The sequence below is a fragment of the Lactuca serriola genome, chromosome 5 (assembly GCF_051521515.1).
Source record: "Lactuca serriola cultivar US96UC23 chromosome 5, Lser_US96UC23_V15, whole genome shotgun sequence".
NCBI lineage: Eukaryota > Viridiplantae > Streptophyta > Magnoliopsida > Asterales > Asteraceae > Lactuca > Lactuca serriola.
This window is the reverse complement of record NC_136412.1, coordinates 127,918,925-127,991,013: the sequence shown is the minus strand read 5'-3', so window position 1 is coordinate 127,991,013 and position 72,089 is coordinate 127,918,925. Positions and strand designations below refer to the sequence as shown.

Here is a 72,089-nt window from a genome sequence, read left to right as displayed (position 1 = left end):
TTTTTATTTGAAGCATGGGAGGAGAAATAAAGAACCGACAATTGTAAGATAAAAAAAACATTACCTTAATCTACTTTGAAAGAAGCGTATCACGGTGCATTGAAAGCTACCAGCAGAACAGTTGCCATGTTGAGAGAATTTCCACGTGTAACCACGTGTAACCACCGAATCAATAAATTCAATCATACCAGTTGCTTCAATCGAATCCTAATATACAAGGAAAAAAATCAATAGCAAAACTGGTAGATTCCGAGACCAGTTAGACAAAACGGTGGCAATAGGGTACCAAATCGGCATTCCAAAAACACAAAATTGGCGATCCAAACACCAAAATTGGCAATCCTAATCACATATTGAACCAATTCTGATCTCTAAAAACACGTTCCAGCAATCAATTTTGCCATCCAGTGGGATCGTGGAGTTTCCGTACCAAAGTACGTTTCCGCCAAGGATCAGAACGATAACGTACCGTTATTCGGAACGAAACGTTCAGAACATGGATCGTGGCTAATAGAGGGAGAAGAAGTTAGCGCATATTGAAGTTATAATTCATCAAGGGAGAAGAAGTTAGGGTTTGGGGGAAGAAAAGAAGAAGAAGCTAATGATCCAAGAATAAAAAGGGTGGAGAAGAAGTTAGTGTTCTTTATCCCTGTGACTATGATATTAGGCTATATTGAAGTTATAATTCATCAAGGGAGAAGAAGTTAGGGTTTGGGGGAAGAAAGGAAGAAAAAGCTCATTACCTCGATAATTAAAGAACTGAAGCGGGTCAAAACTTAGATTTCCGATGATTCCCATCGTTATCTCTCTAATTGTTCTTATCTAAGCAGTCTGAAATCAAGACGTAAACATAAGTATCAAAGATATAGATTTCACCCCTTTAAACCTAATTTTTGATACCAAGAATAAAAAGGGTGGATTTGATTCCTTGTTGCTAAGGATTTACGCATGTATGTCGACACCACCATCGAAATTAACAACGCCATCTCCGAAATTGACCGGAAAGCACCTCCGTTCATCATCACCAACAGATCCATCCCAGTCTCCCTTCTTTCCATCACTTCTCACAATAGAGAAAAAAGAGGGAGAGTCGATTGCAAAGATGAAAGATAGAAAGAAGCTAGAAAAGAACAAGGCGGGTTTTCAAAATTTTGGGGATTTCGTTTCCCCCTTGTCTACTAAATGCGCGTTTCAATAAAAATTATAAAGCGACAGTTATGGAGGATGCGCATGTGCCCTTCGTGTTTTTAATTTTTTTTTTACATTAGACACTAATTAAAGGGCACACAATTATGCGTGACTTAAATCCTTAAATTTTTTGAAGAGATGATACTTTTTTAACGTCACTCTCTTTTGTGTAACATAAATCAATGAGTGTCGTGGTTTGCACGTCGTAAAAGGGTCTTTTTCTTGTAGTGGGGAGATATTCAAGTTAGTTGATTAAGTCCTTAATATAACACCCAATATGAAATATTAAGGCTAGGACCCAACACAATATTTTATAACTTGGAAAAGGGATGCCATAATCCAAGCTATAAAATATTTGAAGGTAGGTGAATGACAATTCACCAATTTCCACCATGAAAAACGAAATAATTTATTAGGTTTTAATTGGATTTAAAACTCCTAGATCTTTTGAGATTAATTAAACTTTTCAATGGCATGTTTCAATCTCGATTGTACCCTCTCAAATTTTATGATTGGGATGCCGAGGATCACAAAACAAGGTGTGAATAACCATACAAATTGACTTGGTACCCTTAATATTTATCACCTAATTAATGTGCCAGTTACCCACACGCGCTCCACCGATCTATGATAAACATTAAGTCACCCTTTGCCACTCTTACTAGTCCATGTTAGTGTCACAACTGGCATTTTTGCTAGGAAATTCTATTCTCATGAAACCATCATCTATTGTAAGGCTTGTAATCTAAGTGAATATCATGCTCTATGCTCATTCAAATACATCTCATGTGTTCAAATAAGGATTGGAAACCCTAGAAATCCCGGTTCAAGTTCATTATGGACTAGGATGCTCTTATTGGGCCTGATGGACCAATAGATCTTAAACTTGACTACTTTGGGCCTAAAAACCCTAATTAGGTTCTAATTGGACCCAATTCATAAATCTATAACAGTTTGGGCCATGATGGGCCGTAAAGGATTGAATTACTCCTAATGGGCCCTAAACCCATTGTTTTTACCATTTTGGGTCGTGAGCCTCCTTAAGAGCCCAATGGGCAGAGAACCATCCTTCTTGGGCCTCATAGGAATATAATTAAGCATGAATGGCCCAAATCTTCTTCTCCTTCTCCTTTCCTTTCTCACCTTTGGCCTAACTACAAAAAACAGAAATTTATGGGATTATTATAATGGTACCACATACTTTTTGCATGGAGGATACCCATGCAAAATGTCCACCGAATATCTAGATTAGTGCATTATTAACCATTAACTAAAGACCAAAAGCTTCTATTTCTTTCTCCTTTCTTATCCTTGGCCGAAGGCAAGAACACACACACAAACCATTACCAAAATCTCTCTAAATGCACATTCAAGAACACCTCTTCCCTTTCATCAAAAATTTCAAGAATTAGAAACATTCCAAGGAAGCTTTTCATCTAAAAATCAGTCCAAGATACATTATAGTGGTAAGATCTCATAAGACCAAGTGATATATTTTCTTTCTACACTTAATCACTCCTCTTGCCACCTCAAATTCATGACCATGCTCCCTAGACCTCATCAAGATTCGAAGATCACTTCAAGAAGCTAGTTAGAGTCATAACTTACACACAAGACCGGTTGGCAGTTCTGGCGTCGACGAGGGATCAGGATCGGGCTCTGGAGTCGGGCAGCTCGATGATCAGATGAGGGAGTTCATTTTATCTGAGATTACACGTAGTATCATTAACCAGACTCCTGTGATCTTCAGGATAGTCAAGGAGGGAATTTTGGAGATTCTTGACGAGAGGCTGGGTGCATTCCGTACTGAGGTGGCGGTCATGTTAGGGGCACGCACGATGATTTTCAGTGAGTTTCAAGCTTATGGAGCACTAGACTACCATGGGGCTAGGGACCCCGTTGCTAGCAGCAGGTGGTTGGCAGATGTCGCCAACGCCTTTCGCACTAGTCACTGTCCCAAGGGGGACAAGGTCGGACTTGCTTCCTGTCTCATGAAGGATAGGGCGCGGGATTGGTGGGAGGAGATTATGCATGCTATTAGTGATGCTTCTCTTGATGCTATGACTTGGAGTGACTTTATGTCCAAGTTCAGGGCCGAGTTTGCACCTGTGATTGAGGGGTAGCAGCTTGCGTGGGAGTTTCAGGATCTCTAGTAGACAATTGAGACGATGACTGAGATCACCACCATGTTCAAGGAAAGGGACCTTCTTGTTCCGCAGTATGTGGCAGACGAGGAGATGAAAAAGGCTCGGTACCATGAGATGATGCGAAGTGATATTGGACAGTTTGTTAGCCGCTCCAGCTGCAAGACGCTGGAGGATATGATAGCAAGGGCTCAAGAGAGGGAGCTGGATTTGGAGATGGAGAGGAAGAGGAAACTAGAGGGGCTTCAGACATGGAGTTTGGGAGAAAAGCCCAAGGTATTTAATTACAGATCGAGGAGCTAGCAGGGTCGCAACCATTTTAGCAACTGCAGTAAGATGCACGAGGGGGCGAGCAGGGCGGGTAGTTTAGGTTGCTTTAAATGCAGCCGAAATGGTCATGTCAACAGGGACTGTCCTGCTACCACCACCACCACCATAGTATCATATCTGATTTCCTTCCAGTGCAGTCAGAGGGGCCAAAAAAGGTCCCAGTGCCCGAGTTTAGCAACAGTAGGGCAGCTGGCGGCACCCACTCCTACTACATTAAGGATTACCGATAGCCATCAGGGCCAGACAGAGGCGCCTGTGGCGATGAGCAAAGCCTTCCAGTTAACAACAGAGGTTGTGACAGGTATGTATCTTCTCCTTATTTCTTTATTTATATTGATTTTTCGCTTATGTTTATGTATTTCACTATAGGATCGTTCTTAGTGAACGACATATCTGCTCTGGTATTATTCAATTCGGGGGCTATCCGATCTTTTGTATCGCTCACGCTTAGCAAATGATTTGTTGGAGCTCCGAGGGAGATGGACTGTCCTCTTGATGGAGAGATCGCGGATGATAGGACAGTACGGGTTGTGAGGGTTCATCGAGGATGTACATTGCAGTTGTTCGATGAGCAATTTTCTGTGGATTTAGTCCCTATTCCCCTGCGAGGGAATAAGATTATCATGGGTATGGAGTGGTTGAGCCCCAATGAGGCAGTGATCGACTGTGAGTAGCAGATGGTACCAGTTCGGACCCCAAGTGAGGGAGGATTAGTAATTAAGGGTGAGAGGCTACAGTGTGGACCGATGCTGTGTTCAGGAACGAGGGCAAGACACTACCTTCAGCAGGGTTAAATAGGTTATGTTGCCTATGTCATGGATACCCAGGATAAGGGTAAGGCGACTGTGGATGATGTACTGATCGTATGGGAGTACCCGAACGTACTCCCATAGGATTTTCCTAGGGTACCCCCCGGAGAGGCAAGTAGAGTTCTGGATTGACCTAGTTCCTGATGCAGCTCTGATAGCCAAGGCACCATATCAGTTGGCTCCTCCCGAGATACAAGAGTTGTCTACACAGCTGCGGGAGCTGTTAGACGAGGGATTTATCAGGCCGAGCAGTTCGCCTTAAGGAGCCCCGATTCTGTTTGTGAAAAAGAAGGACGGGTCACATCGGATGTGTATAGACTATCGGGAGTTGAATAAGGTAACGGCGAAGAACTGTTATCCCCTCCCGAGGATTAATGACTTATTTGACCAATTTCAGGGTGCCTCTTGGTTCTCCAAGATTGATCTGTGATCGGGTTATCACCAGATGCGATTCAGGGATGACATGTGCAGAAGACAGCCTTTTAGCAGCCCTATGGTCATTATAAGTTCGTGGTGATGCCGTTTGGTCTCACCATTCCCTTGTCGCGTTAATGGATCTCATGAACCGCATGTTCAGACCGATGTTGGGCTGGTCTGTGATAGTCTTTATCGATGATATATTGGTTTAATCCAAGACTCAGGAGCAGCATGAGGAGCACCTTAGGGAGGTGCTGGAGACACTGAGGAGGGAGAGACTTTTTGCAAGGTTCTCCAAGTGCGAGTTCTGGTTGCACGAGGTGAGGTTTCTGGGGCACCTTGTTAACCAGAATGGTATTCTGGTTGATCCGGCCAAGGTAGAGGTCGTGATGCAGTGGGAGGTTCCGAGGTCTCCATCTGAGATTTGGAGTTTTCTTGGTCTGGTGGGTTACTATCGGAGATTCATCCATGATTTCTCTAAGATTGGTATTCTATTCACCCGGCAGACCAAGAAGTCGGTGACATTCTGTTGGGGGCCTGAACAGCATGCAACTTTCGAGACGCTAAGATAGGGATTGTGCGAGGCACCAATTCTGACTTTACCGGAGGGCGTCGACGATTTCGTGGTTTACTGTGACGCTTCGATCATGGGTATAGGTGCAGTGCTGGTGCAATGGGGTCGCGTGATAGCGTACGCTTCGAGGCAGTTGAAGCCTCATGAGGCGAATTACCCAACGCACGATTTGGAGCTGGGGGCTGTGGTTTTCGCCCTCGAGATTTAGCGACACCACCTCTATGGGTTTTATTGTACCATTCACATGGACCACAAGCGCTTGAGGTACATTATGGATCAGCTGAATCTGAACATGAGGCAATATCATTGGTTAGACGTGGTGAAAGATTATGACTGTGAGATCTTTTACCACCTAGGGAAGGCCAACATGGTGGCCGATGCTCTTAGCCGCAAGGCTGTCACAGCTGGAATGGATTCGTGAGGCGCAAGTCGAGGGTATGAAGGAAGAGCGCCGAAAGTATGAGCGGATCATAGGCCAGGTAGCTTCATTCGATTATGAAAGTCGTGGGTTGTTGACCCTGCATCAGAGGGTTTGGGTTCCTTACTGGGGTGGTGTATGCCAGGTTCCGATGAAGGAGGCTCACAAGTTGAGATTCTCCATCCATCCCGGGGTTACGAAGATGTATCAAGATCTTCACCCTGATTATTGGTGGCCCTGCTTGAAGCGGGATAGAGCATGGGATGTGGAGCGGTGCTTGACTTGCAGGAAAGTCAAGGCCGAGCACTAGGAATTCATGGCAAGACGCATCTATTGGAGATTCTTATGTGGAAATAGGAAGACATCACTATGAATTTCATCACTAATCTTCCCAGGACTGCATGAGGAATGTATTCGATTTGGGTCATCGTGGATCGGTTGACCAAGAGTGCTCATTTCATCCGGATCTAGGAGAGTAAATCAGCTAAGAAGCTAGCCGAGATCTATGTGCATGAGGTGGTGGCACGTCATGGAGTGTCGGTGTTGGTTGTGTCAGACCGAGATGTTCGTTTCACTTCCAGATTTTGGATCGGTTTCACGACGAGATGGGTACTCGTCTTCACTTCAGTAAAGCTTTTCACCCTCAGAATGATGGGCAGAGTGAGAGGACGATTCAGACTCTAGAGGACATGTTGCGAGCGTGCATATTAGATTTTGGTGGGAGTTAGGATATGTATCTTCCGTTAGCGGAATTTTCATATAACAACAGCTAGCACGCTAACATAGATCGACCTCCCTTCAAGATGCTCTATGGGAGGAAGTGTAGGAGGTACCCCAATCTGTTGGGGCGAGGTCGGTTAGAGAGTCATGGGGAGTACTGTGGTGGTACTCAAGACCACAGAGAAGATCCAGCAGGCCCGGAGCAGGCTTTAGACTGCTCAGAGTGGGCAGAAAAGCTATGCCGATAAGCGCCGATCAGACTTAGAGTTTCAGGTAGGGGATATGGTCCTCCTGAAGGTGTCACCTTGGAAAGGTGTCATCTGGTTCAAGAAGCGGGGCAAGTTGGACCCCAGGTATATTGGTCCATTCAGGGTTTTGGATCGGGTGGGCCGTGTGGCCTATCACCTGGATCTGCCAACCAACCTTAGTCAGATCTACAGTACTTTTCATGTATCCCAGCTATGGAAGTGCTTAGCAGATGACTCCGTAGTTGTGCCTTTAGAGCATATTCAGGTGGGTGACAGTCTGAACTACATCGAGAGACCAGTAGCCATTCTCGACCGGAAGACGAAGGAGCTGAGGAAAAAGAGGGCAGAGTTGGTGAATGTGTAGTGGCAACACCGTAAGGGCTCATAGTGGACTTGGGAGCCAGAGGAGGAGATGAGAGAGAATTACCCAGAGTTATTTGAGCCAGTAGACTTCAAGGACGAAGTCTGAGACAAATGGGTGAGAATTGTAACGCCTGGTTCCTGGTAAGTATTTAATTTATTTAATTATTCAATTTATAAGTGCAACTCGACGAGTTGGAAGCCCCAAACTCGTTGAGTAGAGATTAAGGGCCGCATAATTTAAGAAACCTACTCGACGAGTGTAACATCCCAATTTTCAAGACCAAAAATTTCATTTTGATATAACGATTTATAAAAAAAATTATAAGAAAATGTCATCAAGTCATTTCTTTTCATAAAACCATAGTCACATGTCTCAAAACCATATCATAAAATAGTAACAATGTAAGAGTGCAATCCCAAGAATCTCATTATGCGGAAGTCATGTGTGTGTGATGCGTTGCTACCGTGCTGACTCCTTCCTTTTTGATGAAGAGGTACCTGAAAACAAAACGGAAAACTGTAAGCACAAAGCTTAGTGAGTTCCCCTAACATACCACATACTATACATAACACATAATGTCTAACATATCTGGGTACTAACTACCCCTTCGGTCCTGTCGACCAGTACCTTGCCTAGCATATCCGGGTGCTGGCCTACCACTTCGGTCCTGTCGACCGGTAACCTTTCCTAGCATATCAGGGTGCTGGCCTACCCCTCAGTCCTATCGACCGGTAAACTTGCCTAGCATATTAGGGTGCTGGCATACCCCTTCGGTCCTTTCGACCGGTACCGGGGACTATTTCACCCCTACTCTACCACATAGCATCCTAGTGCATAAACATATAAGTCATATATTGCCTAGCTTATCAGGGCGATGGCATACCTCTTCGGCCCTATCGACCTGTACTAGGGTCTACCCTACCCCTCCTATCACATATCACATAACATCATAGCATACTAGTATATAATCATAACAGATATCAACATACCGGATAATTATCACATAGACAATGATCTCTACTATAACTCTTACTAGTGGGCTGGCCTTGGTGCATTAGACCCACTTCTACTGGAAGGTAACTCACCTCAATGTTGTGTAGTAGTTGAACTGTCCTTGGTGTTGGGATCAACTCCTCTCAAAACCCTACACATAACAATCTTCCTTAATTACCCTTTCATACTCATAACCCTTTCAAGGGTCAACTTAGGTCAAAGTTAAGGTCAACACCCTGGTCAAAGTCAACATCTAGTTGACTCAACTCATCGAGTTGGTCCACCAACTCATTGAGTTCCATAATCCACAAAATTCTAGAACTTCGATCCTAATCGTTGAGTCTTTAAAGAACTCGTCGAGTTCCCTCCTACATAGTCGAGACTTTTACTCCTAACTTGTCGAGTTCTCCTTGAACTCGTCGAGTTCTTCTTCATACGGAATAAGGACCTTTTGCTCATGACTCGTCGAGTTCATCCTTGAACTCATCGAGTCCTGCTTCATATGAGTTGGGACGTTTAGCCCTTGACTCACCGAGTTCTTTCTTGAACTCGTTGAGCTCTTCTTCATATCAGTCGGGACATTTGCTTTCAACTCGTCGAGTTTTTTGATCTTCAATTCCATAATCACTTCCATCTTGCCTAGTCCTTTTCTATCTCAACCAAATTGCTCAGAAACAAAAAAGTTCTCCTTGAACTTGTCGAGTTCTTCTTCATACGGAATCAGGACCTTTTGCTCATGACTCGCCGAGTTCATCCTTGAACTCATCGAGTCCTGCTTCATACGAGTTGGGACGTTTATCCCTTGACTCACTGAGTTCTTTCTTGAACTCGTTGAGCTCTTCTTCATATCAGTCGGGACATTTGCTTTCAACTCGCCGAGTCCATCCTTAAACTCGTCGAGTTCTTTGATCTTCAAGTCCATAATCACTTCCATCTTGCCTAGTCCTTTTCTATCTCAACCAAATTGCTCAGAAACAGAAAAGATTGGGGAACCACGACCCGAATCGTCGATTCCTATAAACGACTCATCGAGTCCCCCAAAGTCCAAGTCTATCCAGTCGATTTCAGTCAGGCTTATTGCATCCAAAGCATAGATCTGACCTCCTAGGCTCGATATAACACGTAAAGTGACAAAATTTATGTGCATGCATTGGTGTTATGAAGCTAGAACACCAAAACTAGGACATAAAGGAGTTCTAATGCATGGTATAGGGCCATATCTCAATAAAGGTGGCAACTTTAAGCTTCCTGAGCTCAAATGTTCCCAGATCTGAAGTCATCACTCTAATATGAACTCAAATCCCGGAAGTGACTTTGGAATGGCCCAAAAATGACAATATACAAGTCCTAAAGAAGATCTAAGTGATGGAAAGCCAAGGTATAAGCTTTATACCTCAAACAAGCTGGAAATGCAACCCAAGATCTAGATTTACTGCCTTCTTCTTGAATCTCCAAGCCTCTCCTTCCTTCTCCAAGCTTCAAATCACAAAAATGGCACAAAATAGCTCAAGAACACTCAAAGGTCGATTAGGGTTTCGTGAATAGGGTTTAGAGGTGATTGAGGCTGGAGTGGAGGCCATATAAGGTGTTTAAATAGGGTGCAAACCCTGAAAATTAGGGGTTCACTCTGGCAGACCAACTCGTCGAGTCGAGGCTCCTCGACTCATCGAGTAGGCTTCAAGTCCCGCGTCCAACATATTCAATCCCTACTCGACGAGTTTGGGGACTCCAACTCATCGAGACCATTAACAAATATGAATCATTTTTATTTAAATACATACCAGGAACCGGACATTACAACAAGTTGGGAGGCCTCAAATCGATGAGTAGGCTGGCAGGGATGAAACCCTAATTTCTGGGATTTGCACCCTATTTAGGCACCTTAAACCTTTCATGTTGACCTCATTTCCAGCCTCCAAGTCCCAAACCCTACATCTCGAAACCCTAATGCTATTTTGAGTATTTGCGAGCTATTCTAAGTGTTTTAGTGTGTACATTGAAGCCATTGGAAGAAGGAAAATCTTGAGAACATAAGAAGGAGTTATAGATCCAGAAGTTAAGCTTCATTTCTGATTCATCTAAGGTATAAAGCTTCAACCTTATCCATGATATGCTTAGGTCTAGTATTAGGATGTTTTGATTCATGTTTTGGTCCAAGTAATATGATGGTTGGGATTTGGACGTCCCATCTTGGTAAACCCTTCAAATCTAGGGTCTTGAGGGGACTTTATGGCATAAAGGTGCCAACTTTATGGCCATGGAAGTCCCACGCAACCTTTAGACCATCATTTTGGTCTTTTGAAGCTTTTATCTCCATGCATGTGGGTAAAGGTTAAGGCTTTACATGATCCTTTAGTCCCTAGAGTCCAGATCTATGACCTCATAGTCTATCTCAAAGTTTTGAAGGCTTTTGAATTAGGATCTAAACCATTTTGGGTTAGGGTTTGAGTTTTTGCCTCGTGGAGGGGTTCTTAACAGGTAAAGTTGGAAACTTTACCCGTCTATACGTATTTCCAGCTTAGATCCAGAAGATAGGGGCCTGGTTTGAAGAATGGTGACTTAAAGCATTAAGAAAAGCTGACTGACTGAAGAACTCAACGAGTTAATAGAGAAACTCGACGAGTCGGGTCGAAATGTCCCAATTCTATTAAAGGGGGAAACTTGGTGAGTTGGTGGAAAACTCGATGAGTTGCATCGTGATTTCACGATTCTATTATTTATGTGAACTCGACGAGTTGAGTCAACTCGGAGCGTTGACTTTGACTTTGACTTGACGTTGACTTTGACCATGGTTGACCCTAAAAGGTTTATGAGTATAAATGGTATCTAAGGGGGTTGTTTTTATTCAGGGAGTTTGTAAAGTTGATTCCGGGACAGAGATGTTTCAGCTATCATTCGATGTTGGAGGTGAGTTTTCCTCCTGTATGAACGGGTCGAAGGAACCAATGTCAGCCTGTATATGTATGCTAGTTTGCTCCGGACTAAGGTCTGATGCTGGGCATTGCCCGATGTAGGTTTATATGTTTTCCGAATTTCGATCCGATGTCGGGCGATGCACAAAGAATGTTTGTATGCTTGATGTCTTCGTGATTTTTTCATGTGTCTGTATTGTATGTTTTCGAATTACGGCCCAATGCTGAAAACTGTCCGATGCCAGGTAGGGCTCGATGTCGGGCGGGGCCCGACGCTGGACTCTATCTGATGTCAGGCGGGGCCCGATGGAGGGTTAGGGCCCACGATATGTTTATATGTGATTATGTGATTATATGATTATGTGTATGATATGTGGTAGTTTGGGGAGATTCACTAAACTTCGTGCTTATAGTTTTCGGTTTTGGTTTCAGGTACTTCCGGTAGCATGGGAATGGCTCGGGATGACTGCATTGCACACACCATGATGTTTAGCCTGGGATGTTACTCTGATATATTTGACATGTGTTTTGTTATGGATATACTGATTTCGATGTATTGAGATACTACGGTTCTGTTTTGATAATACGATTTTCTTAACTATTGTTTATTTAATGATTTAAAAATAAATTTTTTTGGACATGATTTTTAGGATGTTACACTATATTTTCTAAGACTATGTTTTGGAAGACTAAATAGGTATTTATGATGATATCAACTGACTTTTCCTCATGAATTTTGAACATTCATGCTAGGATGGAAATGACTTAAGTTTGTCCAACCTAAAAATCAACGGTAAAGGACTACATTAATGAGGTATGACCAAACTTGTCAAATGACTAAATGTTGGTAATCTAGACAATGTATCACTTGCATGTAAGACTAGCTACCTTGTACGTAGATTTCATGAGTAGGAACATTATCCTAACCATGACTTAGGGGTTCCTTGCAATGTTTGATAATATGAACTTCTTGTTTGGATACTCTCCCATGACTATGTCAGACTTTTGACTTTATGCCTTTATGACTTGTGAGGTTGGACATATGAGATTGACGTGGAAAAGTGTTAGAAGCAATTCACATTACATCTACTCTTTTTATGACTCTTATGATGATATTTTGATTATGACTCTAATGATCATATTTTGATTATGAGTCTAATAATGATATTTGATTAGATGACTTTAATAATGGTATTTGATTATGACTTTAATGATGACATTTGATTATGACTACAATAATGAAATTTTGATTTTGATTAAATGATGGATAATGATTTATATCGAAATGACTTTTAGTTTATCAATGGACAAAGATTTATGAGGTTTCAATGGGTAAAGACTATTTAATTCTGTGTATAAGTAAAGACTTAAAGACTTATGATTTTAAGACTAAAGAGTTACAAGTTTGATTGGGAATTATTTTCATATTAAAGAAATGTTTTCAAATAATTTTGGGGATATCTCATTAGTCAAAGTATTGTGCAAATTCTTTTGACTCCAAAGGTAGGGATTCCTTGTATTATTCACTATGAATTCCTAATACCTAACATATATTTTGACATGTATTATGTGATAGTATAAAATGAATTCTTAGAAGATGCATTGGATATTAGAAGGCTCTTAGTTGTTTAGTTGTTTGAATTTATGTATGATGTAAATGATTGTTTCGCCCTGTTAATTTATACGATTGATTTAGTAAACTTGTAATTCTAAGACAATGAGACCTTATTTCCGCAAATGATATTTTAAAATTAATTAAAACTTTTGAAAAGATTTTAACTAATTAAATCAAATGAGGGGTGTTTTATTTTAAATATTTAATATAAACTAGTTCAAAATTTAATTGATATTTAAAATAAGTATTTCACAAACGTTATGATTATGGTACCAACTTCAACATTCCTAAAATCAATTTAATATGTTAAAATAAGATCATTTATTTTGAACCACATTAATCACATTAATTTGATTGTCTCTATTATAAGACATGTACTTTTTATTTCACTTAACTTGCAAAAAAAATAATAAATAAATAATGCATAACATAGACGTTTTTTCACATCACAATTGCAATTACCACATGATCACCTCATTTATGTGTATAGACACAGTAAAGGAATTAAGGAGCTTGATACTTTGCAATTATCGAGCTTGATACTTTGCAATGACTTATCATACACATTAATCCTTCAACGTGTATTTGTTGGGCTGGCCCGTTGCAGTTAACTTTCTATCTACATGTTAACCATTTGGATTGGATAGATGGTCGTTTGATAATTATACCCATGTATGCCAAACATGATATAATCAATTATTTTGTGTTTGCCATTACAAGAATGATGGAACCATGATTACTTATTTATATACAACAACGGGAAATGGGGAATACACAAACTATTTTCCCTCATTCTGAAGCTTAATTAACAACGACTTGTGCAGCTGCCAGCCTTGCGATAGGGACCCTGCCACGACAACACATAAAGAACAAAACCTTTTTCAGTAACAACCAATGATAACATTACATTATTGGTTCTCGAGTGACATCTTAATTAGCAAAAATAGTGTTCATGTCTCCGTAACCATAGCATTTTCCATGTGGATTGAGCCAACCACCTAATGGACAGTTTTGTACCTTATTTCCATTTCATATGATTCTCTTTGGATGAAAATTGTGAGACACTTAGGGGTTGAATTGGTGGAAGATAACCTTTTTTCAAAATCATATAGCTACGGGTATCCCCACCAACTGGACCCATAGTCAACAAGAGAAGATAGATCAAATTGTCTCTAATCCAAGAAAGGTGCATGATATTCAATTTTTAACCTTAGACCTTACTTATGCATTCTCACTTTTGTATTGCTAGGGTAAGTATGTGGTGACAAACACACACGCACAAGCACACACACACATACACAGACAAACCTGAATGGAGAGCAAGAGACATAATCTAGTCCAACCCCATCGAAAAATGCAACAGAAGAAGGCTCTCCACCATGCTCTCCACATATGCCAACCTGTGTATCCATTGTTAGTAAAGCTAATTTCCATCATAACTGATAACACCACACATTGGTATTAGAGTGTGTGTATGTGTGCGTGTGTGTGTGTATATATATATATATATATATATATATATATATATATATATATATATATAATTTGTTACTTAGGAACCTATACTTACCTTTAAGTTAGGATTCGCTGCACGGCCCTTATCGGTGGCCATCTTGATCAACTGACCCACCCCCTTTTGATCAAGAACCTATGAATAACACATATGAGCATTGCGTGAATAATATTTATCCAACAAATTGGTCCTAATCTATGTTTAAGACCGAGTAGTTACATATGACATGACATATGAAAACAAGTTGTACTGTGTTTGACATGAAGTGGACTGCAATTGAGACCGATATCAATAAGATAAAAAAAATGTGCAACTTTTTGGTCCACCCACAAAAATGGGATAGGGACTCGCTGTGGATCTATCTTCAATGCCAAAGACACAAACTCCCTCCTCATCCTCATCACTGGGAATAGCCTTATAAAGTTTGTCCAACCCGTACCACTAAATTCCAATCTCGTGTAACAAATGTAGCCTTAATATACTAAGATTCATGTTGCTAACCTCAAAGGGATCATTTTGTAGAATGCCCTTGGATAGATAAACTGGGAGAAACTTGCCAACATCATCTCTACTGTAGCCGAATGTCATTTGGGTGAGATCGTTGGTTCCAAAAGAGAAAAACTCAGCTTCCTTGGCAATCTGCATGTTCAAAGTATAAGATAAGGTTGAGCCCAATTTGGTTTAGCTTGGTTTTTGTCTAAAACCAACACGCTAAAACAAAGTTGGTTTTGCCTATTACAACATTGTACTTTGAAAAATATACCAAATTAAAGCAATGTCCCCTAATAATTAATAACCAAACAACCGTTGCAGTAAGTAAAAGAATTGAAACTACAATGCTATAAGTGTGTATATTTTATGAAACAAATTGCATTATTAAGAAAAAAAATGTAAATATACAGTGTTATAATAGAAAGAAACGATAGTAGGATGTTGTATTAGACGAATATGTGGAAGTATGTAGCTATTTTATCTATTTAACCCGTAATCAAATATACTTATACACAAAATGACATCATTTTAGGTTTTACAATTCAATTTGGTTCGGTGTTATTTTGGGTCTTACAACAAAGAACCAAACCCTAGGCATTTCAAAACGGTAGTTTTTCAATTAAAATTTTCTTTTTGTTTCCGGATTTTGGTTTGGTTTTGGTTTATTTTTGCATACACCTTAAAAAGTATGATTGATCTTATATACTAATCATACCTCATCTGCAATTAGAGCAGCTCGAGGGATCTCGATCATGGTGCCAACTTTATACTTCAATGACAATCCCATTTCAGAAAAAACCTTGCTTGCTACGCCACGAATGACACTGATTTGATGTCTGAGTTCCTGGCATACAAAACACCAAGTAAAAAGCTAATCATCGCATGTGTGGTTATATGATTGATTGATGAGTTGTGAAGATTATCATGCCTCAGGGGTTCCAACTAATGGAACCATGATCTCTGGGAGAACTGTGACGCCTTGGTTGCTCATAGTCACCCCAGCTTGAAAGATTGCACGCACTTGCATCTCGGTTAGCTCCGGATATGAAATTCCAAGCCTGAAATAGTACAACCAAATATTATACATGTAAACAAGCATAAATTTCAACAAAAATGTTATTTTTCGAGCAACTACTGAGTGCCCTCCCACAATAGCAACATGTGAGATGTAACTCATGTACGCGGGCTTGCATAAGACTATGCTTAATGTTAATCTTTCACAAACATGCACATGTGAGAAAAGATAGATAAATATTAAAACAAAGAAAAGAGAAATGACATGTTGTGAATGGTTTGGTGGCCAACCAATATTTTACGTACCCTTTTTCACATTACAAGTGTCGTATTCTCATTCGTTAGTTATAATTTATATTGAAAGTTACTTTGTTTTAAATTAAACTTTATATTATTTAGAAAAGAAAAACATATTACACCAAAATTGGTAATTCTTTTATCTATAAATAGAGAATTATACTTTCATATAATTTCATATGTGATACCAAAATTGGTAATTTCCCAGCCGGTATGTCCAGCCAACGACTATGGATTCCTAACGAATCCATATATTTATATTTTCCTTTTAGTTTGCTTTTAAAAAATCGTAATTTAATACTTGTATCGTGGCAAAATTTTATTTTTGTTATTGAACTCGTTGTTTGTTTTAATGTATGGTATTTTTTATATCTATTTAGACTGTGAAATAGCTTTTTATAGATTTTTTAATGACATCTTGGGCTGGGTTAGGTCGCTAATGAAGCAAAAAAAAATGGGAATTGGGTTGGGATTAAAGTAATGTGATGAATAGAAAGCACACCTGCAGCCTCTGAAACCAAGCATTGGGTTCACTTCAGATAAATTCTCGATCCTTGAATAAATTTGATCCTCTGTCATGCCAGTATCCTCAGTGAGTTCACTCACAATTTGTTGAAGATCACCTTCGGGTAAAAATTCATGGAGTGGAGGGTCCAAAAGGCGGATTGTCACTGGAAGTCCTGAAATATTTTGATGTAATCCAAGTATAAACCAAGGGCTTTTAAAATGAACTATATATGAAATGATTATTAGAATACTAAAAGATCATAAATCCACCATCCATTGCTCGGAAAATTCCCTCAAAGTCGGATCTTTGGTAAGGCAGTAACAGGTCTAGTGCTGTTTTTCTTTGCTCAACAGTGACAGCCATAATCATCTTCCTTACAGCTTTTATCCTCTCATCGGATGCAAAGAACTGAAAATAATATATGTCGATGATTATTATCTAGCAAAATTTCCATAAAACTTAAGCAAAAAGCAGTTGGAGTCCTACATCTGCTAGACATGGTCTCATCACTTTTATATATCTCTCTCATTAAGGGCAGTTTAGAGAAACAAATCAAGGACTCAACATATCTAACATGGTATCAGAGCCAACATTTAGAAATACTCTAATCTACCTCTAAATATGTTATAGTCTCGCTCTCTTTCTCTTTAAGGGTTCTTTTGGAGAGAAAATCAAGGACTTTACATGTCTTAAAGAGACAATAAACATAAATATAGATTATGGGATCTTAACAATAAGAAAGAGAAAAGATTACCATATGTTCAGTCCTACAAAGTCCGATTCCTTGAGCACCATTATTCCTTGCGGTTAAGGCATCATTAGGTGTGTCTGCATTTGCCATGACCTATTATATTACCCAAAAAAGATGGATGATAAGTTGAAAGACTTTATGCCCATCAAATAACCCATTCAAAGATTCTTATGATCTACAAGAGTTTTAGTTATAGTTGATACCTTGAGCCGTCTTACTTGATCTGCCCATGCCATGAATGTTTCTAGATCACTGCTCATAGCCGGTGGAGCCAGTGGCTGTTTACCCATTATAACTTCACCCGTGGAACCATTAAGTGAAATCCATTCACCTTCTTTTATCACCTTGTCTCCAATCAAAAGAACCTATATGAAAATAACTTCATAAGACCTTGTTTTTTTGCAGGAGAAGACAACCTTGTATTGTGTTTGGTAGGCATTTTGACTCATCAAACAAAAATTTTAATTTTTTGTCCTACCAAAAAAAGGTGGGACATAGTCTCGCTCTCCATCTTTTGTTTGTGAAAAAGACTTGAATGCCCACCTCATCCTCATCAACAAAAATAGTCCTAGAAAGGTAGCCTAGTAAAAATAGCCTAATGTTGCGTCTTCTACACATGACACGTCTCATGAGGATAAGGAGGACATTTACATCTTTTGCAGAAACGAGCGATTACAAGTTAGTCCCAGTCCCAGTCCCACCATTTTGGGTGGAACAAAAATTGAAATTTTTGTCCCATTCCTTCCTTGTTCCAATCCAATGCACACCAAATGCAAAACGTTACCATGTCATGTCCGGCATGACAAATGGGGTCTAAAATAATGTACAAAAATTGTTTGTGATAGCATCAAATCTTATGTGAGTAATATATTTATCAGTGATTAGGGTTTAGGTCCAAGCACTTAGGATTTAGGAATATATAGAAGATCCTAATGGCTAAACCCTAATCACTAATAATATTAACCACTCAAAGTGTTGGTAATATTTCATAGAGATTAACCTTCATATCATCATTGACACGAATATCAGCACAACCAGAAACACAACATTTCCCCCATCCACGAGCTACCACCGCCGCATGTGATGTCATTCCTCCTCTTGCTGTCAATATACCGGCCGCTGCGTGCATACCACCAACATCTTCTGGGCTTGTTTCTGTCCTTACCTTAATTCATAAAAATTCAAATTCCTAAATTAATAATTATCCACTCTGATTTTGCAAAAGAAAGTAATCAATGAGCATATATGATCATTCATGTATACCAAGATGGCATTCTTTCCTTGTGCATGCCATGTTTCAGCATCTTCAGCACTAAATACAACCTGCCCCACGGCTGCTCCAGGGGATGCTGGCAAACCTGTTGCCACCACTTGGTCTTTGTAACCAGATGCATTCTCAAACTAAACAGGAGATTCATAATTAGTGATACATAGACACGCACATAAACATAACATAAATTGAACAAATTGCTACTAGTTATAGAAAGAGACAATGTTAATAAAATAGAATCCAAGTTTAACCACTAGACTTTCAATTTTGTTTCATTGTTGTAAAACCTTTTGCCCTGCTTATTCCACTGATATGAAATTTTCTATTATTTTTGTTTTTAGTGATGATATGAAATTTTCTATTATTTTTGTTTTTAGTGATGTGGACATATGAAGTGGCAACCTTATTGAAGCAATTTCATTAAATAGTAACCAACTAGAAAATTACAATTTCATTTTCTAAGTTTTCAGAACTATTTTTCATCTTCATTTTTATTAATAAAAGTTAACATTTTAATTATATTTATGTAAGTTTCAGTATCATAACAATGCAAAAAAAAAAAAAAAAAAAAAAAAAAAACACCGAAACCTGATTACCATTTAATGAAATTGTTTCATTTACATCAGCAAAAAGTTGAGTCATGTCAATGAAAAGGGACAAAATCTGATAGCAAAAATCATAATAATGGAACAAAATTGAAAGTTGAATTGTAGAACAACTGTGGAACTTGGTTATCATTTAATGAAAATGTTTCATCCATATCATTAAAAAATTATTTATGTCGAAAAAAAAACAAAATTTTATAATCGGATATCTCCTACAAAAATTCCTAAATGAAACAAATATGAAACTTGGTTACTCTTTAGAAACATACCCTTTATATAAAGGGCTTTTGACATAAAAGTCCTTAAGTTTGTCAGGTTTTGTTGGTTTTGTCCCTGTAGCGATTTTTTGTTCGTTAATGTCCAAAATTTGCAAGGTTTTTTTTTCATTTTTGCCCTTGCTACGTATATAGTAGGTGTCCAGGGACAAAACCAACAAAATTTAACAAAATTAAGGACTTTCATGTCAAACTTGGAAAACATAATTAGGATAAAAACATATAAGATTTGTAAACTTGTTTTTTTGCAAATTTGAAAAACATAATTAGGGTAAAAACATAAAAGATTTATAGAAAGGACAAAAATGAAAAAAACTTGGCAAATTTTGGACATTAACCAACAAAACAAAACCTCATAAACTTAAAAGGACTTTTATATCAAAAGCACTTATATAAACTGTGAAACATGGTATAAAAATGCGTCTGAGTTTTTTACTTTTTTAGCACAAATTATAATACGATACCTGTGGATGAAGAAGTTGGTCTAGATGTTGAGGCTCGACCCTCATAATTGCTGTTCGAGTATCAATTAACTCTTCCTTCACCATTTCTACTGCAATTCTCACTGCGCCTTTACCAGTACGTTTCCCTGATCGACATTGCAACATCCAAAGTCTGTTTTCTTGAACTGTGAATTCAATATCCTGTGTTCATAGCACCACAATTCTTGTAATTTTTCGCAAATTCAAAACATAAACGTCAAATATATAAGAGATTTTGATCATTATTACCATCATATCTTTGTAATGTCGCTCTAAGATGTCACAGTTCTCCACAAGCTCTGTGTACGCTTCCGGCATGCAATCCTTCATGGTGTTCAAATCCTGTGGCGTTCTGATTCCAGCAACTACGTCTTCTCCCTGTTTAGAATCGCATAATCGGTTAACTTTCAGCAGTCTGATTAAAGGTAAACACGATCCCTAGACCACCTCACATCTAAAAGTAGGTGATTGGGTATTGAATTTTCTAGGGTTAAATGCAAAAAATAGCAACATACTTTGATATATTTCTTTATTAGGGCATCTTATATTTATTTTGTCTTGTTACAACATTGTATTTTGAAAAACCTACACAATGGAACATAGTTTTTATTGCTATTATATGGTAGCTTCTTCAAAACATAATTCCCAATAAGAGAAAAATTAGAACAAGCTATGCTATAATTAGGTATTTTTTTTAAATAAAAATGTTTGGATAATAGAAAAAGTGAAAATACAATGTTGTAATAGAAAAAAAATAACAGTGTGATGCTATAATAAACAAACGATTGAAACTATATTGCTATCTTTTGCAATTATAGCAATGTCATCCGAACGTGATGTATTTTTCATCCAAATGTGACATATTTTTCATTGCTATAACTGGGTACTTTTTTGAAAGTACAATGTTATAACCGGGTAGATTTTTCATAGTAAAATGCTTCAATACGAATAAAAAATGAAAATACAATGTTGAGATGAGACTATTATGCTACAATAAACAAATAATTGAAAGTACATTCCTATGTTTTGTATTTAGCCTATAAACCTAAGAGCTTACTTATGAATTCTCTGGGACAACTTTCGGCACTTTCTATAAATGGAAAAAAAAAATCGGTTTTTACCTGTGCATTGATTAAGAACTCCCCATATAGCTTCTTCTCGCCTGTGCTTGGGTTTCTGGTGAAGAGAACTCCAGTTCCTGAAGTGTTCCCCATGTTCCCAAACACCATGCATTGAATGTTAACTGCTGTCCCTTTAAGTCCAGTTATCTGGTTAATACTCCTGTACTTGTTGGCCCTTGGACTGTCCCATGAATCGAAAACCGCGTTCACTGCCAACTCTAGTTGTTTCTTCGGATCTACAGAAGAACAGAAACCATGTTAGATATGTGGAGTCCTAGATTTTCTTTCCAAAAGAGCCCTAAAGGATACACTCTCAACATATATAGAGTAAGATGTGAATTCCTAAATTCTCTTTAATGGAGATTGTATAGACGTGTGTTTAGTGCCTAGAGGTGCTAGACTGTGGCTCTGATACCATGTTAAATATGTGCTGTTCTTGATTTGCTCTCCAGAAGAGCCAGCACACTATACAAATCTTGGTTTTAAAAAGCGTAAAGCGCCCTAAAGCGCTTAAGCCTCTAGGGACCGATGCGGTAAGCGCTAAGCAAAAGCGCTTGCCTAGAGAACACGATGCGCCCCAAATTGAAAAAAATATAAAATATATGGAAATACTTATAAATACCTAGAAATCTCATAATATCATAGTAGTATCATATTAAATCCCAAGTATTGATAAGTTATAACTAGAAATCGTCTAAACTATCATGCATGATAACAAATAACTTATGAATTATGTGTATGACTTAACAGTAAAGTAACACAAGTTAATAGCAAACAACTTAACAGAAAATGTATAAAAATAATGACCAAATTTCATACTTCAGACTATCAAAGTTTAGAGTTTCAGACTTGAGAAGAGAATAGAATATGTAGGTTGTAGATTAGTATAATGGAATGGAAGTAGAAAACATTAGCATAGTTGATTTCCGATTACTTGGAGAAGATGAGTTGGAGCGATGATACGATTTGCTCTGTTTGTGTAATCGTTTTTACCGCCTCTGTCAATATTGATTCTACATTTCCATCCCTTTCCTTTATTTATATAAACCTATTGGCCCGTCTAACTTAATTAAAAGCCCATTTTCTATTATTTACCCTAAGCGCTATTAAGCGCTGAAGCGCAATGCAGTAAAAAGCGGGAAAAAGCGGAAAAGGCGACCGCTTAAGGGAATCACATCGGATCTCATTACTTGAAGCGCTTTCAGTCATCGCTTGGGCGCCTAGCACATTAAGTGCGCCTAGGCGGCGCTTTTTTAAACCAAGATACAAATATATGCATATTGCTACCAAACCAAATGTGTTTGGAGTTATTACAAATCTAAGATGATTCGGAATTCAAAATGTTTTTGTAAAAGTGTTATTTTCCTAACAACCCAGGCCTACACCATCCCAATAGGGTGATGTGCGATCTAAATCAGGTACACAGTATCCTGCTAGGTGGTTGGCATAAGACTCAAACCGTTGAACATTTTTGCAATTATACCACTGAAAACCAAATAATTCTCTATTCTCATGACAAGGGGATTTTATACCTTCGGGAAACTTTTCACCCTTCGATTCAACATAAACATTCTTGTATTGCTCAACAAGATCTTTAAGATCAGCAGCAGTGAGATCGGTGTCAAGCTCAACCCCTTTTTCAGCTTTCAGTTGTTCTAGTCTTTCATCAAATAAAGAGTGTGGGATACCCATTACCTTGAAAACCAATATAAACAAAGTTAAAAAAATAATAATAATAATCAAGTTAGTAATCGATCAAGAAATGAAAGAAATACTTACAACATTGCCAAACATGTCTAAAAACCTTCTATATGAATCATATGCAAACCGTGCTCCACTTTTCCCAGCTAACCCAGCCACGACCTCATCATTAAGTCCAAGGTTCAATACAGTGTCCATCATACCGGGCATCGATATCTGAATATTAACCAACACAATGTAAAGAAATACGCAAAACACTATAAACATAAGAGGTGTTTGAACTTGCAAAGTGCTGCTTTCCTTGAACCTTTTTAACAACTTTAGTTGCTAAAAAATGCCTTGGTGCACGATTTATTTTTGAATTAATGGACTTAATAAAGACATGACCTAATTCGGTAAGATATATAGGAGTGTTTCATTTTTACTTAATACATAAATACGTACATAAAGGATATATGCAATATGTTATGAAAGGATTGCAAAAAAAATATATATGTACCGCAGCACCAGAGCGGACTGAAAGGAGGAGAGGCTTGGAGGGGTCACCCAAAGACGCGCCCATTTCATTCTGGACATATTGCAATCCTTCCAATATTTCATCCCATAAACCAGGAGGCAGTTTTTTCCCATTTTGTTGATATTCATTACATGCTTCAGTTGAAATAGTGAGCCCCGGAGGGACTGATAGACCTATGCTTGCCATCTCCGCAAGATTTGCTCCCTTTCCTCCCAACTGCAATCAATCCAAATGTTTAATCAATGAGATCACACCCATTTTTGGGATGTTCCTGTAAAAAGTTATTTTTCCAGCAACCTCTGAATGGCTCACACTGGCCAAAAGTAATGAGGTACACAGTGGTCTGCTAGGTGGTTGATATAAGAGTCGAGCAACCCCAAGGAGCCCGATCCACATTGGAAGTGAACTCCTACATTGTGGTTGCTAAAACTCGAACCATGGTTTGTTTATTCAAAGATACCATACTCAGACCAACTGTGCTATGCTATGGGGCATTTTTAGGATGTTCTAAGTTCAAAATAGACAAAAATATCATTTTATTTTAACGGTTTTTTAGTTGTATATCTCAACCAAAAAACTTATGAATCATCTTTTAATGGAAAGCCATGGGATTCGAAACCGGTGAAACTTCATTTTGAAGTGTTTAAATCCCAAATGATCACCGTTATGGCACATTGATGGTGGTTTGAATCATTTTATGATGGACAATGTACAAAAACATCATTCTATTTTGAGCAATTTTGTGGTTTAACCACTAACAATTTTTTTTTTTCAATCCAACCATAAATGTTTCGGACACTTGTCCAAGTTAAGCATTTTGACCTTTGTATTATATATATATATATATATATATATATATATATATATATATATATATATATATATATATATATATATATATCAAAGAAATTTAACAATTAACCATTTTGACATGTCATATCACAATCAAAAATGATCACCTTGTCAAAGTTTTTAAAACTTTTATGGTTTAATTGGAAAAAATATTAAGTAGAGGCAATTAAACCTTGAAATTATCCAAAATAAGATGGTTTTTACGTAACTTGCTATAAAAGATATCAATTAATTTTGTCAAATGAACTTATATGAATGAGTAAGATTCAAAGGCACATATCAATTTGACATAAAACCTTTTAATTGCTTACCAAGGATTTCATGCCCTTGTTGCCTTCACTCCTTCCTTTACCGAAAGTGAAAACCCTCTGTGTATGCAACCAAACACAAATTTAAGTGTTAGTTTCTCTGAAAAAATAAGTTTATACCAAGTCACCAAACTGTTACTAAATATCAACCAATTCAATACGAAATTATAATCTTTCTTAAGTCTTCAAAAGTATGATACCAACGTCCAACAAGCCAAAATCAACAAAAGTTGGTAAGTATTATATTTTGATCAATTAACTTAAATGATATGTACAAATAATAAGAGATAATTGGTGATTTGGACTATATAAAAGAAGAGAAATAGATAATGGACCTGAGCCATGGTGTAATGCGATTGAAAAGGAACAAGAAGGAATTGTGTAGGCTTTTCTGTATGTAAGTAGATTGATGGATAGACACCAGTTAAGTCATTGTTGCTATTTATAGAGTATGCATGGATTTGACAGCAGCTAAAATTGTCAAGTCACCCACTTCTAAAACAATAGGCCGCCTTTTCAAAAATAGAAAACTACAGAAATGGTCCTTCAACTATTTACCAACATACCGTTTTGGGAAAATGATTGTTTTGTTATATTGTAATTTGTCAACATAAATTTATGTTTCAAGGTTTAACTAGTTTTCAATATGGCTTACATATATCCTATTTATATACTTTTGAACATATATCCTATTTATATATTTTGAATAACGAACTCCATAGATAATTTTATATTTGTGATGATTAAATTTCAACTTATCTTTTAAAAAATTGGAAGAATCTTGTCTATGTGGTTAAAAACTTTCATAATTATGTGTATATCGTTATAAAACTTTAAATAACATGTATATCCTTATAAGCCTACAAATTCACATATATACCCAAATATTTGATTTAAACATATTTAATATATTTAAAAAATAAAAACAATATCTTTAATTTAGATTATAACTAGGGATATCTCCGGAAAACTCCCAATATATTTGGAAAATTTTTAATAGTCTTAAATTTTATTTTTGAACAAAAAATCCTGGCTTTTTCACTTTTTGAATAAAAAAAGCCCAAGAAACTGGCTAATTTATTCACTTTAATCATTTTTGACCTGTTCAGCAGTTCATGGGACTAAATTGTTAATTTTTCAAAAATAATGGGACTTTTTTTGCAGATTTTGTCAAAATTTTTATATAATATATAAACATATTTTTTACATATGTATATCTATTTTACGTATTTGTGTATTTTCTAAGTTTTTATATGTATATATTTACGTATTTTTATGTATTTTAAATGTACAAACATATTTTTTTTACTTATTTATATGTAATTTTAACCATTTTACATATTTTTATGTGTTATTTTTTATGTATTATGTATTTTTATGTATTTATGTATTTTTTAAGCTTTTGATATAGATGTTTATGTATTTTAAATGTATAAATATATTTTTATCTATTTTTAAGTATTTTACATATTTTTTATGTATTACGTATTTATATGGAATTTTGCGTATTTATGTTTTTTATGTATTATGTATTTATATGGAAAAACACACAAAAAATATGTAAAATACTTTTAAAAAATACATACAAATACGTAAAACAATATGTTTATACATTTAAAATACATAAATATACAAAAACATCTATATAAAAAACTTAAAAAATACATAAATACGTAATACATAAAAAATATGTAAAATACTTAAAAATAGATATAAATACATAAAAATACGTTTATACATTTAAAATACATAAACATTAATATAAAAATCTTTCAAAAATACAAAAATACATAAAAAAAAATACGTATAAATACATAATACATAAAAAATAACACATAAAAAAATATGTAAAATGGTTAAAATTACATATAAATAAGTACAAAAAAATTCGTTTATATAGTTAAAATACATAAAAAAAATATGTAAATATATACATATAAAAACTTAGAAAATACACAAATACGTAAAAATAGATATAGATATGTAAAAATATGTTTATACATTATATAAATTTTTTGACTAAATCTGAAAGAAAAAAAAAATCTCATTATTTTTGAAAAACAGGTCAAAAGGACTAAAGTGAATAAATTAGCCGGTTTCTTGGGCTTTTCTATTCAAAACGTGAAAAAATCAGGATTTTTTTGTTCAAAAAATAAAATTTAGAACTTTATTAAAAAAATTTCAAAAATATTGGGACTTTTCTGAAGATAACCCATTATAACTAAGTTACTAAAATATTCATTTGAATCCCGCTGATAATATATATTTTTATTCATGACATGACTCTTTTTATGACTGCATGTTATTAATCGTCTGTTAAATAATAAATTACATCTTCTACAATCGATTTAGGAGACATGGGATTATTATCTTCTAAATAATTTTGTTCTTCCTTCGGTTCTTCATTTAAGTTACACTACAGATAAAATCATGGAAAAATTAATTTTAATGTCGGTATCAATATTTTGTAAGAATTCAAATAAATAGTTTGAGAATAACAATGTGGGGAAAGGATAATATTATAATGTTACAAGTTAATTATTTTTTAATAACAAAAATTCTATATAAAGAAGACGATGTTTTCTTTAATATATTAAATAGGCTTAAATTAAGCATTTAGGTATATATGTGAGTTTATAGGTTTTATAAGGATATATATAATTTGAAATTTTATAAAGATATATATATATAATTTGAAATTTTATAAAGATATATATATATATATATATATATATATATATATATATATATATATATATATATATATATATATATATATATATAAAAGTTTACAAGAATACATATGAAGTCTCCATAAACAATTTAACATAGATATTTTATATAAGTTTTGTAGGACTAAGTTGAAAACCCATAGGTTGATTTTATTGTGTAATTGGATGAACAAAAATTATAAAAGATATGAATGCAATGACATAATCTTATTATCTTCGAACTAAGAATAGACCATTTCATGGGTTAATGTTTGTTATAAGAAAACGACTTAGTAAAAGTCTAGATATTTAGGCCCTGATCGTTTAGCAAACTAGTTGAAAAGCTAGCTTCTAGTTGCTAAGGTAGCTTGTGCATTAAGGTCGGACGGAATGGAAGCGGAAAAGGGGAGAATGAAGCTTCCCTCTCACTATAGAACACCATCCCTTGGGTGAGGGGAGCAACCCGCGGAAAAGAGGTGGGGGGAGGGGGTAGGGATGAGCATATGGACCGGGGAACTGGCCGGAATCGGTACCGACACCGGCACCGGAACCGGAACCCGAACCCGATGGAACCGGTCGGGTCGGGACCGGTACGTTATTTTTGTGGATTTTTGGAACCGTGAACCGGTAGGAACCGGAACCGATATAACCGGAACCGGCAAAAACCGGAACCGTATGATGTTATTTTTCAAGGACCGATTCCAACATTTAAAAACACAACAAGAACCTGTAGAACCGTCGGGCCAGTTCGGTTCTTGATTTTGGCTGAAGCCGGTTCTCGGGTCCGGTCCGGTTTGGGCTGGTTCCGGCAGGTTCGGTCCTTTTGCTCATCCCTAGGAGGGGGTGTCGCACTCTCCCTCCTCATGCTATTTGGCAGTTTTTTTATATCTTTTTTAAAATTTATAAAATGATATACCTACTAAAAAAATATAAAATATATATCAAAATTCCTGGTTTTTAATTCCCTACAAAATGAATATAATATATGTATAAAATATATTTTTTTTAAAAAAAATAAAAAAATAGTGAGGGGAACTTCTCATGCATTTCTTGGATTTTAGGTGGGGGAAAGAAAGGGGAGAGAAATGATGGTATTGTCCACAAAAAGTGAGAGAAATATCTCTCCCATACCCTCCCATCTTAATATTGTTAAGTAAAAATAGATTATAAGTTATTGCAATGTAAATCGAAGTAAATAATATTTATATATAACTAAAAAATAGATATAATTAAATGCATATTTAGAATATTTTTAAAAGTTTTTATAAAGTTATCAAAAGCTATTTCAAAATAGTTTATTAAAAGTTATCTTATAGAATAGCTCATAAACATAAAATAAACTACTAATGTTGTTTTAGTAAACTACAATAAACTTATAGTGGTTTTAGTAAATAGCAAACTATAATTTAAACTTATAAGGTAGATTATTTTTACCGAACATGTAAGATCTTTTAAATTGTATTATTAAGAAAATTTTATTTTCATTTTTATATATATTTTTTATACCGCCATTAAGATAGAAGTACAAAATTGAGTTATTCCGTGTTTGAAAGAAAGAAAAAAAAGACTGTCGTATATATTAATTTGGAATTTGGACAAGATCAATAAATACTATGTCAATTATTCTATCTCATCCTTAAATTGCACATACATTGTAAACATTTACATGCAACAGACAGCGACACGTGAGCATCTTGGAATGCTAAAAAAAGATACCCGTTTGTCTCTATTTGATCCGTGAAGTATTGGAGGGGTTTTTAAGACCCTTGTGAATTGTACATCATACATTTTAATAGTATTACTGGTGGATAAAACATTTTACATATCAGATTTACTATGTTAAAATAATTCTGATCATATGTACAAGATATATTTCTTGCAATATATAACATTTAACTTTTAATTTCATATAAAGTCTAATAAGTTTTTCTAACCAATAATCAAATTTTCGAAATGATTTTAATAAAAATAAAAGAAAAAAAACTTGTGGTATATTAGTTGATTACCTCGGCTCTGTTCCAGTGAAAATGTTATAAAGGAATGCCACAAAAATTACTATATATTTATTGAGCATTTAAGTTAATAACTTATGTTTTTTTATAGGAACCAAAATGACCATGTCCAAATTATTACATTTCGACTATCGTAATTTGTTTTCAGAATTTCTCTTAAACACAAGTGAGATATGACATAAAAAGTTTAGGAATATGTCATATTATATAGTATAAAGTTTAGGAATATGTCATATTATATAGTATAAAATTACCTTTTTACAAACCATTATCTAATACATAGTAAATATCGAAAATAATAAGAGCATGTATGAAATACTAAGAACACATACATAATGCTTCAACATCAGCTAGAAAAACACATGCAATAATTTTTTTTAAAGAGTACGTTAAAAATGAAGAATTTCGGACTTGGAAATGCTACAAAACGACTGGAAGTTAACCAAATAAATAAATAATAAAATCTTGCTTAAACCGAATTAAATTCTAGAGTAAATTTCAAATTTGGTCTCTGTGGTCATATTGTTATTTTCAATAAAGTCCAGTGTTTTCGATTGTAACCCTAATCATCCCTAAAACCATATTTTCACATTTTTGGTCCTTTAAACAAAGGTCATCGACTGTTAATATAGTATAAAATTACCTTTTTACCCTTGTTTGTTCATTATCATATATTTTTCATTATATGTGCCCACTCACTTTCCCCTCTTCCTCACCGGTGACTCCATCCGTCCAATATCCATCCGACAATAGATCTTCAGTGAAATACAAAAAAAAAAAAAAAAAAAAAAAAAAAAAAAAAAAAAAAAAAGATCGTATCTATGATGAGAGTGGAAGAAGTCAAATAAATATACAAGAACCCTAGACTCATTACACATTACGCACATTCTAATACAAGTGCCTTAAGATATGTTACAAAACCGTTAATGTTTAACATTTCAGAGGTAGAGGCAAAAGAGATTTTTTTTTTCAAATGTATAGTGGAAATAAAATAAAATTATAAATTATACTCCGAAATCGGAAATGATCCCATTTTATATAGTGGTATTTTCGTAACCACATAAAAATTAGGTAATTACTTTAAATGCTAAATAACTAGGTGATAAATTTTGTGAAAAGCTCTTTTATAAATTATTATCCTTCACCAAATTATAACGACTTTTATTAGCAACTTCTAAAAAGAAAAGTAGTATCAGACAATTTGATTAAAGGCAATGGTAAGGAATTGCATATTTGCAATGTATTTTGGTTTCTTGTATCGATACAAGCTTATTTTATTTTCATCTAAAAGTAGTAATATATTTACATTTATACCGTTAACATATCCTCCTTAATAAATCAATGTTTTTTTCGTCACATGTACTCATCTTTTTCATTTGGACACATTATATTTTCTAGAATTTTTGAATTTTCTATTTTCTATTTGTCATTTTATTATATTTTTCATTTTATTAAATTAAAATTTCAAATTTAATATGTAAGGTAATATATATGTAAGGTATTTATTAGAAAAGGATCTATATATCTAATGTATTCAATGTATTAAAGCCTCATTAATTTTAACATGCTCAGTATCTTAATGGGAAAGATCCTCATATAGTTCGAACATTATACGATGAGCTCAGATCCATTAATATCATACAAAGAATAATTTAAATTTTTTTTATTTTTCTTATAAATTCTACTTGTTTTATACGTAATAACAACATATTAACAATTATTTTACATTTTATAATACAATGGTATATTTATTTACCAATAATAATAATATATAATATGTAACGAATAAAATGTATTGCATATATTGATAGCAAAATGTACATATGTTTGTATTAGGTTAAAAAATTATAAGCTGCATGTTGAAACTTATTGTTATTATTGTAAAAAAAAACAAACAAAAATACTAACAAACATAAAAAAACAAACTATTTTTATCATTTTTGAATATATATATATATATATATATATATATATATATATATATATATATATTATCTACATAAAATAAAAGCATTACTCATATCCATATTGAAAATTAAGTATTTTAGTATTTTGTGCATTTTTCCTTTTAATTAAAAGAGTAAATCACACACTATGGTCTAAATGGTTTGAGTTAGTTTGTATGTTTAATCCTAACTCATTTTTATTATTAACTCGAATCATATCCTTTGGTTTCATTACGAGTTTCATCCTTTCCAAATCTAAAAAGACTATATTAGTCGCTTTTATCAAATATATTTTATAATTTTTATTAAATTAAATATGTATTAAATGATGAATACAACCATTGGATCCCACCACCCCACCTATTCTCACTATTCCACTCACCCACTTCTTCTATTCTTTCACCTAGACGAACCACCATGACACCCTACTATCCTTCCACCCTTCTTTTTTCCCCTTCCCATTTCCTTTCATCTCTTCGTTGTCTTCGCCACCACTACTAGCCAGGGCGGATCCAAGGGGATCCTTGGGTAGTCTGGGATGCTCCTCAAATTTTTTCGATGGTGTACTTTTTAAGGAAATTATCATTTTAATTCTGTAGGTATTCACATATTAAATAAACTGCAAAAGACTAAAATCAAAATAGTTATAGATCAAGTGGTAAGACGTGCATGTTTTCCAAACCCTTTATCCCAAGTTTGACTCTTGCTAGGGTTTTTTTTAACTTATAAGCATTATATCTTGGAAAGAATTGTGGTATTCCATTTCAAATGATAATTTACATCTTTTTTCCCTAAACGTTTCAGATTTTATCATATTCTACCATGGCTTTCCATTTTATGTTTTATATAAGAAAATTATTTAAATAAATACCGTACACAACATATATTGATATTATATATTCTAGTTAGGTACATATTTTAATTCATTAAAGTGTGCGGGTTCAAGTTTAATTATCATTGACATATGGTTTTCAAAATTTAATTTAAACTTGTAAGAATTAGTTTATATATACATTTTTTTCAGGTTAGCTAAGGATTTGATTAAGCTTTGGGTTTAAAATCGAACCCGGAAAACCCAAGTATCTCATAAAAAAAATTAGTCTACACTAAAAAGAAATTAGGATACCCCTTCACTTTGATCCTTACTCACTGCTACTAGCCAATCTATCATAATCCTTTTTGGAAAATTGAGACCAAAAACCAAAATCATAAAACCAAATCAAATGAAAAACAAAATCTAAAATAAAATCCAAGCCAAAATCTAAAACCCACATGAAGACCATAATCGATTAATTTTTTTGAAAATGAAAGCCAAAGTCACAGATTTTGACCAAACTTTATAAGAACCAAAAGCTATGAATAATGGAACTAAAAATCTACAAACCTCCATACCCCCCCCCCCCCCCAAAAAAAAAAAAAAAACCCTAACACTTGATCTATTTCCTATATATGTGTCTTTGCTTGATCTGATGTTCTCTTTCCCTTTGTTCTTTCTATGTGTATATATGTTTGATGTTGTGATTATAGTGGTGGTCTAGTGGTGATATGAGAGAGTTTAGGCAGCAAACTAAAGAACATGGGAAGACCCAACAACACCAACCATGTGTCCATGTTAAGTAATATAATTTTGTGTGTATAAAAAAACATAGTTTTTAAAACACTAAAGTCACAACCCATTGACGAAATATGAATAGTCAAACATAGAAGCAACAACTTTGGCTGGAAATATACACTAAGATAAACATGAAAGATAAGTAATAACAACACACTAAAATATACATATGGGGAATAATACCCCCTAACCACCCAGCCCCTAATTTGGTGGGGAAACTCGAAGGCTTATCCTTGATTCTAGAGTGAGCGTTAGAGGAAAATAGACCTAATTGGAGGTGGAGTCGGAGTGGTAGTGGGTAAAAGTGAAGACATGGAGAAAAAGGGGGAGGGTTGGTACAAGACAAAGAAATGAGAAAGAAAAAGACCATCAAAACATCCATAGAAATTGAGTTTCATATTAGCTTCAAAATTTAATTTTTGAAAGGAGAGGGAAGTGATATGTTGACATGAGAGAAATGAGGATGGGGTGATGAATTAAATAATCTAATAAAAATAATAAAAAATGAAAAACTATTAAATCATATCATTAAGGGGTAAAATAATCACTTTCATTTAAACCAGGTCCAAAATTTAAACAAAACCAAGCTAAACCTAAGGGAGTATCACATTGAAACAAAAAATTAAGGGTAAATAATCACTTTGACCAAAATCTAAACAAAACCAAGCTAAACCTTAGGGGGTGTTTAAGTGAAACAAAAAACATAGGAATAAGACCTGTATTTTACTCTACTCTGAATCTGAACCATAGGCATGATTTATGTAATTTACTCTATATATATATATATATATATATATATATATATATATATATATATATTAGTTTATAACCGTGAGAACCACGGTTATAAAATTAATTAAACTTTTATAATAAAAGTTTATAATTATTAATAAATTATTTTAAATAAGTCGTTTCAAATAAATTATTAATTAAAAGATATATCAAATTTTTAAAGTTATTATAACTTCAAATTTAATATATAATTAGAAAATATAAATTTGAATTTTGAAATGAGTTGCCTAATATATACATGACACATGACATAATATTAATGAGGAGTTGTATTAGGGTGAGACTTGGCAAAAGGAGATTAAAATTATTCATTTATTAGAATATATATATATATATATATATATATATATATATATATATATATATATATATATATATATATATATATATAAAGCATGTTTCAAATAGAATGACTTAATTATTGGTAATTTTAATTCAAAAATTAGTTGTTTGTTTTCATTTTTTTTATTTGAGTTCTCTTAGATGACATTGAATAGATGGTCTATAGACATCCACTTGACAAATAAATTTTATTAAGGTCAAAGTTATATATTTTTTGGAACGACTGGACTCTTAAATATCAAATTGTTTAAATCGATCCAACTAAATTATAATTTAATTGGTTCACATCGGATATTTATATAGTTTGGACAGAAGATGGAGGATTGTGGCAAATCTATAAAAGACATATAAGAAGACGATAGATACATATGTGATATAAGAACTATGTATAAAAAGATGGAGGATACATATAGGATCAAACACTATAATATAATAAAAAGATATTCTTATTAAGAAATAAAAACATAAAGAACAAGAGAGAGATTGATAAGGTTTTGGCAGTGTTGTGAAAATCCCGACTAGGTCCTAATTAATTCTGATTAGTCCCTAGGCTCTACCCAAAACCGACTAGAAGACCCCTAAAGATTAATACATGCCTAGAAAATGACTGAAACAATAGCAAATTATAAATTATAACACTTTGAAGAAATTCTATTTCAAAAGAAACTATTTGAGGAATGATTAGTGTAGTATTAATCATATTAACATATTTTGTTATGATATTAGTGGTACGTACGAACTTTGTTATGATATTAGTCATATTTATCTTTTTTAAATTCAACAAATTAGCAATTTAGGGTCTCCGCTTAATCTCCCGATTAATCCCCACCAAGCAGATCAATCCATTAACCTCAATCCACCGACTAGCTAACGTCGAATGTTTTTACAACCTTGAATTTTGTGTATTAAAGAGAGAACTTAAATATATGGTACCTTACAACTGAAATGAAAGCCTCTATAACGAAAGGGTGAGCTTTTTTTTTCAATAACAATCATACCTTATTTCACCAAGTTCATTTCCAGTAAGAGTCGTCATGTGACTAGTAATCTTCATATGGATTGATGTGCGATTCATCAATGTAATCTACAGAATCATCATCATCCGAGTCGTTGTTTTCTTCTTATGATGTATTATTATGAGGACTCATATGAGTTTTTCTTTATTCATCAAAAGCTTCGGTCCACTTTGAATATGACTCATCACATGAAGAATTAAGCTAGAGGAACTAGTTAGAATATGGACTTTATCTAGAGGAATTGGTTAAGTTAGTTGGACTATATAAAAGGGAATGAGGGATTCTTTTTAGGGATGATATGGATAATTGGGCATGAGAGGGCATAAGGGATTTTAGTTGCACAGGTTTGAGGGGGGCTGAACCAACACTGGATAGATGTCTTGGAACATAAATATATTTCATTGTTTCACTTGAATCAATATCAAGGAATAAGGCCTTACTAGAGTTTCTTTTCTTGGGACCATAATGTCTAATTAGTGGTTTTGTACCATGTGTTCCATTTGGTAATCAAATGTTACTAAGAATGTATTAACCCAATGAGTTCCACTAATCTAGATTTGGTCTTTTAGGGATGAAAACAAAAAAGGATCATTGAGTAACATGTTGAAGTTTGTTTAACAATTGAAAAAAATTATGCATGCATTTAGAGTTGTGCTGGATAGCGTTAATACAAGGATGTTGATATTCAATAAACCTTATATCTACAAGGGAGATCCAAGAGTACGTTAGCCCTAAATTCTCATCGGATAAAAGGTCTCCCAGCCTACTCTTGGATTTCCCTCATAGATACAAGGTTTGTTAAATATCAAACATGTTTGTATTAGCACTATCCATACAAGCTTAAATGCATGCAACATTTTTGTCACATATTACCCAAACTTCAATATACCACACAATCGTCCCTCTTTTTTTACAATGCTAAAAGCCCACATCTGAATTGGTGTAACTCCTAAGTTCAATATGTTTCAAGCAATGTTCCATTAACATATGGCATACATGATACAAAACCTCTCTTTGGGCATTATAGTCCAAGGACAAGGAAACTCTAGCAAGACCTTATTCCTTGATGTTGACTCTAGCTAGTGCAACGCCGACATACGCTTATCTTCCAAGACACTTATCGTATACATAATTGGTTAAGTTGCATCTAGAAAAATAGGTAACAAACTATCAACAAATATAGCATGCTCCAATACAAAGTACAACAACCCCATACTTTGTTCGCCATGAAAATGGACTCATGGAAGTCAAATTCTCTTCTAAGAATCGTCCCAAAACCAAAATATCTTCCTAACTATCCATGAGAGAAAAGTTAACAAACGCTCCTTCTTTGGTCTAAAAGAATGACCAATGATGGTATGATGTTTTTAATTGCACATACTTCTTGGACGAAGCATCCAAGGTCATGCATGAGAAAAGGTAACTTGTAGAAACAAAATGGATCACAAGAAAAGCTAAGAGTGTCACTGAACAAGCTTATATCAAGGGTTTGCTACATTGACACATAGAATTGAAAAATGAAGATAATAACACCACCAAAAGAAGCCACACATGAATGAATTCATACCATTATCAGATTTCTAATTAAGAGTATCATAAATTAGTTGAAAATGGTATCAATAAATCAACCACATCTAGCTACATGGGGATGTGAATCATTCTATGCAACAAATGTAAAGAATAAGCACATAGAAAATTAAGATTGTTTATTAATTATCAATCTTTAAACCATTTTTTTGGCTGGCGATTGATTCCCACTTCAATAGAAAAAATATTTGTTCTTATTCCTAGCCAATGATAAAATTAGAGTAAATTACATGAATGGTCCTTATGGTTTGGAATAATTTGCATGTTTAGTCTTTAAATTATTTTTTAACTCGGACTGTCCCTATAATATGTTATTTTACACGTTTAGTCCCTGTCTAAACTAAAACGACTATTATGCCCTTTTCAATATATTTTTTAATTAATTGTATTATATATGTACTTCTAGATGGGCCCACTTGACCCTACCCAACCCTTCATTCATTATCCTTTCCCATCTCATCGTCTTATTCATCTGACCAACCACTCCCACTTTTACCATATCTACCATTTTTGAAACCCATTTGTGAGAATAATACCAAGAAAATGAAATTAAACCTAACCGATTAAATTTAGCTAACAAACAAAGAGTTTGAGGAACAAAAAGAATTGTGTCCAGGTTTCCTCTCGTTTTCCCTCGTCGTCCTCCCTTCAACTAGCTATGCTTACTCAACTCTGCTCTAAATCGACGGAGAACAATTGTTTCTTTCTATCTCTCCAAACACTCTCAAGCCTGTTATAAATTATTATCCGTAACCAAATTTTAACGAATCTTATTAGTTCTTTCTAAAAGAAAAAATAGTAAAAGACGATTTGATTAAAGCCAATGGTAAGGAATTTCAATTTTGCAATGTATTTTGGTTTCTTTTATTAATACAGTATTATTTTATTTTTCATCTAAAGTAGCATTATATGTATATTTGTACTCTTAACATATTTATGTAATTTTGTTGCATATATAATAACATATTTAACAATTTTTTAATATAATAGTACTATATGTATATTTTTTTTATTGGTAGTAACAATATTAACGAATAAAATATATTGCATACATTGAATATGTACAATGTATAAGAAAAAAAATATAAATTTGTTGTCATTCTAATATGTACATAGAATAAAATCATTACCGATATCGATATTGAAAATTAGTATTCTATGGGGTTTGTAATTATGTCGATATTGAAAATTAGTATTCTATGGGGTTTGTATCATAATTACAAGAGTAAATTACATAAATAGTCGATGGTTTGGATAGCTTGCGTACTTCGTACCTAAATGTATTTTTTTTTTATTAATTTGGGCCTTCCATATTCTTTGTTTTGACGTTTTGTTATGAGTTTCGTTCCTTCCATGCCTAAAAATATTATATTACGCTTATCATATATATATATATATATATATATATATATATATATATATATATATATATATATATATATATATATATATATATATATATATATATATATATATATATGAGACGGATAACTTGAGATTAAAAAAAAATAGAGATCTTGAGATTCAACATCAGCCACATATTTCTCATTTACCGTTCTAGTGCTCTAACGTACCGGCGGCAACGGGGTATGCCTAATCATAAATGATTATACATATATGTATGTTCACAGATTGAGTAATCATAAATGATTATGACAGTTGGTGGGAGAAGAGGTGGTGGTGATATAAGTAACGGAGGTGACAGTGGTGGCGTCGGCTGGTGTCAGAGATGATGGTAATGGTGGTGGCTGCAGTGGTTATGGTGGTGGGGATGGTGGAGGAGAAAAAAGAATTGGAAACTGCTGTATAATCATTTATGATTATACCAGACCTACCGCGCCGGAGGTTAGAGCGGCAAATGTGAAATATGTGGCTGAGGTTGAATCTCAAGATCTCTATTTTATTTTAATTTCAACGGAACCTCTCTCTCTGTCTCTCTCTCTCTCTCTCTCTCTCTCTCTCTCTCTCTATATATATATATATATATATATATATATATATATATATATATATATATATATATATATATATATATATATATATATATATATATATATATATAAACAATGGATACAATCATTAGATCCCACCACCACACTCTACAATCCTTCCACCTCTCTTCTATTTCCCTCCCTTTTTTTCTTCCATGAACAGATTGGGTGGTGGTGTTAGTTGAGAAGATGATGAAGAGGTCATGAAAGAAAAAAAAAAGAGGGAAATAGAAAAGGGGTGGAAGGATTGTAGAGTGTGGTGATGGGTGAAGGACCGAAAGAAAAGGATGATGGAGAAAGGTGGAAATAATGTGGTCGTGGTGTAAAAGCATAGAGCCAAATCAAATGAAAAACCAAAATTTGAAATACAAATGCAAGCCAAAACCTAAAACACAAATGAAGACCAAAAGTGATCTATTTCTAAACATGAAAACCAAAATCGTTGAAATCGATTAGATTTTATAAGAACGAAAATCGATCAAGAAACATATCTAAAAATCTCTAAACCCAAAAAATGAAGAAACAACCCAACACGTGATCTCTTTCCTATCTATTTGTCTATTTTCGATCTCATGTTTTCTTTCCTTTTGTTCTTTCTATGTGTATGTGTGGTATTGTGATGATATGGTGCTCTAGTGGTGGTAGGCCAAAGTTTAGGCGGAAAATTAAAGAATAGAGGAAGACCGAATTGCGGCAACCAATTGACTAATAAAATTTTGTTTATATAATCAAAACCAAGGCTTTAAAAAACGTTTGAAGTTAGCTAGTCGATAGATTGTGGTTAAGAGATAAATCGGCTAGATGGGGATTAATTGAGGGATTAAATGGAGACCCTAAATTGTTAATTCGTTGAATTTTAAAAATTAAATATGAGTAATATCATAATAAAGTTCATAAATACCACTAATATAATAAAAAAAATATGTTAATATGATTAATACATTACTAATTATTCATCAAATAGTTTCTATTATGATAGAACTATTTCAAATGTTAAAATTTCATTGTTTGCTACTGTTGCATTCATTTTGTAGGCAAAGATTAATCGTTTGACGCCTTCTAGTTAGGCAGGTAGGACCTAAGGACTAATCGAAGATTAATTGAGACTTAATCGAAATTTTCACAACATTGATAAAAAAATAGAATTAAAAACAATAATGTCAGAACGTATCGACCAAATATGCATAGTAAAAACCATAGTAGCAACAACCTTGATTGGAAATATACACTAAGATCAACATGAGAGAGAAGTAGACCAACACACAAAAATACACATAGGAGGAATAATACCCACAACCACTTAACTCATAATTTGGTGAGAGGACCTGAAAATGCTTACCTTGATTTAAGAGTGAGCATGAGAGGGAGAGAGAGAGAGCTTATCAGAGGCGGCAGTGTCATGGTGTTGGGTAAAAAATAAGACACACAAGAAAGGGAGGTACGAGACAATTATGGTAATCGTCGAAAGAAAAGGAGAAATAAGAAGACCATATAAATCTCCATAGAAATCGATTTTCAGATTACCTTCAAAAGAAAATTGAAACGAAGGGGAGGTAATATGTTCACATGAGAGAGATGAAGAGGGGTAAGGCGGTAAGGGCACAAGGTGAATGTCATTTAATAGATTAAATAATAATAAAAACTATCCAAAGATATTAGTAATGGTAAAATAGTTACTTTAATTCGATTCATAGTCAAAATTTAAGCAAAGTCAAATCAAACCTGAGGGAGCGTCAGAGTGAAACAAAGGATATAGGTGTGAAACCTATAATTTACTCCAAACCTTAGCACAATTTATGTAATTTACTCTAATTAATATATGTAACTAAATTAATTTTCTGTTGTCACAATTAAGTTTTAATTAAACAAATTTGATTGTTAATTATAATTTGAGTGGTTCAAATTGGATATTAATATAGTTTGGACAAAAGGCGAGGGAGCGTGACAAATCTATAAAAGACAAGGAAGAAGATGATGAACACATATGTGATATAAGAACTATGTGTAAGAAGATAGTGGAGACACATGAAAGTCAAAAACTATAATATAATATAGTAAAGAGATTAATATCAAGAAATAAGAACATGAAGAACAAGAGATAGATAATTAGTTTTTTGTGTTAAAAAGAGAACTTAAGACTTTGGTGCCTTACAAGTAAAATGAAAGCATTATCTTATACTTCAAGGACATGCTTATCTTTCCATAATAACCGCACCTTATTGCAAATAAAACCATACATCTTGCCACACCAATAATGAAGGTACATACGTATTACATAAGTTATGACATCACCCTAAAGTATAATCTACATATTTACTATAATAGAGACCATTTTCTTTCCAACATATTTAATTAAAACTCTCACTGCAAATCAGTAGTTACAACCCAAGACTTTTATAACTTTTATATATATATATATATATATATATATATATATATATATATATATATATATATATATATATATATATATATATATAGTTATGTGTACTTATCATTTCAACTTCAAAATAATTAATAACAAGTGAAGAGTTTTCTTATAGGCACTAAGTGATAATTATTATATTTTTTTGGTTTATATATATATATATATATATATATATATATATATATATATATATATATATATATATATATATATATATGAGATTGCTAGATTCTGGTGTATTAATGGAGAAAAAAAATATGATTTAAAAACACTCAAATCTCTACGTTGTGGTGCATGTATACATATTGAATGAGAAAGAGGAAGATACAAATTTATATAAGCGGGATACACAAATTTTGTTTATACTGTTGATATGAAAAAAAAACATAGTTACTTTGTCTATTAAAAAACATGGTTACTTTTTTTATTACACCGTGTGGAATCCTCTTTATTATATTTTTCTACACCAAATGAGATTTACTAAAAGGGATCCACAATAATAAGATATTCACATATGATATATGTACTATTATATATGTTTTATTTTCACCGTAGTAGTTCATAGACATTATTAAACTGTGGTTCATGTTGGTAATATTATCGTGTTGAACATGAGATTATGTTTTTTTTGTTGGAGTTTTTGATGAAAATATTATTATTGTTAGGTAATATGTGTTGTGGTGATCATGTTAAAATTAGTTTCATATTAAAATTATATCCAAATGTATATGTTTCTATATTATATATAATTTTTTAACATATTATCTTTAATCCTTCGCAGCGTGTGAGTATACACCTAGTAATTGAAATATCTATATGTCCAAGAGTTATTATAAAATGATATTGCTAGATAATATATAATCCTAAAGGGTTACACTAACAACAACTTGATACAATTGATTATTTGTTAGAAATTGATTTTAATAAATATTCAATACACTCTTATAATTAATTAGAAATTATTTATTTCTTGAAAATAATAATTTTCATTAGCAAATAAATGTCCCCCATGAAGCTTCGTCTACTGCTTAAGTATTTCTAACATGATAATGAACATCTTGATCTTGTTTATACATTTGAAAATTCGTTCTTGACAAAAAAAAATCTTCAAAATCTATGTTGAGGAACTAGATGAAACGTATGGAACTAATGCTTATTTTGATTGTGTATCACCTCCCAATATAAATACTTAAAATGTTTAGTAAATAACTTAGTCTGAAATGTAATGACAAACACTTAATGATAAAGTGTCAAATATATCATCTTGTGATTATCCTCATACAAAAGTAGTTCCCCTTCAAAGATATTCTCTATGTTTGAAGCCTATGTTCCAAATCAAAGGTTTCCCCATCGAAACTCATAATTCAAGAAAAAAATGAATGCATGGTCGCAATTCTGACAAACACTTCACTTTTCAAAAGATTTCTCAAACAAAAAAGGTCTCAAGCTTTATTCCAAACCCTCAATTAAATTGAACCAATTGATATCTCTGACCTTGAGTCCCTTTACTTACTAGATGATGAACCCAACCAAAGATGTCATAATTTGCTCTTTTGCGTATCCAGATTCAATTCAAATTATTACATTAATTAAAGAATGTTTATAATAAGTCCAATCCATCATAGTGATCGCTACCCAATCGACCATATAACACCAAATCCAAACCCTCTCATCCTCCCATTCCCAAATTTCCCAAACCTCACTAAAATATTACATCAGTACTCATAGTCCAACTAAATCAACCAATGCCCTTAACTAAAGTCCATATTCTAACTAATATTTATGTGAAACCTATACCTGTTATAGGTTTCTTCGATACCAATTCTTCAGTATCCATCCTAGACCCTAAGATCCCCAAAAAAGCTTTTGGAAACAAACTTACTAGAAGCGTTTTCTGCTAATAACTAGACTTTTGTAATTGATAACATAAATATCCTAATAACTATTCATTTTTTCTTAGGTATGTATTTCAGCATTGGTTTTGGGTCAATCTCCAAATCCAAATACCTTTTTGTCGGGTTTGATCTTCTTCTCAAGTTACAAGATATAAGATACCCATTAACACATTTCCTTTTTAAAGCTTTTTTAATTCATACGGTTATGTCCTACACATTTGCATTGTTGCAACCCTCACATATACTCAAACATAAGATCATACAAGCATAATTCCTAGGAAAGCACGTCTCACCTTTATTGTTAAATCTTCCATTTTATGTTTATCTCTCGTTTAAGAAAAATGAAGATATTAACCCCAGCAAAGGAAGGTACACATGAACGAATCTAAACCATTATCACTTTTTTGTTTAAGATTATACTAAATTAGTTGACCATGGTATCATTGAATCATTCACATATCTATGGGGATGTAAATTATTCTATGTGAATAAACATAATGAACAAGAATATAGAAAATTAAGATTGGTTATAAATTATCATCCTCCAAACCATTTTTAACTACGATAAATTACTAGTTCAATAAAAAAAAGTTTTTGTTCTAATTCCTTGTTGATGCTAAAACTATGTCCAAGTTTGATCTCTAATAAGGATTTTAGCTAATAGGAATTAATTTCGATGGCAACCTAAAAACAAAATCTCATAACCTTAATAAACATTAACAATGTAAGGTTATTGCTTTGGGCTAAAAATACCCCATTTGCTTTCCAAATGGAAATGATCAAAATTTTCTAACATATTCTTGACATTTGTCTACATTGTTGAAATCCTACTATTTTCATAGGATGAAAAGTATCACATAGAATTTTTTTATTGAAATTTCATTCCTTGATACAAATGTACAATATCAAGCTCTCGGAACAGAAGATGGAATATACCAGCCAAGGCCAGATGAACTGCTTTCACAATATATATATATATATATATATATATATATATATATATATATATATATATATATTCAATTCTTTAGTGCAGTTGATTACATTCTAGATTGGTTGCCTAAGTTGTCAACTCACACTGTTTGAATGTTCCCCATGCTAAAAAGGAATTCACCCACTTGGACAACAAAACAACCCATGAGGCACAACTATTAGACAAATTAAAAAGTAGGTTGATATGATGCCTCCTATGATTACCATTGTGACACGAAATCTGAAAGTTCCCCATTCGAAGCTTTCAGACTGATACTAGCAATATATATTAGGCAACAATGCTACTTGTTGAAAACTCAAAATCTGAAAGATCCATTTATGGATACAAAAGTGGCATGCTTAAAGCATCCGAATAAAATTATCACTCCACGTTTAAAGATATTATTGTAGTCAAAAGAGGAATACAAAATTTCCAGTTCCATCTAATCAGATATGATTTCCAAATAGATGTAGATATATATGTCGTATGTTCCAATTCCATCTCTTGGAGAGAGTGTTATTGTACCACATATCTATAAAAAAAAACAATCATATAAGTATCTACATATGTTGGAGTCATCTTTTTCTCTATAAGGGCTCATTTGGGAAGTTAATATGACTCCACGTATATCTTATAATTATATTAACATGTTGATAGTATAGCACATACATATATGCACACATGTGTTTTTGCCATATTTAGATTAGGTTATATTATATTTCCATTTTATTGTGTATCGTTGATGAATTTCTAATGTATTCGAAGCTTTCAACTCAAGCTCATCTTCGTTAAATAGTTTTTGTGATTCAATCCTATGTAAAGTTTCTTTAAGCCTAATTGTCATACCATCAATTTGAATTTAAGGGTATGTCATTGTCTTAAGCAACTTGCTAGGAAATGTGATATTTTTCCGTACATTTATATCATTCATGTTTTATAAATCTCCTCAAAATCGTACATGGAAATGTGACATTTTCCCTTACATTTATATAATTCATGTTTTATAAATCTCCTCAAAATCTTACCAAAATTAGTCAAGATGCTTCTTGACATCAACCGTTGCCAACCCGTATCATGTTAATTTTTTTTTAATTTTTTATGGTTGGTTTACGATCTTTAGCTCTTTAGATAGCGTTTAGTAATGGGACAAAGTTTGACTGGACTGGACAGTATAAAACTAGACTGGATAGTACAAAAGTGGGCTGAACAGAACTTAAATTGATTTTTAATATAGTGTTTGGCGTAACAAGAACACAATAGAACAAGATGATTAAATTACCATATTGTCCTTAAAATTTATCTAATCTTTTTTACATTTTCTTCTTAATATCTTTTTATAGATATAATTGTTAAATAAACTACGGTGGAATTTGACATATCTTAATCCCCATTGGTTAGCGTCTTCTTCCATTGTTAATTACAATAATGATAATAACATTGAAGCCCTAGGGAGTAGATCAACACCGATTAGGATGGAAATCAAAAATAAATTATTTAAACTATTTTATGAAAAGCAGACGCAACAGATCGACGATTCATATTGAAAGAAATTCTTACCAAGTGCGGTGCAAATCAACAACAACGAGACCAAATCACAAAAAAAAAATAATAGCAGAGCATGACGAAAATAGGAAATAGTAGAGAATAGGAGAGGAAGAAAAACATATTGGTGAGGAAGAGAAGCGTAGAGAGAGGAGGAGGAGGAGTGTGGTTCATCAGAATGTCAACTGAGAAGATGATTGAGGAGGTGAGGACGGCAGATAAGAATAACCCAGGGGGTTTTATGTCATTGTAACATTTGTTCCATCGTGTTCTACGGTTTTAGGTGGGACTAAAAGTCAGTGATTTAGTTCCATTTGACGTAGTCAAAGTTCTACATTGTCCTTGTTCCAATCATACCAAACGCCATCTAAAATGTATTTGTTCTGTCCCTCTCACCAAACGCTACCTTAAGGAAGATCATCCTTCTTTGGAGTCTTTATAGCAGATGATCTTTGTTGTAAGTAGGGGTGAGCATGGTGCAGTTTGGTGCGGTTTTAGGGCCAAACCGAACCGCAAACCACAAGGTGCGGTTTTTGAATTCTAGAAACCGATGAGTGCGATTTTTCAATGGTCCGGTTTTGCGGTTTTTGAGTGCGGTTTCGGTTTGTACCGATTTTGTGTTGGTTTTAAACCGAGTAAAACATATAGTGAGGTTTTTTATGTTCACCGATATGATTTTTTTAACCGTGATGTTCATGTGAAGATTAATGATTGTATGACATGGTGTTAATTAGTTTCATCACATTTAGAAGCTGTAATTTTGAGTTTTTTTATGTTGTTTACTTAATCACTTCATTTGCAACCCATATGTCCAAACTTATTTTTTTTTTATTCAATTTGTGTTTAGAAGTTACAAGCTTGCAAGTTGTAGCCCACATAGTGTTTACACTTTACACATAATTTTTAAGTTACAAACACAAAGTGACAAACTCACATATTAAATCTAATACCTAATTACTAATTACCGTCAAGTTCAATATATAATATATGTATAAATTAGAATTTATTAGTTTTTTAAATAATATGTATAATTGTAGAATATAAATTAGTGATTTATTTTATTGTTAATAAGCTTGCGGTGCGGTTCGGTTTTGGTGGTCCGGTTTCTAGATAAACACCGCTTGGCACCAATAAATTCGGTTTTCCAAAAAAAATTAAAATATGCACCATCAGTTTTTGTGTCGGTTTTGGTTTTTCGGTTACGATTTATTGTGGTTTTTGCTGTTTTTCTTTTATCGGTTCGGTTTTTGTTCACCGCTAGTTGTAAAACATCTCTGTGGCTTTAAAATGAGTAACCTTTCTACTATCACTTTCTTTGAAATTATTTTTTGCAAGATCTAAATGGTCCTAGTAACAATCGTTTTAAACGGAGTAAAATTTTATAGTTTATAGTTTCTCACAATAGTTTATTTAGTATATGTTTGAAATAGAGAATCCAAGACCTTGGAACTCCTTATTAGCGAAATAGGTTAACCCTACTTTTGATAGATTATGAACAACGGAACAAGTACCCAAGCAGAGATGTACCCATGTAGATAAAATCTAAACCCAAAAAGTTTATAGATTTTTATGGTCTATTAAAGTTCTAGATATTACCTACACCTATTGTCTTTACACATAAGTTTATATTATTCTTTCTAGAACATCCATTAAGGGTAAAAATTGGGAGATCCATAAATATAAGAATCGGCCCAAGAAATTCCCTAGCGTAGTGAAGTCCTATGATTGATCGAGTCGGTCCATGGCACATTCTAAACTTTGATAGCATGCGCCATGCCCCATCACTAACTCAATTTGAATTTAAATTTATGTTATACATCCTTTATCATATTTACAATTTATACATTGCTTCCTTTCATTTAGCTTACTTTATTAAAAAAAAATACATAATAAAATAAATCACACTATTAAAAAGATCCGGGGATACATTAGAAATGAGCAAAAATATTAAAATATCAATTATCAAATGTATCTACTTCAATAAATGATTTTTTTTTTTTTTTTTTTTTTGTCAAATTTCATACTATCATTCAATTTATCAAATGTCATTTTGTGGTTATTTTGAATTAATTATTTTTTCTACATGTCATTTTATGAGTTTTTCCTATTTTAATAAATTCCACATAATACTTTAATATAATAATTACAATAAATATAATAATAATAAATAAATATCAATTTCATTAATGGACTTACATTCTTATTTCAAAATTCACAAATTAAAGCTCATTAACTTATTTTGTTTATTTATTTAAATTTAAAAGATAAAAACATTTAATAATCATTATTTTTCTTATTTTCTTATAATTCCAAAGTTCTTAAATATTTAGGACTTTATATTTAATTTTTTTAATTAATTCATATAATACATGAGTCTTACACCTAATTTGGGATAATTAAGTAAAATACCTATGCGTTGAATGTTTTTTACCGTTTAAACCTATATTTTCAATTTTTTTCCAAAAACTTTAAACTTTTCTTAAGTTTTTCTATTTAGGTTGTTTGTAGTTAAACTTCCAGGGATACATAGTTTTTTTTTCACAAAATAACTCTTTCATGCTCCTGAGTTTGCGAGAATGACTAAAAGTTTAAAAATATTAATTCTTGCTTGGTGTCATTATATGACTATATATAACACCAAAGACATGTAAAGTCAACGTTGATCTTTACTTCATAAAGTCGCATACCAGCCTGTTTCTAAGATACGTTGACGTTGAGTTAGGTTCAAAGTTGTGCCACACTAAAAAAGTCATTGTTCACATCAATGGAACATCCGTTACACCTCTCATAAGAAGGATCTTGTCGTGGGTGACAAGATTCTTCTACACCCAACACCAAATAGAGTGGTGGTGACAATATATTTTGTCTATGCTAGTTGCATACTTGCATTAACATGTCTATTGAAATATGTTGTTAAGTTCTTAACTTGGATCATGTTTTAAGTGGCACCATCAATCCTATAAGTACCTTATGGGCTATGATAAAGTTGTTTTAAAACTATTTTAACTTGTGTAATACATTAATACCCTTGAATTGTTTGATTTAAAGGATATCTTTGTAATTTAATATTTATTTTGGGAGAATGATGCGTATTTAAACATTTAACGAATGAAATTACACAAGTTGTTTGGCAGCCTCAAGATTGTACTCCAACTACACGACCTACAACCACCTTAGAAAAAAAAAACATGGAAAAAAGCTGCTCCATGATCCCCATCATGGCAAGAAATATCTCAATTAAAGTCTAAGTCTTCATGTAGCAATATGTGGTGGTAATCATATATCTTTATTGAGTTATATTTTCTCGATTTTTGCCAATTATATAAAAGCATAGTAACTGAATTATATGGTGTCAATTATATATACATTTATAAATATGTATGCATCATGAAGTTTACATAAAAAATATATGTTTGTTATTATATATAGCTATATAATGATACCATATTAGAAAAAGAAAACGTTTTTCTGAACCTTTTGCCCAATCAGATAAATGTTTGTGTGTTTTTTTTTTTGGAAAAAGAAATTACGTATTATCAAAAGTTTACTTGCAAACCAGATAAACGAGTCTCATAGAAAAAAGTTAGGGAAAGTTTTGGGCTTTTCTTGAAAAATGATATTGAAAAATGAGACTTAAACCGTAAAAACATCAAACTTGTGTGTCTTATAGGTGATTAATTACCTAACCTTTTTTAATTATAAATATTATATATTATATTTATACAATAATGAAACCTGTTGATCAATATTGCATTTATTTTTGTCTTAAAAATGTTTTATGATTTAATATAACAAATTTGGAATCTTTATATATTAATAAAAAAATAATTTTAATATTTTTTTGTCATGTGTCACTCTAATATACATCCAAATTAATATTATGTCATGTGACACTTTATTGTTTTTTAATTTTACATTTGTCCTTAATATATCAATAATAAATGTGGCTCAAAAATGATATAATCTCATAAAATCAAGTTACATATTTTATCGAAAACCGGATAAAGTTAGATACTTTAAATGATTAGATGTACAAATTATGTGAAAAAAATATTTATTTACATGATTAATAATTATTACTTTTATAGTATTTAAGTTGTTTTATTAATATCAACCAACAATTATAGTACACATACCTAGTAAATTTATAAATAATTGGTGGCATGGACTCATTTTGTCATTTATAAATATTTATATATATAGTTTTTATAAAACAGTCTCTAACAAGTGTACCCTGTATTTCCAATTTGGGGCAATAACTGAGCTAACATAACTACGTTCAACATGTCGATTCAATTCAACATGGTATATTTCGAAATTATGATCCCAAAGTATAAGACCCATGAAAACCAACAGAAGCCACAAACATGCATTCAAACACTTCAAATTTGCAAATTCAGAAACGATAATTAAAGCGTAAATTCATACATACCTTTTTGGTCGTCATCACCGGCGGAGACACCGGATTGAGAACTGCCCGCAGTGGAACTGATCCACCGACCTGTGACTCTGCTCTTCGCGCTATGCTCATGTTCCCATGGCGAATCCACCGGAGAAAAGGACGTTGATGGTGGTGATCTAATACACGAAGAACACAGTTTTCACATCTCCGCCGTTGTTTTAAATTCGTTGGCGAGTATTCTTCATCGGCTGTGGACTTCAGGAGCAGTCCTTTCACAAACAATGAAGTCATCTTCTTCCCTTCCCCTTCCCCTGCTCAGATTTAGATGTACTTATAATTACGCAACATCGGTAGATAACCCAGATCGAGTTCTTGATAAAGCAAATAATCAACAAATGAAGTCAAAACAGTTAGTCAGAAAACGCGATCATGATACCTGCAGAATGGATCAGTGGCAAGTAGCAACGAGAGAGAAAGAAGGGAGATTGTCGGATCGAAGTCGGGTTTTTTTCGATTATTCGGTGAAGATATGAATCAATGAGTGGACCAAATTACGAGACATTATGGGCATTTGGGCGGTTAATGGAAATAATTGAAATTTGTAGGTTTGACCATCGTAGGATTCAAAGGGTTTACCTGTGAGATCATGTTGAAGCCTTCGTTTTCATGGAAGACGACAACAGTAGATGAATGGAGCCACTCAATTTGTCCCGGTGAAGGAAAAGTGCCGCCATGAAACATGATCGACCGTTCCAAAGGATTGGGAATGAGTGTACCATATTACTCTGCAAATTGAAAAGGACTAATAAACGTAAAGCCTTTTAAATTCGTATAAATTTTTTAAAATTATATTTAAATGACTAAACTGCACAAATGATCTTTGTCGTTTGCTTAAAATTTACACTTTGGTCCAAAAAAGTTTGGACTAACACCAGAGGTCTAAACTTTTGATTTTGTTGCGAGTTTGGTCCAATTTGCTATGAACTTTTTTATAATGACGAATTTGCCCATGTTTTTTTTTTCAGTTTTTTTATTATTTAAAGATTTTTTCTGATTAAAAGAAAAATACGAAAGAAAATTTTCCTTTTTTATTTTATTATTACAATTTTTTATAACAGAAAAAAATAAAAAATAAAATGCAAACTCTCTCTCTCTCTCTCTCTCTCTCTCTCTCTCTATTCTCCCCTAAAAATTAACCCATCCAACTTATCTTCTTCCTCCTACTCTTGTTCTCGATACCATTCCATACTACCAAACGCCCGTCATTGCCACCTGCTTGATGTAAAACTCCACCCAATAACCTTCATTCTCGTTTTTCGCCAACCTGTCGCCTCCTCTTCCACTGTTGTGAACCACCATTGACGGAACCACCATTAATGGAACCCTAGTCATCGTCCACCCACTACAGTCGCTATCTCTTATCCGAAACAAGATCTGCACTACCGTCGGGTAAGGACAGAGATGAAGGTTGAGGTCGCCTGAGCCACACCAAACCCTAGGGTCACCGCCATATTCAGATCAAGAAAGGCGAATCTCCATCGTGGCGTTGTTAGGGTTCTAACACAACTGATTTGTTGAGATAGTCAATGAGTTTCAAATCGGCGTATATGAGGATAATAGGTTATCGTCGGTGGTCAGTTGAATATGGGCAACGACGGTCCTGATATGTTGGGCGGCGTCGGCTGAGTTCTGTACGTTTAAGGTTATTAAGAGATGACAGAAAGAGAAAGAGATGGACATGATGGGGGAGGTGGTTGATTTCTTACCATTTAGAGCACCAAGTATTCAGCACGAGAGTGTGTGTGTGTGTGTGTGTGAGAGAGAGAGAGAGAGAGAGAGATAGATAGATAGACAGAGAGAGAAAAAAGAGAGAGAGAGAGAGCGAGAGAGTTTGAATTTTTTCTGTTATAAAAAATTATAAAAATAAAATAAAAAGGAAAATTTTATTTTTAAAATTTTATTTTAATCAGAAATTTTTAAATAATAAAAAAACTAAAAAAGAAAAAAAGCAATGGCAAATTTGAAACATCCTAAAAATACAACCAAAAAATTTTTGTTTCAACATTACTAAAAGCCACAACATCAAATGTTATATAACAAAACCATGCATCGTGTGTCTCAAAATACCATAATAAATGCATCAAATCAAACTGAAATCAGTATCATATCAAAATGTCTGAATAAAACTCCCAGGATAAAACTGTAACCGTGGTGTGTGCCATGCCATCATCCCGAGCTCTTCCCCTTGCTAGCTGAAGTACCTAAAACCAAAACTAAAAACTGTAAGCACGAAGCTTAGTGAGCTCCCCCAAACTACCACATACCATATAATAACATAAAAAGCACATACTGGGCCTTGCCCACTCCAACGGACCGAAATCCGAAAACTGCATCGGACCGAAGTCCGGAAACTGCATCAGACCGAAGTCCAGAAACTGACCAGGGCTTTCCATCTGCATCGAACCGAAGTCTGGAAACTGCATCGGACCGAAGTCCAGAACTAACCAGGGCCTTGCCCTTTGCATCTGACTGAAGTTCGGAAACTAAATCGGACCAAAGTCCGGAACTATCTAGGGCCTTGCCCTCTGTATCGGACCGAAGTCTGAAAAATAACTGAACATAGCATGGCATAATCATAACTACTAGCATAAATTGATATACTGCATACTGCATCAGACCGAAGTCCGGAACACATAACACAAACACATACTTGAACCACAAAGACATCAAGCACCCTGAACTATTGCATCAGACCCAAGTCCGGAACTGCTGCTAAACAAACGGGCCAACATTATGGCCGTAGACCCGTTCCTACTGGAAGGAAACTCACCTCGTAACGTTGGCTGCTGAGATGCTAAATTTGGAACTGGCTGACTGCTGCTCCGGAATTCCCCGACTACAATCCCATAAACACTAACTCAGATACCGACAACTGTTCTCAGGGTAAAATGACTATTTACCCCTGGTCAAAATCAACATCCTGGTCAAAGTTAACTATCAGTTGACCGAACTCGCCGAGTTGGGCCGCCAACTCGTCGAGTCCCTAACACCTTTTCTAATCCTCTACCCGATTCAACTCGTCGAGTTTGGCAACAACTCGACGAGTTCTTCTTCCATACCAACGTCCAATCTAACTTCATCCGACTCGCCGAGTTGTATGAACAACTCGGCAAGTTCTCCTTCATGATATGAACATGTTCAGTCTGCGACTTGCCAAGTTGTATGAACAACTCGCCGAGTCTGTTCTTGGGGCCAAGAAGCTTGCCTTGGACTCGCCGAGTCCTCTACATGCCATTACTATACAACCGATTCTAGTTGATTTCAGTGCATCCAATTCATAGATCTAGGTTTCTAGGGCTGGTTTTGCACATAAAGTTTCCAACTTTACGTGCATGCACACAAGAATGAGGCTAAAATACCAAAATCATCGGTAACGCCCGCGTTTCCAGGCTAGGCATTATCCTTGATGTAATAGTCTAGGTTAACCTATGTAACCCAATTTGAAATAATAAAAAAAATGTATTATTTGTGAATTATGTGTTTATTTTCTTAATTATTATAATTTAATGAATTAAGAATAAAATAAGCATCAAAATTAAAGTATGAGATAAGCCCGATATCTTTGCATAAGGTTGTAGTGGCCGAAACGAGGTTTTCGAATATATATAGAACGCCCAAATCTGACTTCGTATGAGGAAGTTATGATTTTCTGAAGTTTCGACTTGGTAGTATGCAGCCCGAATACTCGATTTGAGATCAAGTGGTTTTTAGCCGAAACAATCTAAACGAGAAACGAATATCTCGTTGTTAGTAGCAAAACGATTAAAAGTTAGGTGAGAACGGACGTCGAACGAAGAAGTTATGAATTTATAACGAAGTTTTCCTGTCCGGGCCTACTAAAAATAAATAATAAAAATAAAAGTCAAAATTAGCCGATGGAGTCTAAATGAAAGTTGTAGAGTATAGTCTCACCTACGCGTGGATATAAAGAACGTCGAAAACGGAGCTCGTATGTGAAAGTTACGCAATTTAGAAGTTTGACGAGTCAAATTACGCCGAGCGTAATTTGAGTACGCCCAGCGTACTCAGAAGGGTGCAAGTTGCCTGACCAATACTTGAGTGCCACCAAATGACGCATGCAGTGACGTCGAAGTACGCCCAGCGTAACCAAGTTACGCCCAACGTAATTGGAAATTACGCCCAGCATAATCCCAGACCCAACAGCCTGTAAATAGAAACCGAGATCAGCCATTTTCTCTTGTTCAAACTCTTTCTTCTCTCTAGTTTTTGCCTCGATTTGCGTGCTAATCATATACCGAAGCCCCGATATCTTTCCCGAGCCCCGAAGCAAGATCCGAAGCCCCGAGGATCCTGAAGAGCATTATTCCCGAGCCGAAGCTCTGCGCACGAGGAGTTCGATTTTTTGTGAAGATCTTCCAGATCTATCGAAGTATACTACTTCTGCAAGTTGTAGTGCTGTCTGATCATCTTCTGATCAAGTGAGTGTATAGTCCCTTTCAATACACGATATTATACAAGTAATCGTTGAATGTATTTAAGAATACGGGATGTAAGTGTATAGTCACTTTCATCTTACACATAGATATGAAGTATTTTATAAAATACGTGCTATGTGTATATATTTTGTTGTTATTTGTGTGAATGTATATTCACTTTCTTCTATCTCATAGATCTGATTTATTCTCTATAAAATACGTGTTATGTGTGTGTGCCTCATCTGTTATGTGGAATATGTATTGATTGAACATGCTATACTGGTTTTAAACTATGTATAAAAATGTATATTTTTATCTACTAATATGTTGGGTAGAACATGGGTAGATAGTTGATGTGTGATAAACATATGAGAGGCCTCGATGTTGTTTTGATTCAGTTATCTAGCGGAGTTTAGATGACGACCACAGACTTTTCTAGACAGTCTTGTGGAACACTAGCAGGCTCGCCACCTGTAGGTGTTAATGAACTTGGTTGTTCATTCGTTGTACTCCATCCACCCATGGTTGCCTTATTTGACATATATTGCCAGGAAACCCCCGAATGCATGTGTTGTCGCCCCGATGAAATATTCTAAGACTAGGTCCCTTGTGTTAGTTGTTTTAGGGACGTAAAGTGAGAATAACGGGAATGGGTAATTGGGTTATTGTTGGTTGGTGGAATTAAATATAATTATTTATTGTGGGTTGAAAACCCTATATGCTCACCAGGCTCCTAAGCCTGACCCACTCAGTTTCTTTGTATTGCAGGAAGTGGCGCGAGGGTATAAGATGGATAATCATCAAGTTGTTTTGTTTACAAGTCTGTATATGTATATATTTGTTGAATGACTTGTAATGTTATCGTTTATGCTTTATGGTCTGTATCGAAACATGACATCCCGGTTTTTGATTATGAAATGAAATTATATTTCTTCATGAAATGTTTTGATAAAAATCTATTTCATCATGTTTTGTTTTTGGGAACAAATTCCGCATCTCTTTTAAAATCAAAAGGATTTACTCTGAAAATGTTTAAAAAACATAAATGAAACCGGTCTTTTCTGGCCGAGATTTTGGGGATGTCACAGTTGGTATCAGAGCATTAGTTTAAGCGAACTAGGAATTTGTAGGATTTCTAGACTTAAACTTAAAATGCTAAGTGAAATTTTGAGATGAGTGTATGTGATATTTTAGACATGAGCACTAGTTTATTTTAGGAAAATTGCCTAAAATGCTTTTATGTGCTAAATGTTATATGTTTGTCATATATGATATTCTTTGTTCTTATCTATGGTCTGTTGCCGACTGGATCCGAAAACCTTATGTGTGTAGGATTCTAAGCATACGTCTACGATATTAGAACTAGCATGTAAACGTTTCGGAGTGATAAGGATGATTTGAATATCTATCGTGAATGAGGATCTAATTTCACCTTATTCGGTGTGTAGATAAAAAATGGTGAGAACAAGAAGTGGAGTTGGAAATGTTGATGAAAACAGGAATCAACCACCAGTGATTGAGCAAATACCTGTCGTAGCAGCAACACCTGAGCCGATAACAATGACTGGTGTACAATTGATGATTCAAACGATGTTGGATCGGAAAATGGAGGAGACTAGGCGGTTGCTTCAACAGAATCGTGAAGAACTGTCAATTCAAGTGGAAGAGCCCGAATTAAATGAAGGGCACTCGGAAGGTGGAAACTTCAGTGGATCTGTTGGTCAAGCCAACCCACCGATAGTTAGGCAAAACAACCATGATGGAAGGAATGATGGAATGGGATGCAAGTACAAGGACTTTCTAACTTGCAAACCATCGACCTTCACTGGAAAAGAGGACCCGATCGGAGTGATGGATTGGATCTCCAAAATGGAGTTAGCCTTCATGACTTGTGGCTGTAGAGGCAAGTTGCAGACTATCTATGCAGTGCGTCAGTTCCAAGGTGGAGCCGTTCGTTGGTGGAACACTCTGGGGAGGACTTTAAGCCCTAATGAGCCACTGCAATTGACATGGGCAGAGTTCTTGGTGTAGTTCAAGCGCAAGTTCTGCTCGACTCAAAATCTGTTGGAATTGGAGAATAAGTTTGTGACATTGACGAAAGGCAGCATGTCAGTTGATGAATACACTAATAACTTTACAGACAAGATGGAGTTTGCTTTGCGCATCGTTCCAGATGAGCTGACAAAGGTTGACCGGTACGTGAAGGGACTCCCATGGGAGTACGCGGTTCCAATGCGTCAGGCACCTACTCTAGAGGCAGCTATTTGGGTTGCCAAGTCTGTTGAGAACATGATCAAGGGAAGAACCGCCGACAAGGTTGAAGTTGGCGATAATGGAAAATTTGAAGGAACTTCAGGTTCCAACAAGAAAAGAAAATTTTCGAAGTCTGATTCGAAAAAGTTTGGAGGAAAAGGAGGTGAAGCAAAATGGTGTGAGAAGTGCAAGAAAAAGCATTTTGGAAAATGTAGTGAGGAAGTAACCTGCTACAAGTGTGGAAAAATTGGGCATTTTGCCAATGAGTGTCCGTCCAACAAAAGGATGTGTTTTGGTTGTAATGAAGAGGGGCAAATTTTGAAAAACTGTCGGAAGAAGAAGGAGGCAGCGAAGCCCAACATTCCACCAAAGCCGAAGGCGAGAGCCTTCCAGATGACACTTGAGGCTGTGAAAGATGAAGCTGATGTCGCTTCAGGTACCTTTCTTGTTAACGAACTACCTGCTCAAATTTTGTTTGATTCTGGAGCCAACTACTTCTTTATTTCGCATGAGTTTGGTAGAAAACTAGCTTTGCCTGTTGATAAACTAGATAATGCTTTATTAGTCGAAGTTGCTAGTGGCAAGTTTGTACCTGTTAGCCATCGTATGAAGAAAGATGGAAGTATGAGAATGTGCATCGATTACAGGGAGCCGAACAAGGCAACAATAAAGAATAGATATCCGTTGCCAAGGATTGATGACCTGTTCGATCAACTTCAAGGCTCAAGTTATTTTTCAAAGATCGACCTAAGGTCAAGATATCATCAGCTAAAAGTAAGAGAGCAAGATATCGAGAAGACTGCATTCAGAACTAGATATGGACACTACGAGTTCTTAGTTATGTCGTTTGGACTAACCAATGCTCCAGCAGCGTTCATGGATTTGTTGAATAGGGCTTGTAATCTGTTTCTAGATAAATCTGTGATAGTGTTCATAGATGACATTCTGATTTACTCAAAAAGCCAAGAGGAGCATGGCAGAAACTTGCGAGAAGTGTTGGAAGTCTTGAAGAAGGAGAAGCTGTATGCGAAGTTCTCCAAATGTGATTTTTGGATTCGAGAAGTCCAATTCTTGGGTCACGTTGTCAACCAAGAAGGGATAATGGTTGATCCAGCAAAGATTGAAGCTGTAACAAAGTGGGAGCAACCGAAAAGTCCCACGGAGATCCGAAGCTTTTTAGGATTAGCCGGATATTACCGAAGGTTTATCCAGGGTTTTTCTTCGATCGCTAGTCCATTAACAGCTTTGACCCACAAAGGAGCTACTTATGCTTGGAGTGATAAGCATAAAGAAGCATTCAAGAAGCTAAAGAAGAGGCTATGTGAGACACCGATTCTATATCTACCCAATGGAGTTGAAGACTTCGCTGTTTATAGCGATGCGTCTGGGGTTGGATTGGGTTGTGTTTTGACCCAAAGAGAAAAGGTGATAGCATATGCGTCTCGACAGCTGAAGGAGCATGAAAAGAATTACCCGACTCATGATTTGGAGTTGGCAGCGGTAGTTTTCGCTCTAAAAATATGGAGGCATTACCTCTATGGCACGAAGTGCAAACTTTTCACTGATCATAAGAGTCTCCAATATCTCTTTAGTAAAAAAAAAATTGAATGTGAGGCAATGACGTTGGCTAGAATCACTTAAGGACTACGACTGTGAGATACTTTACCACCCCGATAAAGCTAATGTTGTTGTTGATGCTCTCAGTCGGAAAGTCAATCTTGAAAGAAAAAGGCCAAGAGCGTTGAGAATAGAAGTTGTCTCGACAATTGTGGAAAGTATAAAGAAAGCTCAAGGGGAAGCTTTTGAGAAGAATGGCCGAAAAGAGGAACGTTTGGGCAAAACTTTGGTGTTTAATACAAACGGTCATGGACTAAAGGTGTTCCAAGGTTGGATTTGTATACCTAAGTCCGGAGGAATAAGAGATCTTCTGATGGAAGAAGGTCACAAAACCATGTACTCGATTCATCCCGGCAGCACTAAAATGTATAGGGACCTGAAACCCTACTACTGGTGGCCAACGATGAAGCTTGATATTGCAAAGTATGTGGCCGAGTGTGTGACCTGTGCGAGAGTCAAGACACAACATCAGAAACCATATGGGAGTTTAGAACCTTTACCAGTGCCTATGGGTAAATGGGAAGACATTGCGATGGATTTTGTCACTAAACTGCCCAGAACGAAAAATGGTCACGACATGATTTGGGTGGTCGTTGATCAATTCACTAAGAGTGCGCATTTCAAAGCAGCCAGTGAGAAATGGTCTATGGAAAAGCTTGCAAATTCTTACGTGAAGGAAATTATGAGGCTTTACGGTGTTCCGTTAACGATTGTATCGGATCGTGACGGCCGTTTCACCTTGAGGTTTTGGAAAAGTCTACAAGAGGAAATGGGTACCAAGTTGTGTTTAAGTACCGCTTAACATCCGCAGACTGATGGTCAGAGTGAAAGAACAATACAAACGCTTGAAGATATGCTTAGAGCACGTACCCTAGAATTCCAAGGTAATTGGGATGAACATTTACCACTGGTAGAATTCTCCTACAATAATAGTTTCCACTCAAGCATAAAGATTGCACCTCATCAGGCTTTGTATGGACAGAAGTGTCGTACGCCGTCTTGTTGGCTTGAGGCCGGGGAAAAGCAGTTTATGGGTCCCGAGATGGTCCATCAAACCGCTGAAAAGTTGAAAATAATTAGAGAAAGAATGTTAGCAGCTCAGGATCGTCAAAAGAGCTATGCTGACAAGAAGCGAAGACCGATGACTTTTGAAGTTGAAGATTCGGTTTTACTTAAAGTCTCATCGTGGAAGGGACTTATAAGGTTTGGTAAAAGGGGAAAGTTAAGTCTGAGTTTTATTGGACCGTTTAAAGTTCTTCAGAGGATTGGGAACCAAGCTTACAAGCTAGAACTACCAGAAGAACCGAGTGGTATTCATAACACTTTCCATGTGTGTTATTTGAGGAAGTTCACGGGAGAGGTTCCTGATATAATTCCAATTTCTAAATTGAGAATTGATGAAAACAAGAGGTTAATTGAAGAACCAGAGGCAATTGTTGACCGAAAGACTAAGAAGCTTCGACGCAAGATGGTCGAATTAGTGCTTGTCCGTTGGAAATATACGAATGGGCCAAATCTCACTTGGGAAATGGAGAGTGACATGTTGAGTCGCTATCCGCATTTGTTTGTTGATGTGTGATTCCGGGGATGGACTCATCCTAAGGGGGAGAGAATTGTAACGCCCGCATTTCCAGGCTAGGCATTATCCTTGATGTAATATTCTAGATTAACCTATGTAACCCAATTTGAAATAATAAAAAAATGTATTATTTGTGAATTATGTGTTTTTTTCTTAATTATTACTCCCTCCGTCCCATAATAATTGTCCACTTTTGACTTTTGAAGTCTTTATTCATCAACTTTGACCTTAAATATCGTTATTTGTGTTATGTATTACTTGTTGAAACTTATAGCAATGGAAAAACCTTTAAAATACAATCAATTCATAAATTTTGCATTAAGTTTTATATATCAAGGACAAAAATATTTAAGGTCAAAATTGAAGAATAAAGACTTTAAAAGTCAAAAGTGGACAATAAATATGGGACGGAGGTAGTATAATTTAATGAATTAAGAATAAAATAAGCATCAAAATTAAAGTATGAGATAAGCCCGATATCTTTGCATAAGGTTGTAGTGGCCGAAACGAGGATTCCGAATATATATAGAACGCCCAAATCTGACTTCGTATGAGGAAGTTATGATTTTCTGAAGTTTCAACTTGGCAGTATGCAGCCCGAATACTCGATTTGAGATCAAGCAGTTTTTAGCCGAAACAATTTAAACGAGAATCGAAGATCTCGTTGTTAGTAGCGAAACGATGAAAAGTTAGGCGAGAACGGACGTCGGACGAAGAAGTTATGAATTTATAATGAAGTTTTCCTGTCCGGGCCTACAAAAAATAAATAATAAAATAAAATTCAAAATTAGCCGATGGAGTCTAAATGAAAGTTGTAGAGTATAGTCTCACCTACGCGTGGACATAAAGAACGTCGAAAACGGAGCTTGTATGCGAAAGTTATGCAATTTAGAAGTTTGACGAGTCAAATTACACCGAGCGTAATTTGAGTACGCCCAGCGTACTCAGAAGGGTGCAAGTTGCCTGACCAATACTCGAGTGCCACCAAATGACGCATGCAGTGACGTCGAAGTACGCCCAGCGTAACCAAGTTACGCCCAGCGTAATCCCAGACCCAGCAACCTATAAATAGAAACCGAGATCAGCCATTTTCTCTTGTTCAAACTCTTTCTTCTCTCTAGTTTTTGCCTCGATTTGCGTGCTAATCATATCCCAAAGCCCCGGTATCATTCCCTAGCCCCGAAGCAAGATCCGAAGCCTCGAGGATCCCGAAGAGCGTTATTCCCGAGCCAAAGCTCTGCCCGCGAGGAGTCCGATTTTTTGTGAAGATCTTCCAGATCTTTCGAAGTATACTACTTCTGCAAGTCGTAGTGTTGTCTGATCATCTTCTGATCAAGTGAGTGTATAGTCCCTTTCAATACACGATATTATACAAGTAATTGTTGAATGTATTTAAGAATACGGGATGTGAGTGTATAGTCACTTTCATCTTACACATAGATATGAAGTATTTTATAAAATACGTGCTATGTGTATATATTTTGTTGTTATTTGTGTGAATGTATATTCACTTTCTTCTATCTCATAGATCTGATTTATTCTCTATAAAATACGTGTTATGTGTGTGTGCCTCATCTGTTATGTGGAATATGTATTGATTGAACATGCTATACTGGTTTTAAACTATGTATAAAAATGTATATTTTTATCTACTAATATGTTGGGTAGAACATGGGTAGATAGTTAATGTGTGATAAACAGATGAGAGGCCTTGATGTTGTTTTGATTCAGTCATCTAGCGGAGTTTAGATGACGACCACAGACTTTTCTAGACAGACTTGTGGAACACTAGCAGGCTCGCCACTTGTAGGTGTTAATGAACTTGGGTGTTCATTCGCTGTACTCCATTCCCCCCATGGTTGCCTTATTTGACATATATTGCCGGGAAACCCCCGAATGCATGTGTTGTCGCCCCGATGAAATATTCTAAGACTAGGTCCCTTGTGTTAGTTGTTTTAGGGACGTAAAGTGAGAATAACGGGAATGGGTAATTGGGTTATTGTTTGTTGGTGGAATTAAATATAATTATTTATTGTGGGTTAAAAACCCTATATGCTCACCAGGCTCCCAAGCCTGACCCACTCAGTTTCTTTGTATTACAGGAAGTGGCGCGAGGGCATAAGATGGATAATCATCAAGTTGTTTTGTTTACAAGTTTGTATATGTATATATTTGTTGAATGACTTGTAATGTTATCGTTTATTCTTTATGGTCTGTATCGGAACATGACATTTCGGTTTTTGATTATGAAATGAAATTATATTTCTTCATGAAATGTTTTGATAAAAATCTATTTCATCATGTTTTGTTTTTGGGAGCAAATTCCGCACCTCTTTTAAAATCAAAAGGATTTACTCTGAAAATGTTTAAAAAACATAAATGAAACTGGTCTTTTCTGGCCGAGATTTTGGGGATGTCACATCATCCAATACTAAGCACTTAGGGTTTGGAACAAGGCTATTTCCGGATAAAGGTAGCTACATTGAGTTCCTAGAGCTTAATAACATCCAGATCTATGGTGTCTATCCAAAGGAGAGGTCATATCTCGAGTTTGAATCATATAAGGCTCCAAAAGAGACATAACAAGCATAAAAGGGGGTTTAATGGAGGAATACACAAGGTAATAACTTTATTACCTGAATGAGAAACAGATGGAAGCTAGCTCTTGGATCTCCTTTCTCTTCTATGGACTTCTTTCCTTCCTTCTCTTCTACAACTCCCAACTATCACAAAACACTTAAGCTCAACAAAGGGGAACTAGGGTTTTACAAAGGAATGCTCTAAAGGTGCTGGAGGTTGGGGTGGGAGGCTATAATGACGTTTAAATAGGGTACAAACCCTGGGATTTAGGGTTTCATCCAGACAAGCAGACTCGCCGAGTCCAGAATATGGACTCATCGAGTCGCCAACTAAAAACACGCGCAAGTTCTGACTCTACTCGACGAGTCGGGCTTCTGACTCGCCGTGTACCTCTCAAGAAAGGAAAAATATTATATTTAAATCACATACCAGAAATGGGGCATTACAGTTTGATAACACGCTGTCGCACACATATTAAACAAATAAATTTATCACTACTGGTTGCACTAAAAATATGGCACAGGGAAGCAGGGTCGAATCCTCAGGGACACAGCCTAATGGTCAATGCCTTTTTGCATCAGGCACATCTAGTCAATACATAAATATAAAAGAAGGGGGTTTTAAATTAAACTAAAAACTAAAATTGCAGTGATATTAAACTAAATGAAAATCAATAATAAAAACGGTTTCAGTTCTGCTGCGACTTTCCTAATCATGTAACTAATCCAGATCTGATTATTTGAGATGCGTTCTATCTAGCTGGTACTGAGAAAAACTAACAAGCTCTAGTAATTTCTATTTTACCTAAATTAGTTAATCAAAACAAGCTCTTCAATTAACCCTAACTTTTTACTGTCTAATCAAACAAGCTCTTAATTAAGATTAGAAAAGTTGCATTAAGCTGTTTGTAAGATTCTCAGCAATACCCAATACTTCTCACAAGCTCGGAAGCGTAAAGATATGATTTTTACAGTTTATAATAAAGTCAAATCCCAAACATGGAACCGATTTATTACTTGTTACTTATTACCAATTAATTAGAACAATTATGGGTTTTATTAATTGATTAACTGGAATGATAAAACCTTAACTAGGTGATCTAACTAACAAGAATCAAAATCAAACATTCATTAAGAACAAAACTGAAGAATCTAGATAGAAACACAAATCAAAAACCAGATCTAATGATTAATCACATGAAAAGTACTTGTCTTTGCAGAACTGAAAACTAGGGTTTAGCCAAACATGGCTAAAATATGATCAAAACAGATAAAAAGAGACATCAAACAAATAATCTTACTAATCTACTTGAAGTAGATGATCCACAGTCTTTAGATCTTCAGAAATTGATGAAATCAGAGAATAAACACCTCCAAAATCATATTTTCGTCATCTGATACCTCTGGAACCGTCAACTTAGGTTACTAGAATGCTATCAGGGTCTTTTTATACGTCCAACAGCAAAAACGGCGCACCTACGATCGCAAGGAGACAACCTATGATCGCAGGTTTTGAATTAATCGCATCTGGTGTCGTTTTAATGAATTAGGATGCTATTTTGACACTTTTTGGGCAACCTGCGATCGCAAGGAGACAACCTGCGATCACAGGTTTTCATTTTTTCACTTCCGAATGGATTTTGGGCACTAAAAAACCTCGAAACCATGTTGCGACCCAACCTTCGATCGCAAAAAGGGTCACCTGCGATCGCAAGGAGACAACCTGCGATAGTAGGTTGTGCCTATGACGTTTGAAATTTCGTCTAATTTTCAGATCATTTTGAATCGTATCAATCGGAGTTACGGCTCTCAAGATATGTTCAAAATACTGACAGGGTGTCAAAGCTGCCAGCAACATCCTTTAACTTTAGATTGTATATTCTAGCTTCGTGTGATCAATTCAACTGAATGTTTCTTGACCAAATCATATTCCAAACATTCCTCGTAATCCTTCATAAGTCCCAAGCTCCATTTTAAGCTCCAAACGCGCATCTAACTGCTCCCAAAGCACTGCTCCACTCGAACTATCTGAAATTGACATAAAAACATGAGTAGTACGGGAATTCTAACAAAATACATGAGCCGAACATTATTTAAATGAATGACATGAAAATGTACAAAATATGATGCTAAAATGATGATAAAAACTACCCTATAAGATGTATAAAATGGCATCTAACACAGTTCTCCCCCACTTATCTTAGACTTCGTCCCCGAAGTCTGCTGCTGCCGAATCCAAAAATAACTTTGGATAATGCTCCCTCATCTCCTCCTCGGTCTCCCACGTCCACTTTGAACCCTTCTGGTGCTGCCACTACACCTTCACTAGCTGAACCACCTTGTTCCTCAAGGTATTCGTCTTTTGATCTATGATCGCAACTAGTCTCTCAATATAACTCAAGCTGCTATCAACCTGAATATCCTCCAATGGCACGACTGCTGACTAGTCCACCAAACACTTCCTCAACTGGGAAACATGGAAAGTGTTGTGGATCTGGCTAAGCTCTGCTGGAAGATCCAACCGATAAGCAACCCGAACCACCCGTGCTGAAACCCACAAAAAGGACCAATAAACGTGGGGCCCAGCTTGCCCCGCTTCTGGAACCTGATAACACCCTTCCAGGGTGATACTTTCAGGAGGACCATATCGCTCACCTGAAACTCCAAATCCGAACGCCTCCTGTCAGCGTAACTCTTCTACCGACTCTGCGCAGTCTACAGCCTGCTACAGACCTGTTGGATCAACTCTGTGGTCTTGAGTACCACATCCGTACTCCCGATGACTCTTTGACCGACCTCACCCCAAAAAATCGGGGTCCTACACTTCCTTTCGTAAAGCATCTCGAAAGGAGGATGGTCAATGCTGGCGTGGTAACTGTTGTTATACGAAAATTCCGCTAATCGAAGATACGTATCCCAACCGCCACCAAAATCTAGAACACGTGTCCGCAGCATGTCCTCGAGAGTCTGAATCGTCCTCTCGCTCTGCCCGTCCATCTGAGTGTGGAAAGCGGTGCTGAAGTGAAGACGAGTCCCGATCTCATCGTGAAACCATTTCCAGAACCTGGAAGTGAACCGGACGTCTCGATTTGATGCTACTGATACAGGCACTCCATGCCGTGCCACTACCTCGCTCACATAAATATCGGCTAGCTTCTCGGCCGAAATGCTCTCCTGAATCGGTATGAAATGCGCGCTCTTGATCAGCCGATCCACTATGACCCAAATTCAATCAACTCCACGTGCGGTCCTGGGAAGCTTAGTGATGAAATCCACGGTGATATCCTCCCATTTCCACACGAGAATGTCTAACAGCTGCATCTTGTCGTGGGGTCTCTGATGTTCCGCCTTGACCTTCCTGCAGGTCAGGCATCTCTCCACATACCAAGCCACGTCTCGCTTCATTCAGGGCCACCAATAATCGGGTCAAAGATCTCTGTACATCTTTGTCGCCCCTGGGTGGATGGAGAAACCAGACTTATGAGCCTCGTCCATCAACACCTACCATACTCCGCCCTAGTACGGTACCCAAAATCTCCCATGAAGGGTCAACAATCCTCGACTGTCATAGTCAAAGGAAGCTACTTGGCCCACAATCCTCTCACACTTCTGCCTCTCCTCCTTCAGGCCCTCAACCTACGCCTCTCTAATATGCTCCAACAAGGGAGTAATCACCGTCATCCTCAGACAAATATCCCTGATCCGGGCTGCTACCGCCTTGCGGCTCAGGGCGTCAGCCACTACATTGGCCTTACCCAGATGATAAAGGATCTCACAATCATAATCCTTTACCACGTTTAACCATCGGCGTTGCCTCATGTTCAAATTCGGCTGATCCATGAGGTACCTCAAACTTTTGTGATCCGTGTAAATGGTACAACGGACCCCATAGAGGTAATGTCTCCAAATCTTGAGGGCGAACACCACTGCCCCCAGCTCTAAATCGTGCATCGGATAGTTAGCCTCATGAGGCTTCAACTGTCTAGAGGCGTAAGCTATCACATGCCCCCGCTGCATCAACACTACTCCCATACCTGTGATCGAAGCATCACAATAGACTACAAAATCCTCTACACCGTCTGGTAGGGTAAGTATCAGCGCCTCGCACAATCTCTGTCTGAGGGTCTCAAATGCTGCCTACTGCTCAGGCCCCCAACAAAACACCACCGACTTCTTGGTCAGTCGGGTGAGTGGAACTGCTATCTTGGAGAAATCCAGGATGAATATCCTGTAGTACCCTGCCAATCCTAGGAAGCTCCGAATCTCAGATGCAGACCTCTGGACCTCCCACTGCATCAGGGCCTATGTCTTGGCTGGATCTACTAGAATACCCTTCTGGTTGACGAGGTGACCAAGGAACTACACCTCGCGCAACCAGAACTCGCACTTGGAGAACTTCGCGGAAAGTCTCTCCCTCCTCAGCGTCTCTAGCACCTCTCTCAGGTGCTCCTCGTGCTGCTCTTGAGTCTTCGAATAAACCAAGATGTCATCAATGAATACTATCATAGACCGATCCAACATCGGTCTGCATACGCAGTTCATGAGATCCATGAACATGGCTGGAGCGTTGGTGAGCCCGAACAACATCACCACAAACTCATAATGACCATAGTGGGTCCTAAAAGCGGTCTTCTGCACATCCTCCTCCCTAACCCGCATCGGGTGATATCCTGAACGCAAATCAATCTTGGAAAACCAAGATGCTCTTTGAAGCAGGTCAAACAAGTCATCTATCCTCGGGAGTGGGTAACAGTTCTTCACCGTTACCTTATTCAACTCCCGGTAATCTATTCACATGCGATGCGACTCATCCTTCTTCCTTACAAATAGGATCGGGGCTCCCCATGGTGAACTACTTGGCCTGATGAAACCCTTGTCTAGCAGCTCCTACAGCTGCGTAGGCAACTCCTGCATCTCTAGAGGAGCCAATCGATACGGTGCATTGGCTATCGGGGCCGCACCAGGAACCAGGTCAATCCGAAACTCGACCTGTCTTTCCGGAGGTATCCCAGGTAAGTCCCCCGGGAATACGTTCGGATACTCTCGCACTACTGGTACGTCATCAGCTGTCGCCTTACCCTTCTCCCGGGCATCTATAACATAGGCGATGTACCCTGCGTAACCCTGCTGAACGTAGCGTCTCGCCATCGCTGCTGAACAAAGTACTGGTCCGTGCTGTGGCCTCTTGCCCTTAATCACTAACTCTCCCCCACTGGGAGTGTGCACCCTCACTAACTGCAACTCACAATCAATCACTGCCCTATTGGGGCTCATCCAATCCATACCCACTATAACCTTATTCCCTCGTTGGGAATAGGAACCAAGTCCACTGAAAACTGCTCATCAAATAACTGCAGCGAGCACCCCCTATGTACTCTCGCGACCTTGACGGTCCTGTCGTCCACTATCTCAACCTCAAGTGGACAATCCAGCTCCCCTGGAGCTCTACTAAACCTCTTGCTAAGTGCAAGTGAGACAAATGATCGGGTAGTCCCTGAGTCAAACAATACTGTAGCTGAAATGCCGTTCACTAAAAACGACCCTATACGAAAACATATAATCATGAGAAACAATCAATATCAATAAAGAGATAAGAGAAAGATACATACCTACCACCATGTCAGGCATCGCTCGCGCCTCCTCAGTCGTCATCTGAAAAGCTCTACTGTTCGCCTCTGGTGTCCCACTCCGGCCCTGACGGCCATCTATAATCCTCAATGTTGCAGGGGCATGTGCTACCACCTTCCCTACTGCTGCTAAACTCGGGCATTGTGACCTTTTATATCCCCTCTGACTGTGATGGAAGCAAACCAGATCAGATGTTGTGGCGGTGGTAGTAGCTGTACAATCTCTACTCATATGCCCGGTCCGGCCGCACTTGTAGCAACTGGTACTACCTGCCTTGCACGCCCCATCGTGCAATCTCCCACACTTGCCACATCGACTGTGGCTATGTTGTCCTCTAGATCCGTGATCTGATACCTTGGGCTTTTTGCCCGAACTCCCTATGCCAGATGCCGCAGGGCTTCCTCTTCTTCTCCATCTCCAAATCTATCTCTCTCTCACGAGCCCTCGCAATCATATCATCCAACGTTTTACAGCTGGACCGGCTCACAAACTGGCGGATATCACTCCACAACATGTCATGATAATGAGCCTTCTTCATTTCCTCATCAGTTGTGTACTGAGGAACGAGAAGAGACCTCTCCCTAAACTTAGCGGTAATCTCTGCCACTGTCTATGTAGTCTGGGTCAGATCCTGAAACTCCCTGGCTAACTATTGCACCTCAATAACCGGTGCAAAATCGGATGTGAACTTGGTAGTAAAATCAGCCCAAGTCATCGCGTTAAGTGCTGCATCATCCCCGATGACATGCCCGATCTCCTCCCACCAATCTCGTGCCCTGTCCTTCAGAAGACAGGATGCTAGTCTGACCTTGTCCCCCTCGGGACATCTGCTGGTGCAGAATGCGTTGGCGACATCTGCCAACCACCTAGTACTCGTTATGGGGTCCCGCGCTCCATGATAGTCTGGAGCTCCACAAACCCGGAACTCCCTGAAGGTGAGTGTGTGCGACCCCATCATGGCCGCCACCTCAGCACAGAATGTGCTCAACCTCTCGTCCATCAATTATAGAATACCCTCCTTGATCGAGCCGAAGATCACAGGAGTCTACTCAAGTATAGTGCGAGTAACCTCTGAGGTGAGGAACTCTCTGGTCTGCTCATCTAGATGCTAGGCCACCGAGCCTGATCCTGATCCCTCGTCGGCTCCTGAACTGCCGACTACTGGCCTAGGGCGTAATACCACCATTCTGAAAACACACCATGATAAACGTCAAAAACACTGATATATCTCGAGGGATCACTACTACTACAAGTTTCATGGTCTCATCTCAACCTTCCTTGATTTAAGTACGAATCCTCTGCTTTCAGTAGTACGGGCCCATATTACCTTCCACATCTATCCGTACTTTCCTCAAGAACTGCCTCAACTCCACCAACTCACTACTACTGCTACTGATCTCTGCTACTCTCATCCTAGGCTTGCCCTAGGGAAAATCTCTAACTCCGCCCAAACCAGTCCTCATCTGTTGAATGCCTCCTTGTAATGCCAATTATCCATCACGTGAATACCATTACATGTGAAGAGGCTCAGATAATCCTTCGAGTAAAAGACTCATCCCTACAACAGTTACACTCAAACAAGAGCTGCACAATAGGGTCAAATCCAGCACTCTGAGATTATTCGACCCTGATCAGATGTGACGTGACGTATTCACCTAATGGCTAACTCACATCACTCAGAGTCCCACAAAGCACAAAACAAGCAACATTAAGACACATGAAATTACTCAAGTATATCTATTCTCATAACAAGAAACTGTACTAGCATACAATGCTAAGCTCATACTATCAGGCATAACCTTAACAGGCTATCCTACTACTGTCTACTCAATACTAGCATGCAATTCTCATGAAACTGAAGCACATAAAGCAGGAACATAAGGCATCCTCCTAGATCCTTAGTCCTATTCTAGCATGTTGTTCTACTGAAACTGAAACAACTAATCATAATATAAACGTGTATGGGTAATTTGGGAGTACTTACTTTAGCTCGGCTGATCACATGCACCACACCCTTTTGTCTTTCTCAAAAACTCTTTTCATTTAAGTTTCTTTTTCAAAAATTCTTTTGAAAACATTTTTCTTTCTGAAAACCTTTTACCATTTCCTTAGTTTGGGTCCATTCATACCCGAAAGTGTGTCTGAATCCCTCAAACCAAGGCTCTGATACAAACTTGAAACATCCCAAAAATACAACCTAAAAATTTTTGTTTCAACATTACTAAAAGCCACAACATCCAATGTTATATAAAAAAATCATGCATCGCATGTCTCAAAATACCATAATAAATGCATCAAATCAAACTGAAATCAATATCATATCAAAATGTCTGAATAAAACTCCCAGGGTAAAACTGTGACTGTGGTGTGTGCCATGCCATCATCCCGAGCTCTTACCCTTGCTAGCGGAAGTACTTGAAACCAAAACTAAAAATTATAAGCACGAAGCTTAGTGGGCTCCCCCAAACTACCACATACCATACAGTAACATAAAAAGAACATACTAGGCCTTGCCTACTGCATCGGACCGAAATCCGGAAGCTGCATCGGACCGATGTCCGGAAACTGACCAGGGCCTTGCCCTCTACATCAGACCGAAGTCCAGAAACTACATCGGATCGAAGTCCGGAATTAACCAGGGCCTTGCCCTCTCCATCGGATCGAAGTCCGGAAACTGCATCGGACGGAAGTCTGGAACTAACAAGGGCATTTCCCTCTGCATCGGACCAATGTCCGGATATACTGCATACTGCATCAGACTGAAGTCCGGAACACATAACACAAACACATGCTTGAACCACAAAGACATCAAGCACCCTGACTTACTGCATCAGACCCAAGTCCGGAACTACTGCTAAACAAACGGGCCGACATTATTGCCGTAGACCCGTTCCTACTGGAAGGAAACTCACCTCGTAACGCTTGCTGCTGAGATGCTAAATATGGAACTGGCTGACTGCTACTCCGGAATTCCCTGGCTACAATCCCATAAACACTAACTCGGATACTGACAACTGTTCTCAGGGTAAAATGACTATTTACCCCTGGTCAAAATCAACATCTTGGTCAAAGTTAACTATCAGTTGACCGGACTCGCCGAGTTGGGCCGCCAACTCGTCGAGTTCCTAACACCTTTTCTAATCCTCTGCCCGCTTCAACTCGTCGAGTTTGGCAACAACTCGACGAGTTCTTCTTCCATACCAACATCCAATCTAACTTCATCCAACTCACCGAGTTGTATGAACTACTCAGCAAGTTCTCCTTCATCATATGAACACGTTCAGTCTGCGACTCGCCGAGTTGTATGAACAACTTGTCGAGTCTGTTCTTTGGGCCAAGAAGATTTCCTTGGACTCGCCAAGTCGTCTGCATGCCATTACTATACAGCCGATTCTAGTTGATTTCAATACATCCAATTCATAGATTTGGGCTTCTAGGGCTGGTTTTGCACGTAAAGTTTCCAACTTTACGTGCATGCGCACAAGAATGAGGCTAAAATACCAAAATTATCCAATATTAAGCACTTAGGGTTTGGAACAAGGCTATTTCCGCATAAAGGTAGCTACATTGAGTTCCTAGAGCTTAATAACATCCAGATCTTTGGTGTCTATCCAAAGGAGAGCTCATATCTCGAGTTTGAATCATATAAGGCACCAAAAGAGACATAACAAGCATAAAAGAGGGTTTAATGGAGGAATACACAAGGTAATAACTTTATTACCTAATGAGAAACAGATGGAAGCTAGCTCTTGGATCTCCTTCCTCTTCTATGGACCTTCTTTCCTTCCTTCTCTTCTACAAGTCCCAACTATCACAAAACACTTAAGCTCAACAAAGGGGAACTAGGGTTTTACAAAGGAATGCTCTAAAGGTGATGGAGGTTGGGGTGGGAGGCTATAATGACGTTTAAATAGGGTACAAACCCTGGGGTTTAGGATTTCATCCAGACAAGCGGACTCGCCGAGTCCGGAATATGGACTCATCGAGTCACCAACTAAAAACACGCGCAAGTCCCGACTCTACTCGACGATTCGGGCTTCTGACTCGCCGAGTACCTCTTAAGAAAGAAAAAATATTATATTTAAATCACATAGCATAAATGGGTCATTAAAAAATTCATCGTTATGGAAAAGTCCATAGCAGATTGGACCAAACTAGCAACAAAATGAAAATTTTGGACCTCTGGTGCTAGTCCAAATCTTTTTGGACCAAAGTGGAAATTTTGAGCAAACCACAAGGACCATTTGTGC

The 72,089-nt window shown here is 36.1% G+C and overlaps 1 protein-coding gene across 2 annotated transcripts; it reads right to left on the bottom strand.

The window, feature by feature from the left end:
- Nucleotides 1-13,386: 13,386 nt before the first annotated feature.
- On the bottom strand, nucleotides 13,387-50,401 carry PPDK (pyruvate orthophosphate dikinase). Of its 2 annotated transcripts, XM_079000910.1 has the most exons (21): nucleotides 50,124-50,401; nucleotides 49,718-49,998; nucleotides 24,442-24,498; nucleotides 23,261-23,494; nucleotides 22,840-22,977; nucleotides 22,593-22,755; nucleotides 21,061-21,296; nucleotides 20,189-20,317; nucleotides 19,922-20,101; nucleotides 18,571-18,708; nucleotides 18,308-18,472; nucleotides 17,511-17,672; nucleotides 17,311-17,400; nucleotides 16,826-16,964; nucleotides 16,551-16,728; nucleotides 15,666-15,795; nucleotides 15,453-15,581; nucleotides 14,747-14,884; nucleotides 14,303-14,380; nucleotides 14,041-14,132; nucleotides 13,387-13,579 (listed from the first exon to the last, which is right to left on the bottom strand). In XM_079000910.1, exons 2-21 carry the CDS (start codon nucleotides 49,976-49,978, stop codon nucleotides 13,534-13,536), a joined length of 2,883 nt encoding a protein of 960 aa, XP_078857036.1. In that variant the 5' UTR covers nucleotides 49,979-49,998; nucleotides 50,124-50,401; the 3' UTR covers nucleotides 13,387-13,533. The 2 variants fall into 2 exon arrangements, with proteins under 2 accessions (XP_078857036.1, XP_078857037.1); XM_079000911.1 differs by lacking the exons at nucleotides 49,718-49,998; nucleotides 50,124-50,401 and adding an exon at nucleotides 24,774-24,862.
- Between the last annotated feature and the right edge of the window lie 21,688 nt (nucleotides 50,402-72,089).

What these genes read in the sequence shown, in the direction of transcription:
- PPDK (XM_079000910.1), bottom strand. Translation starts at nt 49,978, where the DNA reads ATGACTTCATTGTTTGTGAAAGGACTGCTCCTGAAGTCCACAGCCGAT. An exon ending in GACATTACAAAGATATGATG is followed by an intron (nt 20,102 to 20,188) that starts GTAATAATGATC and finishes CTATGAACACAG; the next exon opens with GATATTGAATTCACAGTTCA. An exon ending in CATTAGTTGGAACCCCTGAG is followed by an intron (nt 15,582 to 15,665) that starts GCATGATAATCT and finishes TTTGTATGCCAG; the next exon opens with GAACTCAGACATCAAATCAG.